This window comes from Choloepus didactylus, chromosome 7, assembly GCF_015220235.1.
Source record: "Choloepus didactylus isolate mChoDid1 chromosome 7, mChoDid1.pri, whole genome shotgun sequence".
Taxonomy (NCBI): domain Eukaryota; kingdom Metazoa; phylum Chordata; class Mammalia; order Pilosa; family Megalonychidae; genus Choloepus; species Choloepus didactylus.
In genome coordinates, this window is record NC_051313.1 from 6,330,563 (window position 1) to 6,402,651 (window position 72,089).

The 72,089-nt window shown below is 37.4% G+C and overlaps 1 long non-coding RNA gene across 3 annotated transcripts; it reads left to right on the forward strand.

The window, feature by feature from the left end:
- The first annotated feature begins 15,776 nt into the window (after nt 1–15,776).
- Nucleotides 15,777–38,951, forward strand: LOC119540685. 3 transcript variants are annotated; one of them, XR_005218100.1, is made up of 4 exons: nt 15,777–15,969; nt 35,135–35,314; nt 35,751–35,962; nt 36,423–38,951. It is a non-coding gene; the product is annotated as an uncharacterized LOC119540685 (long non-coding RNA). The 3 variants fall into 3 exon arrangements; XR_005218101.1 differs by having other exon boundaries at nt 35,138–35,314; XR_005218102.1 differs by lacking the exon at nt 15,777–15,969 and adding an exon at nt 25,770–26,100 and having other exon boundaries at nt 35,138–35,314.
- Nucleotides 38,952–72,089: the final 33,138 nt, after the last annotated feature.

Consider the following 72,089-nt stretch of genomic DNA (forward strand, 5'->3'; position numbering starts at 1 on the left):
CTGGGGTGCTTTGGCCAACAAAGTATATAATAGTATTGCATTTGACATGAACAATAGAATAAATATCCATAGATCCATGCTAATATGAAAGAGTTATTGAATAGGTAATGATTGAGATAAATGAATGGGGTGTGATAGATAAATATTACTTATAGAGCTCCAAATAATAAATGTAGAATGAATGAAGGAATAAGAAGATCGTCACTAGAAAACCATAATTATTGGTTTTGAAAGCATGACCTGCTGTTGAATGCTAACATTAGTTGTCAAAACCTTAAAGAGGAACAGGATATTTGAATAGCTTCACAGTGCCTCCCTCAAAACACCTACTGAGTGCGGTGATGGTTTAACTTATGTCCACATTCTTTGCCACCCCTCCTCCAGGAGGTGGTTCTTAATGCCCCTTGCCTTGGGTGGGGGTTGAACTTAAGGACCAGGTTTGTATCAGGTAGAGTATAAAAAAGGAAAACCGGTAGCTTTATAATGGAGAAACTGGGCAGATACCACTTCAATAGAGTGACCAGACGTAACATCCTCCGTGATAAGGTTTGTTATCAAGTACCCACAGTGTGATGGAATGAGAAGGAAATGTCAACTCTGAGATTTTCAATAGCCCCAGTCTAATTGTGGAAAATAGCTAACCCAAATTGACGGAAATTCTATAAAATATGTGACCAGTACTCTTCAAAACTATTAAGGTCCTCAAAAACAAGGAAAGTCTGAGAACTGTCAAGGAGACTTTATGACTAAATGAAATGTGGTTTCCTGGACAGGATCCTGGGGCAGAAATAGGATGGTGGTAGAAAAACTTGTGAAATCTGAATCAAGTTCAGCTGACAGTATTGCATCAATGTTTGTGTCTTAGTTTCGAAAAATGTATGGAGGTTATATAAGATAGTGGGTGAAGTTTACATGAAAATTCTCTGCACTGTCATTGCAAGTCTTCTGTAAATAGAAAATTATTTCAAAATTAAAGAGTTTTCATTTTAGACTGACTAGAATAGACATCTCCCCTAAGTGTCTTTAGGGCTATACTCCTCTGAAAAAAAGAGAAAATGTAGGAAGAAAGTGCTTTTGTCCATTGACTTTGTTACTGAAAATCCTGAGAATCCTGTATGGTCAGAGTTCTATCCTGTATTATGGAAGCTAATATATTTAATAGTTTGGATCAATAAATCAAACAAAAGTAGAAAACATTTTGGGTCACCAAAGTGTCTTCATGGCAGGCATGAAACCTCATCTAATTCTGCAGCAATAAATTATTTAAATTTGAGTTGACATTTTCTATAAGACCTAAAATGTTTAATATTGGGATAACTTTTCACAGATATTTGGACTTATCAAAAGCCTAAGAATACTGATTTCTTTTTGTCAACTGTATATATGGGTTTTAATTTTCTTTGAAAATACCTAATTAATCTTCCTCACTACCTAATTAATCAACATGCATGGAAAGCATAAACTTAAAACAAGCATGGAAAAGACACCAGAAATTCAAATTATATACGTTATTAACAAATCAATAAGAAAAAGAAAAAGAACTCCTCAAAATTGGAGAAAGTATATAAATGGCCAATCAGAAGAGGAAAAAGAAAGGTGACTAAATGTGTGAAAAGATGGCCAACTCACTGGTAACAAGAGGAATACAATTTAGTTCACAATCATCAAATTGGAAAACCTAAATTAAAATAAAATTCTGATCCTAGCAAATATTGGTAGAAAGGTGGAGCCACTGAAATTTTTTCCATTTCTTGCAGAATTGTCTTTGGTTAGTGCCGCCTTGAGGAACAGTTTGGCCATATCTTGTAAAGGTGAAGATGGGGCTGTACAACTCAATGAAACCATTCCTAGCTACGTACCCTAGAGAAGCTGTTGCATACGTGCCCAAGGAGTATTTAGCAGATGCTGTTGATGTCTTGCCCTTGTCATTTGGTCAACCTAAGCTCAGCTGGTGCTGCAGTAAATAGCTACTGGCACACTACAAGTCTCTTTTCTCTTCTGGAGGGCTTTCTCTAGAACCAAATGAGGTAGAAAAGATGGACCCAGCTGCAAGCAGGAAGTGGCTGTGGTATTTCCGCCGAGGTCAACCCACATCCTAAGGGATGCGAGGCAGTGGATAAATGCCTCAGCTTCCTTCTACCCGGTGGAAAATGCTGAGTCATGCTCCCCACTATCCCCAATGGCCTTGTGTCCCACTTTGTCAATACATCCTTGATTGACGGCTTTCTCTTGCCTGTTTTCCTTTTCCTATTTACTCATTTGGGATGCCAAGGATCACCACCCAAATCAATTTTCTAGACCCAAATCCTCAGTTGGCTTATTGTAGTGGTGCACACGCTAAAACAGAGTATAAGAATTGTTATTGCAGCATGGTTTGTAATTGCCAAAAATTAGCAAAACTGGGGCTGTTTTCATTATTTTGTGCTCCATACTATCATAGCAAAATAAGTCAGATTTATTTTTCCATCTAGAGTAGAGATTGTATCCATTTAATAAACCCCAGGAGGGAGACGTTAATTCTTAAAGCCAATTTATACTATTCCCTTCTGTGGGGTCAGTAAGAGAGAATCACAATTTGGCATAAATTTAGAACACACATTCAAGTGTCTACCAAGTAATGGGATTAAATGCACACTTTGAAATCAGTACACACACCATTTTCTGAGTCTGCAAGTGATCATGGCAATCTTCATTCCACAATAATTCCCAGAAAATTAAATAAAAACTAAGTATTGTATCTGCCTTGGTGAGTCAACAATTCAATTTTATAGCACTCACTTCTAGTCTCAAGATGTCATATTAGAACAGGTTTCAAGAAATCCATTAATCACAGGTTACTAAGAAACTTTGGGAGCTATATGCAAATAAATTATTTTCTCTCTCACCTGGCTTCTAAGAATTTATTACACACTGAAATCGTATCATAAAATATCATATTTGGAAGAGAACTTTGAGATTTTCCACCATAACCACCCAATGAAAGAGTTATCCCTGAATGTTCCAGCAAAGTGTCAAAACCATTTTATACTTCTAGGCACAGTATATGTGCTTTATTGACTTGAGTATTTAGAAAGTCTTTCTGGTATTGACACATGGTGTGTATTATTATAATGTCCACACATTGGACCTAGATCTGCCACCTGAAAAATACTGAATATATGCATTCTTTGCTTCAGAATATCATATAACTAAACTCCATGGCAACCTAGTCCCAGAACAACTCAAGTACCCAAACTGCCCACTGGAACCGGATACTGCCTGATAAATACTATATAGATAGATACTCTTTCTATGATTTCTTCTTAAAGAGTGTTTGCACCATGCATACATCCTTTACTGTTTTAATATTGAAGTTTATTGTTTGTTTGTTTTGTAGTAGCAGTTGCTGTTTTGGTAAAAGGAAGAGAAGGAAGAGGAGAAAAATCAGTCATGTGATATTAATCTCCACCTCCCCCTTTTGGGGTTGGTTATTACTGAGATAGGATAGGTTTGGGGAAAAAAATATATGGTTAGGAAAAATTCAATGATTATTGCATTGAACAACTGTAAATTGCTATTACTTTATTACTTTCAGAGGTTGAATTCCTGTATTCAAATGCAGTTCTACAAGATGTTGTTGTTACATTATCTTCTCTGACTGTCTAAGTTGTCCCCTCTTCCAAGTAGGCATAACGACAGGAAACTACATATGCTGAGCTTTCTTGCCATCCAGGATCAAGTGATAATCTCCTAAAGGAAACCCCTTATATAAGAGCAGCAGCCATTGGGCTCAGGTGGGAGTAAGGGCAAATGAGTGGGTTTGGGCCTGAGGCTGATGTGGGTTGTTCTCCTCAGGAATACTCCGGAGAATCACACTCTGACATGTGGTAGGCAAGGAAAATCATTTGTGTGCCTTCCTGAAATTCCTTCACTTGAAAATTTCTTGAAAGCAGCCTTTCTGATCTTCATTTGCCCACTTCCCAACTGTTTTATTCGCCTCAGTTTTGTGTATTAAACTCCTCAGGTCTGAAATTGTATAGTTCCTTCTATTTTAATACAGGAACCCTGACTTCTTCAAAAGTGGATATTTGACTTTCCCTGATGCTGCTAGCAAATGCTTCTATGTTATTTATGGTTTGTATGGTTATATGAGAAAACAGCCAGATATTTTGAAATTGGTCCTGTGTCCGGCGCCGCCCCGCTCGACCCCTGTTCCCCGGCCGGCGAGGGGAGAAACAAGGGATGAGAGAGAGAGAGAGATGCAGACCACGCAAACTGACCTGGCTGGAAGTCACAACTCGAGCCACACGGCGGTTGCGAGAGCAAGTCTTTTACTGAAGCTAGATAAGCATTCTCTGTTACAGGTTTCCACGCGGGGCAGAGTGCCTCGCGGGAGAGCAGCCTCGATGTGGCCGTCAGGTACGGCTCCTAGTGGGCTGTCTCCCCGAGGTTCGCTTGGGCAAACTCTTAAGTACTCTACTCATAACCAATGATCTAGCGCCGCGCATATGCACTCAATTGGCAGATAGGAATAGTGAGTGTGCACGTCATAAGCGGAAGCAGGATATGGGCGCCATCTTGGCTCATTCGATGGGCGGGGGGACTTTGGAGCAGGTTTACAGCGCATGCGCTATGCCCGTCCCGGGAGACGGCTCTCCACAGTCCTGTTCTATCATTTCTATTCCTCTATCACACCCAAAGCTCTCATAGTTTTTCCTCATTGTTTCAAAAACTCTTCTTTATAGTTTCAGTACTCTATGCCAATGGCTTTCATCTTTTATAATGCCCCCAAATTTGAGATAATATGTAAAGAAATAAAGTTAATATAATTTCAATTTTTACTTTTCCACCATTTTATTTCTTGTTTTACTTTTGATCATAAAACTCACAAATATATTTTATTTTAAATTTAAAACAAACACAAAAAAATGAAGTTAAAATATCACCCTAATTTTAATCTTGGCAAAGGATTTTATGGTAGGATGGCCCATGGAGTAACATTTGGTTGTCCAAATAAAACAGGCATTTTAAAGTTACGCTGCATCACTGGAGAAATTACAAAGGGTTGTGTTCTCATCAAAGATTTGAAATAAAATTGCCATCCAGTGAATGTGGGTAAGATTACCTCTAAGTCAGAGGGCAAATATTTAATAAGTTAACAACATAAAGTCCAGCTCTTATTGAAGCAACCTAGGTTTGCAATATTTTTTTTTAAGAATATAACATTGGGAGAAAAGGGAAACAGTTTAAAATTCCACTGTATTCTTGTGGAATTTTTTAACATTGCTGATTTTACTTTAATTATGGCAAGGATTAATCAAATAGCCTAAACTCTGAAGGCAATAGCTTAACTATTTTTCCAGTATTCACTATCCACCATTCTGGAAAACTCCCAGGGGCTAGTTTTACATTTCTGGCCTCATTTTAAAACTGAAATCATTTGGGGGGAAATTCTGAAGAACTTCGGAAAAGCTTCCAAAATTTCAATTGCCTCTCTGAAACCTTGGAATCCTGCCTGTTAATAACCTCCACGCTCTCTGCTTAGAATTTACCCACAGCATCAACCGACAGGAAACTGCCCGTTGCCCCCCGCCTTCCCAGGATAGACTGTGCCAAAACATTCATCAGAAACCACAACGACAAAAATAGATCCAACTGAGGACAAGGCAGCCACTAAGAAACAGATGTTCTGATTTGAGCTATCTTTATTGTTTTTCTTTCCCCTTGTTTTGATGGTAGTGATAAAGAGAAAAAGAAAGCTACGCAATGGCATCTGGGGAAACAGCTTGTACACCAAGTCCAGCCCTATGTAATTTAAAATATTTAAGTTCTTCTAACATCCCTGAAAAGCATGGCTTACAATAAATACATCACAGTCATGCAGTACAGGCCATCTAACTATAGCTGTGCCCCTGGGCAAAGCTTGCAAAACAACAATAAGAAAATTCTCTTTGTACCCTTGAATGGTTGCACTAGAATTTTCAGTGTTTAGATGTAATTAGAAAACAGCTGTGAAGGAAAATCAATTGTTCCTGCTAGTCAATGGCTAATTTTCCACAATCAAAATAAAGAATGCAATATGACATGTTCATAATGAGCAAGTAATTGTTTCTCTTTTGTTCATTGTTTTAACATTTTCCTCTGTATTTGTGGGAGCTGTCACATGCTTGCTTCAGGTCAACTTCTCCCAGCTTTGCTTCTCCCATCCATATTTAAATACTAGCAACTGCCAAGTGGAGTCACAGGTCCAGCTCAGTTTGTTCAAGATGGCCTCGCTTATAAGGATGATTTGTGGACTAGCAAAGAAATGTTGTCCTGTCTTTCATGAATTCACAATAAAGCTTCCATAAACAGAATGATTATTAAGCACTAGCATTTATTCATGGGATTTAACTTTGATTCATTCTGCAAAAGTCTCATGTGTCAAAAAGATGAAGTTCCCAGAATTCATTGACCTGCTGCTCCAAGTGCCTCTGCATTGCAAAACAAACGAAAGAAAAACAACCACCAGGCTGTTTTTATATCCTCAGTCTATCATTAGCACAGGCAGGAAGGGATTGGAGCAGCAGATGGAGAGAAACGAAACCTCTGTGGTGCACATTTGGAATTTAGATGGATAGGAAATGAACTTAAATGCTAGGATAGACCAGTGAAAGCAAAATTGTTTTATAATGCAAAAGAGTCTGGTTGAGAAGCAGAGTGAAATGAATAGTAAATAAAAGTTGAAGATCTCAGCTGCTGTGTGGGTGTGGCCTTGGAATCAGTCTTAGTCTTAGTTTCCCTCTCTCTCTCTCTTTTTTTTTTTTAATAAGAGAAACGTGATAGCAAATAAAAGAATATGGGCGTTTTTCTTTTCCTAATAATTAGTACATGAAGCACACCACTAAGTTAATTAATATTTCTAATAGTTTGAAGTTCTGGAAGGAAAGGCACTTCCCAACCTTTCCAAAATGCATGATTAGTAACACATAGCCAATAAACGATAACTAGCTTTGTCATGTCTCATTTGTACCTGTAATGGACAAATGTTTGACAGTATAGTTGATTTTTTCTCAACCTTTTGCCTTCAGAAAGCCTGTTCTAGAACCTATGGGCTGTTTGTTAAATATATCCATTCCCGTTTCCAGAAAAAGGAATTACAGATAAAGAAGCAGATTGGAATAAGGGATTCTATATCATCAGTTCAAGCTATTGACTAGGAAGTAAATTTTGGAAAGAGTGGTCTACTTCAATTTTTTTCAGTAATAAATATTTAAACTTTTTAACTGAAATATTTTTCAAGTGGCAAAGGGGCCAGGGAACTTTTGTTAGGTAGTTCTTGGAGAAGCCATCCCCATGTGACAGAGCATCTATCTAGTCTCTGTTCTTCACTATTTTAGATGGAAGAGTCCCAATCATTTAAATTTGGCATTTCCCCAAATGCATTATAAACTTCCACACTTTTGATCCACAGGCAAGGTTAACAGGGGCTTTGTTTTGTTTATTTTTTTAAGGCTATAATGTCTTAAGTACATTTTAGATTTTGCACAAGAAAGATAATGGAAACTAGATTAGAAGGTGAAAAACCAGAAGAGTAAAGATGCTTGTGATTCCATGGCTGCAGGAAGAGGCATTGTCATTAAAGGCTACATAGACGGTGTAATTAAAATATATATTATAAATTTGAAAACCCAATGACAAAAGGGTGATGAGTTCTCTAAATTGTCCAAGTTGAGCTATTATACTGGCTGCACAAGAAGCTTCCTAACTTGCAACCATAACCTACCTTTAAATGGCCATATTTCTGCAAAAATCCCCTCTCCTCCAGGCACAAAAACAAGTTGTGACTGATGCTGTGTCAATTACATTCTGAAAACTGACACTGATTGAGTGACACATGTAACTTTGGAATGATTCAACAGACCAAGATGGCATAATGAAGGAAAAATAACCCTGGGATGGTAAGGTAACAGCCCATGATTGGCAGTGGTAAAACAACTAAGTCACATTTCATTTTTATTCCCATGAGACCATATTCGCATTGAGAGAAGTTCTGTAGAGAAGGTAGCTGCATCTATCTACCGGTTTCTACAGGACTTGTGTAATTGTAGAGCCATGGACAGGAACTGTTGCTTCAAATACATTGCAATATTTAATTTAAAGAATATCAAGTCTACAGTTTGACATTATTTCATTAAATAATGGAATGGGATTTTGACTGGATAAAAAACAATTATTAGCTCAGTCTGGCAGTAGGAGTAACAGGGGTAAATGCAGAGATTGATCCTAAATGTTACTGGAATATGCAGAGTTTGAACTAGTCCACAGTTCTCCCAGGTTTGTTAAGTACAATTAGATTATTGATCAGAATACACTATGAAACAATCAGAATGGGGATATTTGGGGCTATGCAGGCAATTTGGAGAGGCCCCTGACCTCCAATGACCTCTGTTCTCCAGCTGAAGAACTTTCCATTGAATCTTCTTTGCTAGCAGAAAAGGTGACTCATGCTGCAAGGAGATAAAAATTATTCTCTGAAATTCCACATCCAGGGCCATGTGTCTCATTGATGCTTTCTTTTCTGGATTATCAAATCTAATTACAGTGTGTTTATAAGATACATAACTGGCTTGGGAAGAAGAATTACCTAAATAAGTAATTGCAGGAAGTTGGTAATGAATGTCATCAGAAACCTTATGGGATTCTGCCTAGAGAGGATGGATATAATTTTCAAATGGGTTAATTTTTATTTTTCTAAATGAGCATTCAGCAGATAATTACCAATTATCTCCTGGACAACTAGGTCACTAAAATTAACATGGAATGAACATTGAACTATGTTGAACTACCATGTGACATATTTTAAAATTAAACCCCTCTATGTAAAAGAGAATACACAGTGATGACAACGGGAAATAATGATGCCGAATTAACGTTCTGTATACCCACCTGATCCATGTCTGATCCCTACATTCATTCCCTTATTCTTTGCCTTCTTTTCTGTTACGTAAGTTAAAATGTCTCTGATCCTACCTAAAACCCACTCCTTCCATCTCACCTGGATTCTTTCCCATCTACTAAAAGATGATACTCTGCAATATCCCTTCTCATTCCTTCATCTCCATGTTCTCCTGTACACTGGTTCATTTCTGTCATATTTAAACCTTTCAATCTTTAAAAAAAAGAAAATTAAATTTAAAAAAAAGTCCTTTATCATGTACTGTCACACCCCAACCCTGTACATTCATTGCAAATTCCTGGCTCCTCTTTATTCCCAAAAAGAGTTGATTTACTCAAATTCTCTACTTTCCTCTACTTGCTCTCCTCCCATTCTTCCTCACACTCCCTCCAATTCAAAATTTATTCCCACCTTCAAAGGGAGCAACTCTTGTCAAAATCACCAGCGATATCTACATCGCCAAATTCGAAATCAGTTCTTAAAAGATGCACATGAAACAGGTGATCAGTCACCCTTTCTTGAAACATTTCCTTCTTGTGGCTCTGGGACAGCGTCCTTTTTTGATTTACCTTTCCTTCTAAGCTTATGTCTTTGTTTCCTACTGCTGCTGTAACAAACTACCCCAACTTGGGTGGCGTAAAAGGACAGGAGTGTATGGCCTCATCGTTCTAGAGCCTAGACGTCAGAATCAAGTTATGAGCAGGGCTTCCTTTGACTTCTGCAGGGCACAGCAGTGGCCTGCCAGCCATCCATGGCGTAACAATCTCGGTCTCTGTCACAAGGTCATTTTCTCTGTCTGTGTCCAAATTTCCTCTCTTTGTAAGGATATCAGTCATATTGGATTGCAGCCATCCAGTTTGGCTCAATTTATTATCTTCAAAGATCTTATTTCCAAATAGGATCATTCATGAGACCAGAAGAGGACTTGAACACATCTTTGGTGGGGACACAATTCAATCCATAATACCTTCTTTGCCAGTTCTTCTCCTCTAATTGAATTTAAATTTTGGAAGCCCCAGATCTTGGCTATCTTCTATCTCTACCCTCATTCTCCAGCTGCTCTTATCCAGTCCCATGACGATAACGCCAGGCAAATGTGATGACTTTAAAATTTATGTCTCAATTGCTAATCTTTCCCATTAAATCCAGCATTTTATAGCCAGTATTTGTACTTGGATGTCTTGGAGGCTTCTTAAAGTTACTGTGACCAACAAATGTGGGATTTCTTTTCCCAAATCTTCTCCAAATCTTTTTCAGAAAGTTAATGTTCTGATTCCTATACAGTATTCTAAAGTATAAATATACCATGTTTGTCCTCTCATTTCACTATTAATGTACACTTGGTTTTTTCACAGGTTGGGACTTGTGCTTGTCTGGATATATTATGTCCCAGAAAAAGAGCCATGATCTTTTTGTTTGTTTGTTTTAATGCAATTTTATTGAGATATTTACACATACAATCATTCAAAGTGTGTAATCAATTTTTCAGTGTATCATCACATAGTTGTGCATTCATCACCATAATCAACTTTTGGACATTTCATTACTCCAAAAAATAAGAATAAGAATAAAAACAAAAGTAAAAAAGAACATCCCAAACATTCATACTCCTTTTCCCCCTATAGTTCATTTACTTTTTTGTCCCCTTGTTTTCTACTCATTTGTCCATACACTGAATAAAGGGGTGTGTGAGGCACAATGATTTCATAATCACAGTCATGCTGTATAGGCTATACAGTTATACGATTGTCTTCAAGAATCAAGGATACTGGGGTGTAGTTCAACAGTTTCAGGTATTTCCTTTTAGCTATTCTAGAACTCTAAAAACTAAAAAGGGATATCTATATAATGCGTAAGAATAACCTCCAGAATGTCCTCTTGATTCCATTTAAGATTTCTCAGCCACTGAAATTTTATTTTGTTTAATTCCTCTTCCCCATTTTGGTCAAGAAGGCTTTCTCAATCCCATAATTCCGGGTCTAGGCTCATCCCTGGGAGTCATGTCCCACACTGCCAGGGAGATTTACACCCCTGGGAGTCAGGTCCCACATGGGGAGGAGGGCAGTGAGTTTACCTGCCAAGTGGGTTTAGAGAGAGACAGGCCATATCTGAGCAACAAAAGAGGTTCCCTGGAAGTGACTCTTAGGCATCATTATAAGTAGGCTTAGCCTCTCCTATGCAGTAACAAGCTTCAAAAGGGCAAGTCCCAAGATCAAGGACTTAGCCTACTAAACTGGTAGACCACAGTGCTTGTGAGAATATCAGTAATTCCACAGGTGGAGAAGTTTCATGTTTCCACGTTTTTCCCCAGGCTCTCAAGGGGGCTTTGCAAATACGTTTTACTCTCTGCCCAAATTACTGGGGGATGTATCGGGGATTCATGCTAACCTGTACAAATTGATTACATCTCACCCCCTATTCAAGGTTCCATGTAATCATGGTGTTTGAATAAAATGACATGCAAGTTAAATTATATAGTGTGCTACAGAAAGTATAGATTTTGCACCAAAAAAAACATATCTTTCTATGGTCTCACACAGAAGTTGAGGTTTTAAAACAAAGTCAATGTCATCCTTTACCCTTTAGCTTGGTTTACCTTAGTTCTAATCAAGTCCATTTCATTCATAGCTCTAATTAAAATCTGGTCTCTTTTTCAGCTTCTTTAACATGTGCTGTATGGGTAATGCTGATGTTCATAGCTGCCGTATCACGTGTCACACAGATACCCCAAATTATGGGAACTGACCAGCTAAGTATCTTAGAATTTAGAGATAACCATTACAACTCATGAATAGATGTGACTGCTGTAAGAGCTTACAATCTAGGAACATTTACCATAAGCCTTCCCCTGAAAACCTGTGCTCTCAGAGTCAATGCACAGAGTTCGAACATTATAGTTAGTCCATATTAGTGAGGTGTTATAATTTTTGTCTTTTCCATTCTGGCTTATTTCACACAACATAATATCCTCAAGATCCATTCACCTAGTTGCATACCTCACAACTTCATTTCTTCTTGCTGCCGCTCAGTATTCCATTGTATGTATACACCACAGTTCATCATTCCATTTCTCAGTCAATGTACCTTTAGGCCACCTCCATCCACTGAGAAATGTGAATACGGCTGCCATGAACACCAGTGTGCAATGTCCACTCATGTCCCTGCTCTCAGTTCTTTCAAGTATATACCCAATAATGGAGTTGCAGCAGCATACAGCAGCCCCATAGTTAGCTTCCTGTGGGACCACCACACTGCCCTCCAGCTGGGCTGCACCATTCTCCTTCCCTACCAACAGAGAATAGGTACATTCCTCTCTCCACATTTTCTCCAGCATTTGTATCCCTCTGTTTATTTTTTTAGTGGTTTTATTCCAACACCATACAATCCACCCTAAGTAAACAATCAATGATTTCCAGTATAATCACATAATTATGCATTCACCACCACAATCTGTCTGGGGACATTTCCATTCTCTTCCCCAAAGAAAAAGGAAAAGGAGGAAAAAAATGAAGAATAAAAATACAAAATATAGAAGAAAAATAAAAATACAATATAATGAAAAGGTCAGACAACATCACCAACACCAAGAATCCCATATCGCTTCCCTATATAACCCTCTTAGAGACATTTAGCTTTGGTATATTGCCTTTTTTATAATTAATGGAAGCAACTTACAATGTTATTGCTAACTATAGAGTCTAATTCATATTGATTGTATTTTTTGCCCTATACCATCCAATTTTCAAACCTTGCAATGTTAACATTCATTTGTCCTCCCTCATTTAAAAACATTCTTATATTTGTACATTTAGTCACAAATGTGACTAAAACTCTAGATTTTGCTCAGTTATACAATCCCAGTCTTTATCTCTTATCTTTCTTTCTGGTTTCATACCTGCCCTTAGCCTCCCTCTTTCAACCATACTCATACTTATCTTTGTTCAGAGTACTTACAATACTGTGTTACCATAACACACTGTAATGATATCCACTCCATTTCTGTATCTATACAATCAATCCTGTGGAATCTTCTGTACCTTCAACTTCAAATGCCTGATCTCAAACCTCTTTCTATTGCCTTATAACCTGTATTCTCCTCTAAAATTTTGCTCATTAATGTTAGTCTATATTAGTGAGACCGTACAGTATTTGTCCTTTTGTTTCTGGCTAATTTGACTTGATGTAATGTCTATTGTCTACTATTTTGTCTTTTGGATTTTATATGTCAGATATCATTTTTTTTTTTTTTTGTTTTTTCCTCTCTCTCTCTTTTTACCCCTTACTGACAGTCCTCGTTTCTACACTCTTCTCCAAACCTCTCTCTCCTGTCTTTTCCTACTGGCCTGTAGTGCTCCCTTTGGTATTTCTTGTTTAGCAGGTATCTTGTTCACAAACTCTCTCAGAGTTTGTTTGTCTGAACATATTTTAAACTCTCCCTCATTTTTGAAGGACAATTTTGCCAGATACAGAATTCTTGGTTGGCAGTTTTTCTTATTCAGTATCTTAAATTTATCATACCATTGCCTTCTCACCTCCATGTTTTCTACTGAGAAATCTGCACCTAATCTTATCAAGCTTCTTTTGTATGTGATGGACTCCTTTTCTTTTGCTGCTTCTAGAATTCTGTCTTTGTCTTTGACATTTGATAATCCAATTATTAAGTGTCTTGGAGTTGGTCTACTTGGATCTTTTCTGTTTGGGGTATGCTGCACTTCTTGGATCTGTAATTTTATGTCTTTCCTAACAGATGGGGAATTTTCAGTGATTATTTCTTCCATTATTCTTTCTGACTCTTTGCCCTCCTTTTCTCTTTCTGGGACACCCATGACATGTATCTTCACGTGCTTCATGTTGTCATTTGGTTCCCTGAGACCCTGCTCATATTTTTCCATTCTTTTCCCTGTCTGTTCTTTTGAGTGTAGGATTTCATCTGCCCTGTCCTTCAGTTCATGAATCCTTTCTTTTGCCTCTTCAAATTTGCTGTTGTATTTCTCCATCGTGTTTTTCATCTCTTCTATTGTGCCTTTCATTCCATAAGTTCTGACAATTTTGTTTTCAAACCTTCGAGTTCTTCCTTATGTTTGCCTGATGTCTTCTTTATATCCCTCATCTGTTTTGCCATATCTTCCCTCAACTCTTTGAATTGATTTTTGGATTGGTTTAGGAGATTTGTTTGAATCTTAATTAGTTGTTTCAATTCCTGTATCTCAGTTGAAGTACAAATTTGTTCCTTTGACTGGGCCATTCTTCATTTTTCCTAATGTGACTCATAATTTTTTGTTGTCTAGACGGCTGGTTTCCTTGATTACCCCAATTAGATTTTCCCAGACTAGATGGGTCCAGGTCTCAGGAGGAGACTGTATTCAGTATCAGATTTCCCTGAGGGTGAGACCCAGCAGATTGTCAGACTTTCCTGTGAGGTCTGTAGACTCTGTGCTTTTACTATCCTTCCCAGCAGGTGGCATTTGTCAGCCTGCAGTGCCCCACCAGCGTGTGTCTGGTAGTCCAAATTTGTTAATTAAAACTGCAATTGGAGCCTGGTTAAGTTATATTCTCTTGCTCCTGGCAGGGACTACTTCTTTTTTCCACAGTAAAGTTTTGCAACTGAGCCTGCTGTGCAGATGGGGGAGGGGCACCAGCATTGCATTTGGAAAGCTTTACTTACAGTTCTATGCTGCAATCTCAGCCATTCCACCCATTCCTGACTGGTGTATGATGTTGTCCGGTAATGGTTATCCCCCCATCAGTTGCTCCAGATTATATTCTAGCTGTTCCTGGCCTTTTACTAGTTGTTCTAGGGGAGTAACTAAATTCCACACCTCCCTATGCCACATCTTGCCACCATGATCTTTTAACCCAATCTTGTCAGTTGGAAACTTTTGATTGAGTGTTTCCATGGAGATGCGACGCACCCAACTGTAGGTAACACTTTGATTAGATTATTTCCAAGGAGGTGTTACCCTGCCCATTCATTGTGGGTCTTAATTAAATTACTGGAGTCCTATAACAGCTCACAGACAGAAGGAACTCAGTGCTGCAGCTGACAGAGACTTTTGGAGAGATGCTTGGGAGCTGACTGCTTTGGAGATACTAGCCCTGAGTTTGCTCTGGAGAAGCTAAGAGAGACAAACACAGAGACACTTTGGAGAAAGCCATTTTGACACCAGAACCCCAGAGCAGATGCCAGCCATGTGCCTTCCCAGCTAACAGAGGTTTTCTGGGCACCATTCTTCAGTGAAAGCATCTTCTTGTTGACGCCTTTGTTTGAACACTTCTATGATCTTAGAACTATAAATTTGTGACCTAATAAACCACCTTAATAGAAGCCAATCCATTTCTGTTATTTTGCTTAATGGCAGCATTAGCAAACTGAAACAGGGCTCTGTGGTGGTTTGGAACTGTATGTACCCCAGAAAACATGTTCTGAAATCTAATTCATTCCTGTGGGTGTGGACCCATTGTAAGTAGGAACTTCTGATGAGGTTACTTCAGTTAAGGTGTGACCCACCTCAATCAGAATGGGTCTTAATGTAGTACTCTATAAGTGGAATGAAATTCAGACAGAGGGAGAGAATGCAACAGGAAGCAAGAAGAGAAGGGAGAGACCAGGAGATGCTACCATGTGCCTTGCCAAGTGACAAGCTAAGGACCCAGGACCACCAGCTGTCAGCCCCAGAATGCCAGTCTTTTAGAATGAAGCATCACCTTGGTGACACCTTGATTTGGATTCTCTTTCGGCTTCAAAACCATGAGCAAATACATTCCCATTGTTTAACCCAATCCATTTCTTGGTATTTGCTTAAGCAGCCCAAGAAACTAAAACATTCTCTTCAAAGAAGTGCTAGCATGAAAATTTTTCACATGTCTTTGATGAATGCATATGCTTCTCTCCAAGGTATACATACTGAAATGGAATTGCTGGGTATGCAAAAGATCATCTTTAGTGGATAAAGCCCAAAATATTTCTGAAGTGGTGCACAGATTTAAACACCCCCAGCAGTGTCTGCAGGCTCCACTTCAGCCACATCAGGAATGACACTTGGAACTCTCTGGTACGTACATATACCAATGCATTTTGCTATTATAAGTGATTAGCAATATCTAATCATTTAATTTACATTTCCATCAACACTATTGAAATTGAACATCTTTATGTATGTCCAATGGCCATTTGGTGCCTCTCTAAGTGTCTTTTCAAGACTTTTGCCCATTTTCTATATATTTGCCAACTGCTTTGTAGGGGTTCTTTAAGTCTCCTGGATGATTCCTCTGTTGGAATGGTGTGTTGCAAATAATTTCTCTCAGTCTATGGCTTGTCTTGTCACAATCTTAATGTTTCAAATTTAGTCCATATTATATTTTTTCTTTTATTGCTGTTTATATTTGTGTCCTGTTTAACTAATTTTGCATACTGCCATGTCAAAATAAGATTCACCTACGTTCTGTCTAATAACTTAGCTTTTTTAAATTTTTATATTTAAAGCTTTAATCTATTCAAAATTGTATTTTGTATATGGTATGAGAGTAGGGGTTAATACTAATTTCTTTCCATGTGATTGAATTTTGATTAGGATCACATTGAATGTACAGATCCATTGGGGAAGAATGTAAATCTTAATATTGAGTCTTCAACTCTGTTGAATTAATCTCACCAATCCATTTCTTTAGGTCCTCTGTAAGTTTCTCTATAATATTTTCAAATTTCAGTGTAGATTTTCTGCTCATCTTTCATCAAATTTATTGCTAGGTATTTAATGACTGATGAGTCTGACATACAATGATTGTTGTGGAATTTTTATTTTCTTTTAGTCTGCTGCTGGTTTATACAAAGCTTGTTACATTTACTTACTTTTTCTGCTAATTTCTACAATCTTAGGAATTTTTCACATCCCATGTCCTGTGGGAAATTTTAGTTTAATTTCTTCCTTTATAATCTATATGCATTTCACTTATTGTAATTGTCCTATTGTTCTGACAAGGACTTTTAGTATGATGTCACCTGGCAATAATAACAGTGATTATTTTTGTTGCATTTCTGACTTCAAGCTAATGCTTGCAATTTCATGATTAAGTATAATGTTTGAAACAGGTTTTCTGCACTTCCTTCTAAACAGAATTTTTAAAGAAAATCCTTTTACCACCTGATTTCTAAGGGTTTCTCAATTTATATATATATTAGGATATTTGGGCAACAAGTTAATGTAGTTAAAAAATGACTCAGAGAGGTGGGGCAAGATGGTGGACTGGTGAGCTGTATGTTTTAGTTATTCCTCCAGGAAAGTAGGTAGAAAGCCAGGAACTGTGTGGACTGGACACCACAGAACAATCTGACTTTGGGCATACTTCATACAACACTCATGAAAACGTGGAACTGCTGAGATCAGCGAAATCTGTAAGTTTTTGCAGCCAGGGGACCCGCGCCCCTCCCTGCCAGGCTCAGTCCCGTGGGAGGAGGGGCTGTCAGCTCTGGGAAGGAGAAGGGAGAACTGCAGTGGCAGCCCTTATCGGAAACTCATTCTACTGATCCAAACTCCAACCATAGATAGACTGAGACCAGACACCAGAGAATCTGAGAGCAGCCAGCCCAGCAGAGAGGAGACAGGCATAGAAAAAAAACAACACGAAAAACTCCAAAATAAAAGTGGAGGATTTTTGGAGTTCTGGTGAACATAGAAAGGGGAAGGGCAGAGCTCAGGCCCTGAGGCGCATATGCAAATCCCGAAGAAAAGCTGATCTCTCTGCCCTGTGGACCTTTCCTTAATGGCCCTGGTTGCCTTGTCTCTTAGCATTTCAATAACCCATTAGATCTCTGAGGAGGGCCCTTTTTTTTTTTTAATCCTTTTTTCTTTTTCTAAAACAATTACTCTAAGAAGCCCAATACAGAAAGCTTCAAAGACTTGCAATTTGGGCAGGTCAAGTCAAGAGCAGAACTAAGAGAGCTCTGAGACAAAAGGCAATAATCCAGTGGCTGAGAAAATTCACTAAACACCACAACTTCCCAAGAAAAGGGGGGTGTCCGCTCACAGCCATCGTCCTGGTGGACAGGAGACGCTCCTGCCCATCGCAAGCCCCATAGCCCAGAGCTGCCCCAGACAACCCAGTGTGACGGAAGTGCTTCAAATAACAGGCACACACCACAAAACTGGGCGTGGACATTAGCCTTCCCTGCAACCTCAGCTGATTGTACCAGAATTGGGAAGGTGGAGCAGTGTGAATTAACAGAGCCCCATTCAGCCATCATTTCAGCAGACTGGGAGCCTCCCTACATAGCCCAGCAGTCCAGAACTGCCCTGGGGGGAAGGCACTCACCTGTGACATAGCACAGTCATCCCTCAACAGAGGACCCGGGGTGCACAGCCTGGAAGAGGGGCCCACTTGCAAGTCTCAGGAGCCATACGCCAATACCAAGGACTTGTGGGTCAGTGGCAGAGACAAACTGTGGCACGACTGAACTGAAGGATTAGACTATTGCAGCAGCTTTAAAACTCTAGGATCACCAGGGAGATTTGATTGTTAGGGCCACCCCCGCTCCCTGACTGCCCAGAAACACGTCCCATATACAGGGCAGTCAACACCAACTACACATGCAAGCTTGGTACACCAATTGGACCCCACAAGACTCACTCCCCCACTCACCAAAAAGGCTAAGCAGGGGAGAACTGGCTTGTGGAGAACAGGTGGCTCGTGGACGCCACCTGCTGGTTAGTTAGAGAAAGTGTACTCCACAAAGCTGTAAATCTGATAAATTAGAGATAAGGACTTCAATTGGTCTACAAATCCTAAAAGAACCCTATCAAGTTCAGCAAATGCCACGAGGCCAAAAACAACAGAAAATTATAAAGCATATGAAAAAACCAGACGATATGGATAAGCCAAGCCCAAGCACCCAAATCAAAAGAACAGAAGAGACACAGCACTTAGAGCAGCTACTCAAAGAACTAAAGATGAACAATGAGACCATAGTACGGGATACAAAGGATATCAAGAAGACCCTAGAAGAGCATAAAGAAGATATTGCAAGACTAAATAAAAAAATGGATGATCTTATGGAAATTACAGAAACTGTTGACCAAATTAAAAAGATTCTGGACACTCATAGTACAAGACTAGAGGAAGTTGAACAACGAATCAGTGACCTGGAAGATGACAGAATGGAAAATGAAAGCATAAAAGAAAGAATGGGGAAAAAAATTGAAAAAATCAAAATGAACCTCAGGGATATGATAGATAATATGAAACGTCTGAATATAAGACTCATTGGTGTTCCAGAAGGGGAAGAAAAGGGTAAAGGTCTAGGAAGAGTATTCAAAGAAATTGTTGGGGAAAACTTCCCAAATCTTCTAAACAACATAAATACACAAATCATAAATGCTCAGCGAACTCCACATAGAATAAATCCAAATAAACCCACTCTGAGACATATACTGATCACACTGTCAAACACAGAAGAGAAGGAGCAAGTTCTGAAAGCAGCAAGAGAAAAGCAATTCACCACATACAAAGGAAACAGCATAAGACTAAGTAGTGACTACTCAGCAGCCACCATGGAGGCAAGAAGGCAGTGGCACGATATATTTAAAATTCTGAGTGAGAAAAATTTCCAACCAAGAATACTTTATCCAGCAAAGCTCTCCTTCAAATTTGAGGGAGAGCTTAAATTTTTCACAGGCAAACAAATGCTGAGAGAATTTGCTAACAAGAGACCTGCCCTACTGGAGATACTAAAGGGAGCCCTACAGACAGAGAAACAAAGAAAGGACAGAGAGACTTGGAGAAAGGTTCAGTACTAAAGAGATTCGGTATGGGTACAATAAAGGATATTAATAGAGAGAGGGGAAAAATATGACAAACATAAACCAAAAGATAAGATGGCTGAGTGAAGAAATGCCTTCACGGTTATAACGCTGAATGTAAATGGATTAAACTCCCCAATTAAAAGATATAGATTCGCAGAATGGATCAAAAAAAAATGAACCATCAATATGTTGCATACAAGAGACTCATCTTAGACACAGGGACACAAAGAAACTGAAAGTGAAAGGATGGAAAAAAATATTTCCTGCAAGCTACAGCCAAAAGAAAGCAGGTGTAGCAATATTAATCTCAGATAAAATAGACTTCAAATGCAGGGATGTTTTGAGAGACAAAGAAGGCCATTACATACTAATAAAAGGGGCAATTCAACAAGAAGAAATAACAATCGTAAAAGTCTATGCACCCAATCAAGGTGCCACAAAATACATGAGAGAAACACTGGCAAAACTAAAGGAAGCAATTGATGTTTCCACAATAATTGTGGGAGACTTCAACACATCACTCTCTCCTATAGATAGATCAACCAGACAGAAGACCAATAAGGAAATTGAAAACCTAAACAATCTGATAAATGAATTAGATTTAACAGACATATACAGGACATTACATCCCAAATCACCAGGATACACATACTTTTCTAGTGCTCACGGAACTTTCTCCAGAATAGATCATATGCTGGGACATAAAACAAGCCTCAATAAATTTCAAAAGATTGAAATTATTCAAAGCACATTCTCTGACCAAAATGGAATACAATTAGAAGTCAATAACCATCAGAGACTTAGAAAATTCACAAATACCTGGATGTTAAACAACGCACTACTAAACAATCAGTGGGTTAACGAAGAAATAGCAAGAGAAATTGCTAAATATATAGAGACGAATGAAAATGAGAACACAACATACCAAAACCTATGGCATGCAGCAAAAGCAGTGCTAAGGGGGAAATTTATAGCACTAAACGCATATATTAAAAAGGAAGAAAGAGCCAAAATCAAAGAACTAATGGATCAACTGAAGAAGCTAGAAAATGAACAGCAAACCAATCCTAAACCAAGTAGAAGAAAAGAAATAACAAGGATTAAAGCAGAAATAAATGACATAGAGAACAAAAAAAAACAATAGAGAGGATAAATATCACCAAAAGTTGGTTCTTTGAGAAGATCAACAAGATTGACAAGCTAGCTAGACTGACAAAATCAAAAAGAGAGAAGACCCATATAAACAAAATAATGAATGGAAAAGGTGACATAACTGCAGATCCTGAAGAAATTAAAAAAATTATAAGAGGATATTATGAACAACTGTATGGCGACAAACTGGATAATGAAGAAGAAATGGACAATTTCCTGGAAACATATGAGCAACCTAGACTGACCAGAGAAGAAATAGAAGACCTCAACCAACCCATCACAAGCAAAGAGATCCAATCAGTCATCAAAAATCCTCCCAGAAATAAATGCCCAGGGCCAGATGGCTTCACAGGGGAATTCTACCAAACTTTCCAGAAAGAACTGACACCAATCTTACTCAAACTCTTTCAAAACATTGAAGAAAATGGAACACTACCTAACTCATTTTATGAAGCTAACATCAATCTAATACCAAAACCAGGCAAAGATGCTACAAAAAAGGAAAACTACCGGCCAATCTCCCTAATGAATATAGATGCAAAAATCCTCAACAAAATACTTGCAAATCGAATCCAAAGACACATTAAAAAAATCATACACCATGACCAAGTGGGGTTCATTCCAGGCATGCAAGGATGGTTCAACATAAGAAAATCAATCAATGTATTACAACACATTAACAAGTCAAAAGGGAAAAATCAATTGATCATCTCAATAGATGCTGAAAAAGCATTTGACAAAATCCAACATCCCTTTTTGATAAAAACACTTCAAAAGGTAGGAATTGAAAGAAACTTCCTCAACATGATAAAGAGCATATATGAAAAACCCACAGCCAGCATAGTACTCAATGGTGAGAGACTGAAAGCCTTCCCTCTAAGATCAGGAACAAGACAAGGATGCCCGCTGTCACCACTGTTATTCAACATTGTGCTGGAAGTGCTAGCCAGGGCAATCTGGCAAGACAAAGAAATAAAAGGCATCCAAATTGGAAAAGAAGAAGTAAAACTGTCATTGTTTGCAGATGATATGATCTTATATCTAGAAAACCCTGAGAAATGGACGATATAGCTACTAGAGCTAATCAACAAATTTAGCAAAGTAGCGGGATACAAGATTAATGCACATAAGTCAGTAATGTTTCTTTATGCTAGAAATGAACAAACTGAAGAGACACTCAAGAAAAAGATACCATTTTCAATAGCAACTAAAAAAATCAAGTACCTAGGAATAAACTTAACCAAAGATGTAAAAGACCTATACAAAGAAAACTACATAACTCTACTAAAAGAAATAGAAGGGGACCTTAAAAGATGGAAAAATATTCCATGTTCATGGATAGGAAGGCTAAATGTCATAAAGATGTCAATTCTACCCAAACTCATCTACAGATTCAATGCAATCCCAATCAAAATTCCAACAACCTACTTTGCAGACTTGGAAAAGCTAGTTATCAAATTTATTTGGAAAGGGAAGATTCCTCGAATTGCTAAAGACACTCTAAAAAATAAAAATGAAGTGGGAGGACTTACACTCCCTGACTCTGAAGCTTATTATAAAGCCACAGTTGCCAAAACAGCATGGTACTGGCACAAAGATAGACATATAGATCAATGGAATCGAATTGAGAATTCAGAGATAGACCCTCAGATCTATGGCCGACTGATCTTTGATAAGGCCCCCAAAGTCACTGAACTGAGTCATAATGGTCTTTTTAACAAATGGGGCTGGGAGAGTTGGATATCCATATCCAAAAGAATGAAAGAGGACCCCTACCTCACCCCCTACACAAAAATTAACTCAAAATGGACCAAAGATCTCAATATAAAAGAAAGTACCATAAAAGTCCTAGAAGATAATGTAGGAAAACATCTTCAAGACCTTGTATTAGGTGGCCACTTCCTAGACTTTACACCCAAAGCACAAGCAACAAAAGAGAAAATAGATAAATGGGAACTCTTCAAGCTTAGAAGTTTCTGCACCTCAAAGGAATTTCTCAAAAAGGTAAAGAGGCAGCCAACTCAATGGGAAAAAATTTTTGGAAACCATGTATCTGACAAAAGACTGATATCTTGCATATATAAAGAAATCCTACAACTCAATGACAATAGTACAGACAGCCCAATTATAAAATGGGCAAAAGATATGAAAAGACAGTTCTCTGAAGAGGAAATACAAATGGCCAAGAAACACATGAAAAAAGTTCAGCTTCACTAGCTATTAGAGAGATGCAAATTAAGACCACAATGAGATACCATCTAACACTGGTTAGAATGGCTGCCATTAAACAAACAGGAAACTACAAATGCTGGAGGGGATGTGGAGAAATTGGAACTCTTATTCATTGTTGGTGGGACTGTATAATGGTTCAGCCACTCTGGAAGTCAGTCTGGCAGTTCCTTAGAAAACTAGATAAAGAGTTACCATTCGATCCAGCGATTGCAATTCTCGGTATATACCCGGAAGGTCGGAAAGCAGTGACACGAACAGATATCTGCACGTCAATGTTCATAGCAGCATTATTCACAATTGCCAAGAGATGGAAACAACCCAAATGTCCTTCAACAGATGAATGGATAAATAAAATGTGGTATATACACACGATGGAATACTACGCGGCAGTAAGAAGGAACGATCTCGTGAAACATATGACAACATGGATGAACCTTGAAGACATAATGCTGAGCGAAATAAGCCAGGCACAAAAAGAGAAATATATGCTACCACTAATGTGAACTTTGAAAAATGTAAAACAAATGGTTTATAATGTAGAATGTAGGGGAACTAGCAGTAGAGAGCAATTAAGGAAGGGGGAACAATAATCCAAGAAGAACAGATAAGCTATTTAACGTTCTGGGGATGCCCAGGAATTACTATGGTCTGTTAATTTCTGATGGATATAGTAGGAACAAGTTCACAGAAATGTTGCTATATTACGTAACTTTCTTGGGGTAAAGTAGGAACATGTTGGAAGTTAAGCAGTTATCTTAGGTTAGTTGTCTTTTTCTTACTCCCTTGTTATGGTCTCTTTGAAATGTTCTTTTATTGTATGTTTGTTTTCTTTTTAACTTTTTTTTCATACAGTTGATTTAAAAAAGAAGGGAAAGTTAAAAAAAAAAAAAAGAAAAAAAAGGAAAAAAAAAGATGTAGAGCCCCGTTGAGGAGCCTGTGGAGAATGCAGGGGTATTGGCCTACCCCACCTCGATGGTTGCTAACATGACCACAGACATAGGGGACTGGTGGTTTGATGGGTTGAGCCCTCTACCATAAGTTTTACCCTTGGGAAGACGGTTGCTGCAAAGGAGAGGCTAGGCCTCCCTATGGTTGTGCCTAAGAGCCTCCTCCCGAATGCCTCTTTGTTGCTCAGATGTGGCCCTCTCTCTCTGGCTAAGCCAACTTGAAAGGTGAAATCACTGCCCTCCCCCCTACGTGGGATTAGACACCCAGGGGAGTGAATCTCCCTGGCAACGTGGAATATGACTCCCGGGGAGGAATGTAGACCCGGCATCGTGGGACGGAGAACATCTTCTTGACCAAAAGGGGGATGTGAAAGGAAATGAAATAAGCTTCAGTGGCAGAGAGATTCCAAAAGGAGCTGAGAGTTCACTCTGGTGGGCACTCTTACGCACACTTTAGACAACCCTTTTTAGGTTCCAAGGAATTGGGGTAGCTGGTGGTGGATACCTGAAACTATCAAACTACAACCCAGAACCTGTGAATCTCGAAGACAGATGTATAAAAATGTAGCTTATGAGGGGTGACAATGGGATTGGGAAAGCCATAAGGACCACACTCCACTTTGTCTAGTTTATGGATGGATGAGTAGAAAAATAGGGGAAGGAAACAAACAGACAAAGGTACCCAGTGTTCTTTTTTATTTCAATTGCTCTTTTTCACTCTAATTATTATTCTTGTTTTTTTTTGTGTGTGTGCTAATGAAGGTGTCAGGGATTGATTTAGGTGATGAATGTACAACTATGTAATGGTACTGTAAACAATCGAAAGTACAATTTGTTTTGTATGACTGCGTGGTATGTGAATATATCTCAATAAAATGAAGATAAAAAAAAAAAAAAAAGAAAGCACTGTTTGCCAGGAAATAGTAAGGACTCAGAACAAGTCTAACTTCATTTCTTTTTTGGTTAAAAAAAAAAAAAAAATGACTCAGAGAATGCTTTCTTCTTTTATGAGAAGTTTAAGTTTACTGTTATTTCCTCTTCAAAATACGGAAGCATTCTCCAGTAAAATTAAGTAACTTTGTGGATTACATTCTGTGGCGTTTTGAGATTCAATTTCTTTAATAGATAAATTCCCTTCAGATTTTTTATGTATTTTCTTTGTTAGTCATGGAAAATTTTAGTTTCCCAGAAAACTGTCCATATCATATAAATTTAAAATTTTAGTTCATAACTTCTTACCATCTTTTACATCTGCTGGATCTGAAGTTATATACTCTGTCATGTTGATTATTTGTAATTTGTGTTTTCTTTCACTTTTATTAATCTAGCTAGAAATCAGTAATTTAAAAAAAATGTTTTCATTAAGCCAATTTCCACTGTCTTATCTCTTTTATACATTCGTAAATGTTTGCACATGATTAATTCCTTCTCTCATCTTTATTCCTTCCTTTCATCTAATTTCTTTGTGCTAAATCTGATGACTATTTTTGACTCCTTGTTTTATCACTCATTCAGAGATGTGTAATTAAGTTTCCCACAATGATTATGCATTTGCCTCTGTAACTATTTTAAGTTGTGTTCTTAGGTGAATATAAATTTAGAACTGTTAGTCTTCCCAAAGGATTGACCATTATTATTATGAACCATCCTTCTCCATCATTTCTGGCCTTACTGATTATATGTTTGACCTTAATAAAGCTTTACTGGCTTTCTTTTGATTAGTGTTTGTGCAATCATTTACCTTCAAACTTTTTGAGCTCCAGGGGAAAACCTGGAAAGTGCAGGGCTTAAGTGTACTTCATTTTGCTAACCTCCCTCCTTCCTGATATCTTAATTGTTTTTGTCCTTGTTTTGTTTACATCTCTTACTTCCTATTTTGCCTTTTCAGTTACAGGAGATGTTCAGAAGGATTCTGGTTCTGGGGCTCTTGGCATTGGCTCTCTGCAGTAGATTTGCCCAGGAATAAGCACATTTGCTATGAGAAGAACCAGATGCAAAATGTCATCTCACTTCTCTGTAATGGCCTTATCTCTGGAATTTTGACTCGTCCAGTTCCGTGAGGCTCATCCATTCTTTGTCTTCATATTTTTCTCCTATTTTGTCTGGCTTTGTTGATTATGCTTGCCAGGAACACTGGTCTGGTGCAAGCTATTCCATCATGGCCAGAATAAAAGTCTTAGTGTCATCAGTTAAAACTGTAGGTCACACCACATCTTTCCTCTGCTCAGATCACTCAAATATCACACCAGTAAAGTCACAGCCATTATATGGGCATAGAATCCCTACATTCTAGCACTCACCCCTATTCACTCTGCTTCAACCATTTGACCTTTTTCCTATTCCTTGATGCTTCAGCATTAGCACATGTTATTTGCACTTTCTGGAATATTCTTTCCCCAAATATTTGCACGACATTCCTTCTCCGTGTTTAGCTCTTTGCTCTAATACCACTTCTCACAAGGTCTGCAACTCCCCCCATCCCTGCATATCCTCCTGATCTTGATTTATTTTTCTCAGTAAAATTTCATCAATATCAACACCTGTCAGAATAGATATTAGCTGGTATTTCTTTCATGTTTGTCTCTTTCCAGTAGAGTGTAAGCTCCAAGCAAGCAAGAGCCTTGTCTGCTTTGCCACTGCTCAGTTTCCAGCAAATTCAAAATGCCCTAACAGATGCAAGATATTTAATATCTGTGCATTATGTCAGCCCACACTTTCACCTTATTTTGCTTAGTTTTGTCCAGATAGTTTTCCTTTCTCCATAGCATGAGGAAATCCTTAAAAATAGAAAGGAAAAGAAACAAATACAAAAGGAACAAGAGCATAAGCAACAACCCAGATCAAACAAACAAACTTTACTGTAGTGTATGATAGAAATTCTACTAAAGATACAGCAATTAAATTGGGAGTTCCTGAACACAGGACTTAAGGCTTAAAGCAGAACTGTATAGAAAATCAAAGCATTGCTCACAGTCATAGGACAAAAAGCCATTAGAAATATGTGATCTACCATAAAATGATATTATGTAGTGCTCAATATGTAAAAAATATAATGGCCTCATTAGGGGGTTTGTGAATGAATTTTCTGAGTAAAAGTAAACACCAGCATGTTGAGAACTAAAATTAGATGCAGCAGCAAAAGAGGGCAAGCAGAGTCCTCAGTTCACAAGCCATTTCAGTAAAAAGAGCAGTGAAATCACTTACAGGAAGGACTGGAGGAAATTTGAGAGAGAGTTTTTACTTAGGATGATATATATGCACATTCTTTGACTAAGAGGAAAACAAGACAAATAATAGGATGAATGAGGCAGTATAGAAAGGGGTAATTTTTGGATCAAGAACCAAAAAGTAGTAGAAGAATGTGTCAAGAGGTAGAGCAGTGAGGTAGAAACTGGAGAATTTGTTTGTGAAATGTGATCACAATAGCTTTTTAGCAAAGGCAGTCTCTAGTCATAAAAACACACAGCCCACACTTCAATTTCTGTCCACTGATGTTGAATGTCTTAAGTCTATCCCCAATGTCCATAATTTACTTAGACATTGAGGAGGCTGGACTCTCCATGATCACAAGGATACATCTATAGGGGCTTTTCTTCTACCCTTGAGTACGTCTCGGTAACTTTCAGAAATTTAGGCCGACTCTGTTGTCATTACATACAGGGCTTTGGGTAGGAAATATTGTAGAAAGTGAATTTACATTTTTAAATGTGACATGTATTTGCAGGAGATAATAAAAAGTTCACAAAAGATAAGTGAGAAGTACAGAAAGAATCTAGAAAGGAAAAAAAAATCAACAGCAGACACTTCAAATAAATGTAATGAGCTTTAGCACTTTGTAAATCATAACAACAAAAAGATGCCCAGGGATTTAGTAAAATTTAGAAGACAGCCAGAAAAAAATTAGTCAGTCAGAGAAAAACAACATGATACATTTCAAAATAGGACTACTATGTTTTGTGTATAGTTAGAAGGGGGGTGGGTTTCAAAAGAAAACCCAAGGGTCTGAAAAATCAGGTTGGTGTGGACCAGAATTGTCATTCTCACCAATGGGAAGAAAGCCACTGCTCTGACAACACTGAGATGTTTTATAGTTAAGTTCTTTTAATAATAAAACATAAAAATACACTCATGATCACACGTGTACAGGTTAATCAAATCTCTAGTTTCAAATCATATCATGATATTTCCTTTTGGCATGTGGATTGTTCAGGAATATTTGGTTATCCCTTAAGAGATCTCCAAATCCCTATTTTGTTCCAAATATTAAATGCAAAACTCAGATATTTTCTCCCTTTTTTATTTATGTTCCACACTGTTGATTTATGTTTACTAATGTATTAACTAAACAGATGTGCCATTAGTTTTTGAATAATTGCTTTTTCAGAGGGAAAAAAATAAAGGAAAAAACCTCTGTGTTTACCAAAACATCTGAAAAAATATTTTCTGTTTCTGTTTAATTAGTAGCAATCTGTGTCATTTGGAGATTTTAAGTTCAAAACTCCCTAACTTCTCTTCTGGTTCCTTCTGTTTCTTGTAGACTTTTGAACTCTCTATCTCCTTCAGGTGATGATATTTCTATTTCAGAATGCACAAGAGGGGATTGTTATTCTCTGCAGGCAGTGAATGGATCTCTAGCCATTGATCTGTGGGTCATTTCACAAGGCTCGGAGACAGCCGTGTTTCAGGTGGCTACAGATCCCAGAGACCTACGGCAACCTCCCATTGTGATTAATGAAGCAGTAAATACTTTAAATCTATTTATTTTAGATTACAGGTAGCAGGCAGTTGAATGTATATATGTATTCCATTTTGAAAATCAACAAAAATATTTAGTTGATTCTACCAGCACATGGAATCATGCATTCTTATATAGAATATTGTATTTTTTTTTTCAAAAAAACCAAGCATCTGGGTATAAACATTGAAAAATGGTCCAAAATAAAGAAAGCAGGGGTGAGGGTGGATAAAACAGACACTTGAGAAATTTTCAAAGCATGATTCTTTGTCTTCTTGAACTCTGATTTAAGGGTTGCCTAGCAACAGTGGCAGCAACAGCTGGGACACCCTTGATCTTGTTGTGTAAACTATTAAAAATAGGTGACGGGAAGTGGCACCATGGAAACAATGACTGCACTGAAGCAGGTGTCTCAAACGCTGCTTTTCAGTTTAATATTAGAGGTGTAAATTACAAGGAAGAAAGGATACAATAACTGTCTTTCATTCTCTTAATTTTAATCTTTGGCAAAGGGCAGTTCTTAGCCCTTTTTATCTTTTCTCTTACAATTTCCCAAACATGTTGGTTCAGTCAGTTCTTGATAATTTTAACTGACTGTTAGATACTGAATTTTGATTTCTCAATTTCACAAATGATTATATATTTCTTATAACCAAGGTCTCATGAAATCTACACCCCATGTCCACTTATATACTAGTCAATGTAAAGTGTTATTTAATTGTCATTGTGCATGCAACTTTTAATCTTTCTTATTTATTAGCATTAATTTTCAGACCAATCACTTTGTACTTGTTTATTCTAGATTAATATGAATTATGCTTATGTACTCCCTAGATCTTGTTTTATAATTAAGTTCTTTTAATAATAAAACATGAAAATATACTCATGACCTATTTTTCACAGGCTTTCTCTCATATTTATAAAGATGACAGCAAACAATGACTCAGTTCTTACTTTCAGAAGGCTTTGTAGGATGTGGCAGTTGGTGATATGGGGTGATGTAAGCCCCAGTATTTGGCCAGATTGGGGGAGAGGGGTCCTAACATTGTCACATAAATAGAGTCTTTCTTGCCCTTCAAACTAACTTGCTTTTCCAGATATTCAATTGAAGTGCCATTAAAAGAAGAATGGATGTTGAGAGATTTTGTATTTAGAACTCTAAAATAAAATACTTAATAAGGGCAAGATCAGCAGATATCACTTCTATCCTGATTTCACAATTGGGAAACTGGACACTGAACATTTAATACACATTAACCAACTGCAAAGACTGTAATTTGTAAGGTGACAGCTAGTTGTGATTAAGCTGAGATTTGAGCCTTTGTCTTTTGACTCCTATTTCTCAGTGCCTTCCACTGAACTGCATTGATAAATTTAGCCTATTATACTCAAGATTTCAGAATAATAAGGTTTGATTATTATTTCATCATTATTATTATTTTATAATAGTTGAGTGATAATTTTCATGGGATTTCTGGTCATTTTAATCTAAGCTCATAGAAAAATATGACATTTTAATAAAGATATCTAGGAAATCATATTCTTGTTCAAGCACAGAATGATCCAATGGCATAAACTGAAGAGAAAGATAAAGCAAAGAGGGGTGCTGACCTTTTGTGCCGGTAGCAAACAGATACATCTGGGAGTTTGGATTCTGCAGAGCCAGGGCCGAGAGAATTCTCCTCTGTGCGATGGGTGTCGAGAACCAGGCTCAGCATCATCAAGGCAAAAGCTGGGGCCCTTTTCACAAGAGAAGAGGAAGAGCCCACTGCTGGTGAACAAGGCTTCCAGGGGCCTGGACATCTAGAGATGCGAAGGACTCTGGGATGGCCTCCTGGCCCACTGGCCCAGCCACTGGATCCTGATGTTTCCTGTATCATCACAGGCAGGATCCCCGGGTCACCTACACAAGACCTCGATCTGGATTGAGGGCTCGCTAAGGCTAAAGCCAGCAGACAGATGGGCATGAGCACTGGAGGAAGAGATAACAAGAAGAAGGAGAGGGAAAGGGAGACAGGGAGGGGAGAAGGAACAACTTTGAGAATCTGCAAACCAAAATTTCAAAATACATGAAGAAAATGAATGTTAACAAAGGCTTCAAAAGCATCGACTAGAAGATACATTCACTACTAGTGAAACTGAAATCCATCAAAAGGAAGAAGACAATGAACGAGAGCAGGAATTCATGAAAAAATAACAGCTAGGTGTAAAAAGTAACAATTAGAAATCTTTATAATAAATACATAGTCAGTTACATAAATATAAAATCTGAATAGTGGGGAGGTTATAAATATAGAAAACATAAGTGAATTAGAAAATATTACTGAGGAACTCATACTTCTCAGAGAGAAAAAAGATATGACTTGAAAAAATGTAATAGAACAGATAGAATTTGCAGCTAGATCAAACAGCAGTTACATACTGCTAGGAAAGTTACACAAGTTGGGGGGGTGCTCAAATGATGAAAATATTAGTAGAATGAATCAACATTAAGGAAAACAGTTTTATGGAGGATAGGGGCCTCCTGGGTCTGCACCTATCCAAGTGACGTGTGACAGGATTGAGGCTGAATTCCACAGTGCCACCTGTGTCAACAAAAAGAAGCCTTATTGAGAAAACATGCATGATCCAAGAATTGGCAAAAGAAGGGCGAAGCTAGGCACCCCCAACCATCATCTCATCATCCTACAGAGAGTGTCCCACTGTCTGGATTCTTTACTAGGCATACAGGGTTGTGTGTTTTGGGATTCTATTATTTTACAGGGCAAGCATAAGAAATTGACTCTAGCAATAGGGACATGCATAGGATTTCTAGCCTTAGGCAATTTGGATTTGTAGGGAGTCACTTGAAAAGCCAGTCACCCATCAACTGTACCTTGTAGGTCTGTCATAGTTTGCCATGCTTGCCATGACAAATGCCACACAGTCAGTTGGGATACTCAGACAGCTTTTTGTAGCAGAAAGTGGGTTGCTGCTCCTACAAATACCCAAAAATGTGGAAGTGGCTTTGTAATTGGGTAATGGGCACAGGCTGGAAGAATTTTAAGGCACTCAGTGGAAAAGGCCTAGATTGCCTTTAAGAGACTATCTGTAGAGATATGTACATTTAAGGACATTTATGGTGAGGTCTCTGAAAAGTGGAGAGGGAGGTAGAGAAAGTGTCTATCATCTTAGACCATAGATACATCATCATGAACATTATGTCGATAGAAATATGTATGTTAAAGGTCCTTCCAGTGAGACCTTAGAAGGAACTGATAAATGTATTACTGGAAACTTGAGGAATAGCAATCCTTATTACAAAGTAGCAGAGAACTTGGCAAAATTGCATTCTGATGTTGGATGGGAAGTAGAACTGATAAGCAATGAACATGCATATTAAGCTGAGGATATTTGCAAGCAGAGTGTGGAAGGTACAGTCTGTTGTCTCCTGGCTGCCTATAATAAAATGATAGAGGAAACGGATAAACTGAAGACTGAACTTTCAAGCACAAAGGAACCAGCCCTCAATGATATGGGAATTTTTTAGCCTCTTCGATAGCATGCTCTGAAACGAGGGTGAGAAGTGGCCCTGTCAGGTTCCTCCCAGAGCTCCTGGGAGATGAGTTCCCAGACCACAGTTCCCATGAATGTGTGGGCCTGGCAGAAACACTCGTTGCTAAGGAGATTAGGTGTGTGACTCAGGGATCGAGTTAGCCGTCTCAGAGTAAGTCAGATTTGGAAATGCAGCTATCCTGGAAGGATCTGTGGGGATACTTTGGTCTGATGACTTGGAGCCCCTTGAACTGCAGTCAAAACTGATAAGGTTTTTGAGAGCTTTGTATAAGTAGAAGCACTGACATCCTTGAGTGAAAGGGACTGAGATGGGATGAAATGAAGGGAAAATGACTTCAAAGACAGAACTGTGGAAGCAGAGGTCTGGGAAAAAAGAGACGGGCTTCTGCCCTGATGTTTGAGGGGAGTGTGGCTGCCACTGCCCTGCTCAGAAAGGATGGAGCCTATGCTCGGTGTTTGGGGATGGTATGGCCAGCACTCCAGTGCTCAGAGAGGGACAGCCTGCGCCCCAGCATTGGAAGACAGCATGATTCTCAGACCTCAGTATCTAACGGAGTGTGCTCTGCTGGTTTCAGAGCAGCCTGCTACCTGTGACCCCCGTTTCTGTAACAGAAACATCTGTCCTATGCCTATCTCACCACTGTATTTTGGAAGTTGTTAACTGCTTCTAATTTTCACAGGTCTACAGATGGAATTTTGTCCTAGGACAAACAACACCCTTAACTGATTTTGATAAGGCTTCAGATTAAGAGATGTACTGAAATGGGTTAAAGGTATTTGGATATTGGAATGGAATGACTGTATTTTGTATGTAAGAAGAATGTGTGTTTTTAGGGGCCAGAGGGTGGATTGTGGTAATTCAATCACGTACTCCAACAAAAAACATGCTCTTAATCTTAATCCACATTCCTGTGTGTGCAAACCCATTTGTAAATAGGACCTTTTGAAGAAATTGTTATCAGTTAAGGTGTGGACAAATTGAATTAGTGTGGGCCTTAATGCATATTACTGGGGGCCTTATAAAGAGAGTAAATGCAAAAGCAGTCAGTCAGAGTAGACCACAGGAAAAAGCCAGAAGTCAGCAGAAATCAAAAGAACAGGTAAAGGAGAGAGACCTCACCATGTGAAGGAGACAAGAGATGCAAACAAGGAAACCCAAGATTCATGGCAAGCCAGCAACAGAGTGCTACAGGCTTTGGGGAGAAAGCAAGCTTCCTATAGTTCAATTTTGAACTTCTTCCCTGTGAAATTGTGAAATAATAGATTCCTGTTTTAAGCCAACCAGTGTGCAGTATTTGTCATAGCAGCTCTGGCAAACTAAGACAGGGTCCGTGGGCATTGCAGTTTCGCATGATGGAGAGGGAGAAAGGGCTACCGAGTACCATTCATGTACATCCCCTCTTTCCCAGAAAACGTGGGAACACCTCCAGTCTAGCCAGCTTGTTGGCTCAGCAACCAGCCACGAACAATGAGAATCACTTTCCAACTAGTTTGTTCATGCACCACAATAGAAAACAGAAAAGAAAATAGAGATAATAGGCATAAAAGAGAAATCAAATCCAAAGGCAATAATAAGATAATAAAATTAAATGTTGATTTTTTAATATAGGAAAAAAATATAAACATTTCTATCCTGATAACCAAGAAATAAAAGGTCAGATAAACATTATTAATAATGGGAAAATATGGCACATTCTGTGAACCTTTATGAAAGCATGTGGTATAATCCAGTTTAAAAGGACAATTTCAGAGAAAAAAATCAAGTATTAAAACTGGTATGAGAATAAATAAATAAAATATAAAAATATATATTAAATAAACGTTTAAATTATTTCCTGACAAATTATAAGGCAATAGTATTATACATATGGATAAATAGCTACAAATACATTCATGGATATAGCATGTTACTATTTTGTCATAATTTTGCACTTTTCTCTACACAACTTTCTATATCTTGCTTTTCTTCCTCAGTAATACTGCCACATCAATTAGCTTTCTTTTATAATATTAAAAACTTGCATCATCTTCCATGACATGGATTTATTTTAACTCACTTGACTATTTCTCAATTGATTATTTTTTGTCTCCTCAGTTATTACCTCTTTAAACTCTGCTACAGTAAACATACATGTATATGTATCGTTAAACACATACATATGGACACCCATTGTTATTTCTAAGAATTTCCCAGGTTGGAGAATGTTAGGTCACTTAATTTAAAAATGCTTCTTGCCAAATTGCTTTTGAAAAGACTAAAAATTCACATTTCCTCCAGTAACATACAAGAATACACTTTGATTACAACACTTCCGAAATATTACCACAAAGGGCAGAAATAGAAAAGGATGCCCAGATTCCTCTCTGTGATTCAAAATTCTGCAATTATTCTTAGGCAATGTAATAAGGAGATTCAAGAAAATGCATGATAAAAATAGGAAAGCTCAAAAATCAATGCCATAAGTAATAATTATGCACATAGAAATTCCATTTTAAAAAGGAATGTAGCTAATATGTTCATCAAAGTTACTAGATGATATACTAATATATAAAATTAATGCTTCCAAACAACATAATCTAAAAATTGGAAATTGAAATAGAAAAAAAATCACATGCTTTTCAATGTAAAGCATAGGAATATGGAAATAAAACATTTGCACACTTACTATAGAGAAAATGATCAAACATTGCTAAGACCATTAAAATAGACGGAAATAAATAGAGAGAGAAATATCATTTTAAGATGCTAATTCTTCCCCAAATTAGCTATGAATTAAATGATTTCTATTCAACCTCTCAGCAGAACTTTCCATGGAACTTGACAGGCTGATGCTACCAAATCATACGGAAGTGAAAATGGCCACAAATCGTCAAGATTCTTTTACAAAAGGGCAGTGTGTGTGCTGGCTCCATCCCACCCAGGAGCGAAGGAATTCTCGTTTGGTTCTTTAATCATCAGAAGTGCATTTTGTCAGAAAAGGTATTTGATTGAACACTTTCTCAAAATAATTGATTTGAAAAATACTTACATTTTTAAATTGCACCGTAGTTGTCAGGGGAGATTAATTTACCTACTAAGGAGTAAACCTGGCTTGGCAGAAGTTAGGATGGTTGTTTATCTTAATGCTTTTTATTCCTATCACATTGTAAAGCAAAATGCTCAATAGTTTTTCCAAGGGCTAATTTTAAACTTCCTTCAAATTTGAAGAAAAAAATTAATACAATAACAAAGAAAAAAAAACCTGTACCTTCTGAATTGTTTTGGAAAATGTTTGGGTATCATCCTGTTCTAATTATGCAGGTTTCTCAGAAGAGACATTTTTGTCCTGCGTTACTATTTTTAAATGCAGCAAGCCTGTTTTCTTGGGTAATTTTAAAGGGCATTGGCAACTGCTAATTCTGTACTTCTTAACCAGGCAGAATCCATTGCTAAGTCACCTAAGGACATCAAGCTTGAGTCTTCTCTGATTAACCCTCAAGGAATCAGTGATTCGTTTGATATACTTGGACTGTATTGATGGGATGCTTATTATTGAACCAATCATTTAATTCATCCGAGGCGAATTTGTTTTTCTTCTAAAAGAATAATGCCCACAGGACCAGGATCAAATATGGAAAACCTGGGATGGTAAGTATCAAAGTAGCAAGTAAAACCAAGAAGTTGTATCTTTCTATATTACAAAAGTGTATAAAAGTATCAGTGGTCCCCACGATTGTCCTCATGTCCAGGTCAAACTCTTTTCTTAGGTTTCAAATATTGACAAATTCCCTAAATTGTTGCTTGAGCAAGAATTCAAAATTGTTTGGGAATGTATTAGTTGGTTCTTGTTTTGTTTTGTTTTGTTTTGTTTTTTCCCTGAAGAAAGGTGCCTTTGCTCAAAGTTGGTGTAGAAATCTACTTTGTTAGTTGGCAGGTGTTGGTTGGAATCAGGTGTCAAGGACCCCTCTGGCTTGCTTCAAATCCTGGATCCACCAGTTTTTAGCTATGAGACCTCAAGTGAATTTCTGTTTTTCAATTTCTTTGTCGAGGGATGATGCTAATAACTGCCTCCTTGTTTTTATTTTTTTTTGTTTGTTTGCTTAATGAGGAATAAATGAGTTAGGACATGTGAGCTGCTTAGAAGAGTACCTGATGCAAGCCAGCTCTCTACGAGGTCAACTATGATCATCCTGATTGACCCTGATGATGAACTTGCTCAAGCTCAGAAGCTCCCTGCAGAAACACTGGAGACTTTTAGGAGAAACATCGAGACCTAGTGAAACAAAACCCTTATGGTCCACCTCCAAATATTTATTTTCTTGAATGGAAGAGTTGACCTATATATAAAAATATGCACCAGTTCTAACCATGCCAAAGAAACTATCTTAAATTTAGCTTTTGTACTAGATTTTTTAATTTTAATTCTCCTAAAGCTCTATCATTAATTTATATTATTTTTATTGATAAGGAATTTTCTAAACATGTCAGCAGCAGAGAATATTATGCACACATATATGTGTGTGTAAGTGTGTAGATTTGCATATGCCAGCATGATCCCTATCAGCAAACACTTTAGCAAAAATATTTTATGTATATATTTACGAAGGAATATTACAAGGGAAAGGCTATGCTTATGTCCAATTTTTACGTAGACTTTTAATTTTGGAATAATTTTAGAATTACACAAAAGTTGCACAGATAGTCAGCGAGTTCCCATATATCCTTCACCCAATTGCTTGACCTTAACAATGCTATATTTGTTGAAACTAAGAAAGTAACAGTGCTGCATTATTATTAACTAAATAACAGACTTCATTCGAATTTCACCAGTATTTTCACTGATGTCTTTTCTCCATTCTAAGATCCCACCCAGGATCCCACATTGCCTCTAGTTGTCACATCCCCCCAGTCTCCTCTGTCAGTGACAGCTTCTCTGTCTTCCCTTGCTTTTTATGACCCCGGGCAGCTTTGAAGAGTGCTGGCATCCTGTTGAATGACCTAGTTAGGGATGATTTTATCTGAGTGATGGCATCAGTGGTGCTTTCATTTTCTTTCTTGCCTCTCCATATTGCCTTTCTTGCATCTTATTAATGAACTCTAATGACAGCATATAACTTTTGCAGTTGTAATGTTGGCTGGGCATCTTACATCACAAGCTCACAGCCCGCCTTTGAGCTCTGGCTCTTCCCGTGGCACCGGCTGCACACAGGCACAGACTCAACTTACCTCGTCTTTCTCTTACTTTCTGCCTGGGGCTTTGGGTGCGTCTGTGCCCGGTGCCTGCCAGAGCCTCTTCACCCACAGAAACATGCCTAACCAAGCCGGGACGGGATCTAGTGGATGTGCAACTCCTGCCTACCATGTTTCAGGCAGGAGCTTTCCAGATCATTCTAGGTGGCTCCTTCTGTTCTATTCTCAAATGTACCCTTTGGGGTGTCTCAAGAAGGACAGACCTCAGCGTGGTACCCACTTCACATTGGATTAGCTTTTCTGCCTGCTATGATTTACTCTCCCCAGTTCCCTGACTCAGTTTCCTTTTGTAGACTTTTCCTTGGGGACGGGGGATGGGTGGTGGTGTGCAATCCAAGCTCAAATACTAGAACAAAATAACTTTTAAAATTAATTAATTTATTAAGCACAGTGAAGCCTTTTGAGCTCATAAAAGCCCATAAAATAATATGAGAAGAAAAAAGAAAATCTCAGCAGGCATATTTTTCTAGGTTTGGGGCACTAAAATTCATCCACAAAGACAGGAAAACTACAGATTAGGGAGCTTAAAATTGGTCTTCTTTCTCTACTGTATTTTGTATTTGCACTGTGAGACTGTTGGAGGAAACAGAGTCGCAACAAATTATTCTGTCAAACACAAGCATCCCTGTCTTTTGCAATTGGAACAGCTCAGCCACGGCACAAATAGAAACACAAATTGAAACTAATCACAAAGTGATATGCTATTGTGAAGTATTCCTGTGTGGGAGACAGTAACAAATGAAGGCCAGGATTTCCCCATTGCCATGGACTCTAACACACAATGCTCCTTTGCTCATTTACAGAAAACGCATTTCTTACCTAGTTCAAGGCACTGTGGGAGGCCCTGGGCATAGAGCGGTGAACAAAACACACACACTCCCTGCAGAAGAGACCCCTCCATTAGTCAGGAAAGGATAAACTAAACAGCTGAACACTCAAATAAACCACACTTAAAAATGTGACAGGCAGGGGAAGGAAAACATCAGGAGGCTATGAAAGAGACTTATTTAAATTGGGTAGCCAGGGAGGACTTCTCTTAAGAGCTCAGATTTAACCTGACACCTGAAACATGGTTGTCTCTTTTGTAAAAAAGGAAGACATGGAATTCCCCTGAAAATGAGTGAATGGCTAGTGGAGAAGCAAAGAGAAATTATAAAAGATTTTTTCTAAAAAATGGTTACTGGAAACACAATATGATTACTCAACAGGGTAGGGTAGAGCACATTAGAAATAGTAAAGCAAAACAACATTATCTTTTGTCTAAATTCATTTATTTCAATCACTGGATTAAAAAAAAAACAGGTATAGGTATACTTCTAGAATTCCTATTTAGAATTCCCTCATTCTGTCAAAGGGGTTAACATCTATTATCAATTATACACCTGGGCTCTCAACAATTTCTCAGTAAAGTAACTTGTTGTGCATCTATGATATGGTAAATAGTCTGCAAAAATATTGCAAAGTATAGGAATTAAAGATACATACTTTATCTTTGGTATGTGCCTTCAGAAGTGAAGCATTTATTTAAAAAATTATTTATCCCATGATCTTAAGTTCTCATGGTGTTATATTTCAATTAAAATATTTATATATTCCTCCATTTAGATAAATTTTTCTTTGATATATTTGAGAAAGGAGCACCTTATTCTTATGCACAATAGTTATCCATGTGATAATTTCTTCTGTAAGTTGCATATTCTTAAATTATATTTTATATACATTTCTTAATTTTCTCTCCCATCTTCTAGAATGTTTGATCCAAAACCATACCTTTCTCTATTTTGTTCACTGAATTTGTCTCATATATTTAATGGGCCTTTATAAATATGTGCTGAACACGTGAATGAACATTTAGCATTGATTGAACAATAGCTTTTCACAAAAGCAGGAAACGTGCACGTTACTTTCAAAGCCAATTCTATTTCATAATTACTAGAGGGGAAAGATTATGTACCTTTGATTCAAGGAGAGGCAGAAAAGTTCCTGTTTTCCAGTAGAAGAAACTAACGTTTGAAGAAAATGACTTACTCAAGGTTGCTCGGCTTTAAGTACCAAGGTTGGGGGTAGACACCACCTGCCTTGTGGTGGACGAGGGTGATTTCTATTCCATGTTGCGTCTCAATCTCTGAATTGCGCTTATGTGGATCCCTATGTGCACTGTGCCATAGAAACTACTGACTGTTTTCATAAACTACATTCAAGGTTAATTATACATCTTCATTTTTTCTCTTTAATCTGCCTTTTCTGATTCATGAGGTGCCGCATATTTGAGCTACTATAATTATTTTAATTACTCTTCTCCCCTGAACATTCTGTTCTAGCCCCTTGATGACTGTTGTCACGTGATGAGGCTTTGTCTAGTAAGTGCCTGCTCTTGACCTTGTAGTTAGGTCCTCTGCACTGGGCGGAGAATGGTTAAAATTGTTGAAATGGTTAAAATTGCAAGTGCTGGCACCACAAGGCATGCCCCCCCTCCCCGTTCCATCTCTTTCTAGTTGTGCGGCCTCGGGCAACTTGTTTAATCCCCCATCCTCAGTTCCTTGCATGGAAAGTGGAGAGAGTGAAAGTGCACGGCTCATGGCGTTATTGTGAAGGTGACACCGGACAGTTCATGTGAAGAACCCAGAGGAGTTTCTGATGTGCAATTAGCACTCCACATGATGCCGGGAGTTAGTAGTTTACGTCCTTAGATCTTCCTGCAAGGTTTGAAATTGACTCTGCTATAACCTCTCAACTCAATATGGAGCACAAATAACATTGTAATTTCACATTTATTTGGGGAATCTGTTAAATATTGAACTCTCCTACCACTGTAGGCTCCATGAGAGCTCTATGCATTCTTTTCCTCATCATTGCACACTGAAACCTAACAGATGTTCAGTATAGGATCTGAATGAATGAATGAACAAATGAATGGATTCACACATTTGGTAGCATCCTGTAATTGCACCATTAAGAGGGCATTGCATTGTGCAAAGTGCCAACTCCTAGCTTTCCCCTTCTTTGTGTCATAACCTTACTGTTGATCTGATTTTTTTTTAATTCAACTAAGCATAAAATAATGAATACTTTTAATATTTTAAAATAATCTTTAGGAAGTTAAGACAAGGCTTTCTCAGAGGACACTGATTTAATTGTAGACAAAAGCTTGATTTTGAGACTTAAAGACAAGCAAGTGTATTACTCCCTTCTCTTGTTTAATTATGACTGAGTGAAATTCCTCAGGTCAAGTCACTCTGCTATCAATTCATAACAGACTTTTCAGGATAATTCTATATTCCTCAGTAAGTGGAAGCCCTTATGGGCATCTCTGTTTTGAAAATCTAAAAATATGACAAACAGTTCAACTCATCATTAAGCATGGGTTAATTGCTTTTTCAAATTGAACAAAAGTAAACATAGACGTTGCCTTTTAATTGAAGAAATAAGGTCTATATTTAAATTTAACTACCATAGAATCTTGAAGAGAATTGAAGCAAAGTGAAAAAACAGTTTCAAGATTTTTGTTGGGATCCAGAATGCTATAAAAGAGAGGCTGAATAACTATCCTGACCAACTGATCAAGAAGAGATTTCAACATTTGAATGACATTACCTGTTGAAAAATCCTTTCAGACTTTCCCATTCAAGATAGCTTGTTTCAGATCATAGCAAGTAGTCAACAATGTAAGATATTGTTGAATATTCATTTTTTTGTAGACAAGATAACTGTTATAAAAAAGACAAAAAATGAATAATAAAAATCTAAAGATATCTATAGAACAATTCCATTCAATTAATACAAATGAGAACATTACAAATAAAAATTAGCAAATGAATTGATTTTTACAAAAAAAATATTAATCCATACCATTTAGATTTTAATGTTAAAAAGTCTTTTTCTGTATCCAACATATTTATTCTACCTTAATTTTTCTTTATTTTTCATAACATATGCCATATTATGGATTTTTAAAATTTATTTCACCTATTACCTGGCATTCACTGTTCAATGACATTCTGAAAATGCTGTTTGCCATTTCAGAATTACCGTTCTGTCTCAGGTTTGCCGCAATCCTTGGGAATCTTTGGCTGACATCTCTGCCTCCTGTCACAGGGCGCGCTCTCTCTCTCTCTCTCAATCTCTCTCTCTCTCTCTCTCTCTCTCTCTTCCCTGTGTCTTCCCTTCTGGTTTGCTCTGACTTCCAGTTCCCATCTCCTGCATGACTTTTTCTGCCTGGCTGTGTCCAAATTGGACCAAAGTGGTCAAAAGATCCTAAACTGAAAATGCTTGCCACAATCATAAGGGGACTGAATATTTCTTACTACACAAAGCAGATGGTGATTTCTTTTTTTAAACGAAATAGCGGTCTGTGTTTCTGACTCTGTTCCTTCTACATCAAATATGAAATAAAAATGAATTTCTATTTCATTTCACTCTGGGAGCCTATTACATTGACCAACATTAACGGAGGAAATCACCTAGTTTGTAACACAGGTAAATGAGAGCTCACCCTCATTCAGTTGGGCCACACCTTAACTAAAAACAGCACCTCCAAAGTTCCTCTGTATAAATGGGTTCACACCCACAGGGACTCAGATAAAGAGCATGCCTTTGTGGGGGCACACGACTCAAGCTACCACATCGAGTGAAGACAAAAAATGTCATTAGTAGAAACAAAACTTATATTTAATAATATTCAATACAAATTTCAGGATTAAAAAAATAATAACTTATGGAAGTTGTGAATAGAAGGATATCTCTTTTTTATGCTTAATGATTTAGTTGCTTTTCTATGTAAGAGAAAATCGAGTGCAAATGATGGGGATTTATCTATCACGTAACTGGAAGCTCAAAGGCATGCAGATTCATTACATGGTAAAATTAGGGATCAGGCTCCATTCCTCTGAGCTGTGTTTTTGTTTTGTTTTGTTTTTGTTTGTTGTGTGTGTGTGTGTGTGTGTGTGTGTGTGTGTGTCCCTTCTATCCTCTGTTAGTGCCAAGATAATTGCCAGCTGCTGAAACAAGAGCCTTGGTTATTTATGTCCAATAGGGCATCCCCTTCAACAATTCTCAGCTGTAGGATAAAATATCTCCCCTTCAATTTGGATGGAGTTGGCTTCCCCTGAGGCACATCACTTGCACAGCAGAAGATTAAATATCTGAACAAACATGTGATTCTCTTAGGAAAAACAAGGGTATGAGTGAAGTCTCAAGAAGCAACTCAATAGGGGAGAATAACAACAGCATCACCATCACCATCACCATCATCATCACCAAACCATTTGGCTAAATAGAAAACACAATACTTAATACTATGATATGAACATTATTCTTTTAAAATTTTGATATTGTACAATATTGAAACTCACATATAGCATTTTTCTAGATGTGCAAAACTATAGGATAAAATGTAAAACAAGTAAGATTTAGCTAACCTCACAGACTTCAAAAGACCTGTGCAAGCTGAGTGGTTTGGGGCATGCCAATCTCCCTCCTTTACCATCTCCACTGGAGGGAATACAAAGAGAGTCCACTAATTTCTCTCTGCTCAGAGTTCCTTGCTCTGGTCTTCAAGCTGATGTTGATGGAAAGCACAGGGATATGCAGTGACCTCAGAGCTCCTAGAAGCTTCACCCTCCACAGGTCGAATTGGAGACAGTGCACTGAATTCAATGGGCTCTTGTATTTTACAATGTGTCCGCCATGATTGAGAAATTAAAACCGGCCCTCCAGATCAGAAGTACTGCTTAGGAGACCCCCATCTTACAAACCCACTCAAATATCCTCACATAATTATGAAGGGAGCATGAACGTTTTCTGGAGTGAGGCTCTGTCCTATCATGACTTCTAACTCAAAGCGTTCGCTCTCTTGGGTAACATGGGTCAGATCTCGGGGAAACGCTTCCTCCTATTTCTTGTCCCACCTTGGAAACAAATTGAAACGTCATCTAAAAGCCAAGGAGTTCTGTGGATGGTGCCTCTGGAAGTCTCCAATACAGATCCTCTGAAGTACAGGGAGAATGCAAACAGCAGAGCTGATGAAGTGAGGGAGAAGACAAATTAACTTTCAAATTCTCTCTTACAACATGAATGTGATACATTTTTGCATAAAGTCGTATCATTTCTGAGTACCGTTGGGCACTCATTTTCTAGTTTCTATTCTTGTTCCAATCACGGTGTTAGAGATAGTCACAAATTATCAAATCATTTGCAAATTAGTAAATGATTTCAATAATTTATGAGTGAGAAAACTTTCATAATATTAGGTAATTCATATTACTCCTAGGATTTTTATATGTGGGTCTATAGGATACACTTTCAAGGCACAATTCTGATTCTTTTCAGTGGTCACTTGTTGACCATTCCCTGCTAGAAATATTTCTACAACTATATTCAATATGCTTGAATTATTTTTTAAATAAAAAATTGGTTTTCCTTATATGATTTTGATTTGTAATTTTGATTCCTTAATTATCATTTGTTTTGCACTTTAATTTTAATAAGTAATTTTGAATGCTTTAGAAGAAAAGTGTGGAGAATCTGTGAAATATATTTGAAAATATTTTAATGAAATATATTTTAATTTTTAAAATTTTAAGTTTGCAGTTTAATTAATGTTTATTATTTCAATCATTTTTTGTCAGTAGTCATAAAATTTATTTGGAAATCTTGATTAGAAGAGCTTAAGTAATGATTTTGCTGAAATGAGGAAAAATTAATTTAATGAAATAAATATGTAATACTGTATGAATGATGATTATCTTTATTTTATTACTCTTGCAAATATGCCTGTCCCATCAGCAGAACACAACCAACACATGGTCTAATAAGTTTAGTCATCTTGGATATTTTATCAAATTTTGGCCATTTTAAATTATACACATTTTTCAAATTTTTCATAATACATATCACTGTCAGTGTAGGAAGACAGGTTACAATTTCCTTAATGGTATGTGAGCTTGACTTAAACTTCAAAAATATTTAGACAAGACATGAAGGTTGCCATCACTTTCCCTGCCCATTATAAAATTAGGGATGGGCCTGGTTTCACCATGGCCCACACCGAAACACGGCTAACCTTCTCTTTTCTCTGCAGGACCTCGGGCTGTGTTCTTCACTCACTCCAAGTCCCACAGTGCCCAAAACAAGAGAGTTCTACTCCTTGCTTTCATTGCTACACTGAAGTCATTATTCCTTCTTCCCCTCTCCCAATGCCCCCAAATAATAAATAAACACATAAACAAATAAACCAAAAGGTAAAACAACTTACAGCATTCCAGTATGTTACTCGTTACTTGCTCTTTTGCAGTTCTGTATTTCACCCAATTGGCTCTGCCTCAGCTATCAAACAGTTTACAACTTCTATATTTCTTTCATTCACTCCTTGGGTATAATTGTTAGGGATTTAACATTGATGTTGAAGATCCTTCTTGTTCTTTGAGCTTCCCACACCTCAGATGGTCTTATCCTCCACCCATCTCAGCCACTACTCCATTAGTCATATCCTAGATCTGTACCCCTTCCATAGTCTCAGTTTTTGCACCTGACCACACCATCTTAAAATTTTAACTCATTACTTCAATTTATTCAACTGCAATATTTTCTCTAGATTGCTAAGACCTCTGATTGCTGGAATTACTAACATTTTATTTGTACTCTTACTCAAACATAGTCTTACTTTTATTTCACTGTTCCACTGTCAAATATTATGTGTTAGCAGAAGCCAGCACTTTGTATATACCCTGAATTCCTTATGCCTCCTGTTGTATATCCCCAGTGAACTCCACCCTATTGAAATTGAGCTCTTAACACATGCCTGTTAGTAGCCATGGAGTTGAACAAAGCTAGAGAAAATCATCAACCATGTTTAATCATTTCACTTTGAACTGTGACCACACGCACTCTAATAATCACACTATAGTTCCAGAGTTAAACCATTAGCCACTCCCATTGACGACTGTTTGACACATCCTCTTCTTCCTGAAAGTCCAGCCCCATGGCCCTTCTTGTCATCAGCTGATCAGAACTGACAGGAGAGAATTTCTACATCCCCCCAAAACACACATAGCGTATCAACAAATACCTGTCTTTGCCCAGATGCATTGCTATACTGTTGTGAATTGAGGCCAGCTTCTGCATTTGTACACGTGATTCCATCCTTTACTGCTTACTCACTTCTGAAATTATTCCTTTTTTCCTGGATATATCTTTTTATTTCTACTGAATCATTTCTGTTACCATAGAAACCGAGTATAACTCTTATCTTAAAAAAAAATCAAATTTCCTTGTGCTACCTAGCATATGCCTCCAGCAACTGCTCCATTCCTCTGCTCCATGTTAGAGAAAAACTCCTTAGAAGAAGTGTCCATATTTTCTGTCTCTGCTTCTGTTTTTACAGCATCTCTCAGACCTAATTCAGTAGGGCTTTTTACTACTGCTCCGTCAGCACTGTCTTTTCACAGCTTACTGGTCTTATCAACAACACTGGACAAACTGGGTCCCTTACTCTTCTTGAAATGCAACTATGACTTAATTATGGACCCAAATTCAGGCATGTTCCTAATATTAATCCACATTCTTGTGGGTGTGAACCCACTGTAAATAGGATCTGTTGAAGATATTTTAAATTAAGGTGCGGCCCAACTGAATGCGTTTGGATCTTAAGACAGATTACTGGAAGACTTAGAAGAGAAGAAATCAGAAGCCAGAGTCAGACCAGGCCACAGAGAAGCAGGAAGTCAGCCGGAACCTGGAAGAGACAGGAGAGGACATAGCCATGGAATGGGAAAGCCAAGGAAAGCAAGGACTGCCAGCCAGCGTTTGGATTGGGCCTGTTGCCTCAGAAATCCTGAGTCAATACACACTTGTTATTTAACACAACTCATTATGTGTGGTGTTTTGTCACAGCAGCCTGTCACCTAAGACAACATCCTTCTCTTCACCTCCAACAGTCTTCCTACTGAAAACCATTCAACGGTGCCACTACATAGAGATTAAAAAACGATGTTCTTACATTGGCCTCCTCGTCCTTCCAAGGTCTAACCACCTGCTAATTCCTGGCATCCTCTCTTCTTGCTCTCCATGGTTCACACTGTCCCAGATGTCCTCTCCTCCTTGCTGCTTCCAGGATGCCCCTGCAAGCTGGCTTCCACCTCAGGGTCCTCTCACTTACTCTTCATTCTGCACAGAAAACGTCTCTGACAGGAATCGGCACACCCTGCACATCACTTCCTTCAATCTCTGTTAAATTGCCACCCGAGGGAGGCTTTCATGCAGGGCGTCCCTCACGGATCACCATCTCCACACCTGCTATGATTTTATTTCGCTCCTGGGACAGACACTCCCTCTCATAGCATGTTTGTCTGGTACATTGCCCATATCGTCCTACCAGAACTTATGTTCTAGAATATAAATCAATTTTTGAATGCATGTGTGAATGAATATGAAATTAGAATACAATCAGACAATAAAAAAGAATTAACTTAAAATGTTGAAGAGTTAAAGAGGGCTGGGAAGGAGGGGAAATGTTGCTTCTTGATGGGTACAGAGTCTCTGTCCTTTTAGAAATTTTGAAATAAAAATGCATACTTTTTATAAAGAATTTGAATATAATCACAAAAATTTTAAAGAGTAAAAGCACCAACCAGGGTGTTGGAAGATATCAGAATGGAATATGAAGGGTAATACATAAGTAAATAAATATACAAACAAATAAATTATTAAAAATGGGAATAGAGAAGAAACAAAAAAGTCAACATGAAACAGCTCCCAATGGCCAATTATGGAAAATAAAATTGAGCAACAATGAAAACAGTGTATATTGAACTATAAATCAAATAATGTAAACATACATGGGTCCATACTGATGTAAATATATGACTAAATAAATAAATGAAAGTGGGAAAAAGAAAAAAAAAAACTTTCTTACAGAAGGTTTTCAAATAATATATATATAGATAGATAGATAGATAGATAGTCTCTTATCTAGGAGATAGAAATTAATCACTCCCCAAGGTGGGTTTAAACTTAGTGGCTCTTCCAAAGAATAGGGTAAAGAAAGGTAAAGTCAGAAACATGGAAACTATTACCTTTACTAAATGAGGAAGTCAACCTGGCCAGCGATGCTCTGTGGATGTCATTTGCTCCTCATCAGATGTGATGAAAAAGGGAACTCACTTCTGTGCCATTCTGCCCCCAAAAACCATAAGCCCAGTTTAATCATGAGGAGACATCAGACAAACTCGCATGGCCAGAACTCTTCAAATCTAGCAGGGTCATGGAAAGCAAGTAAAAGACAGGAAAAGTAACACACACACACAAGGCTAGGGAGCCAGGACAACCAAACGCAACGTGGTGTCCTCGGCTGCATCCTGGACTGGATGAATAGAGTCACTGGAAAAACCGGTCATACCCAAACAAAGTCTGGAGTTTAGTTAACAGCTACTGGTTTCTCAATTTTCACAAATGTGCTGCGATAAGACGCTATAATAGGGAAAAGCCATGAAGGGCGTAAGGTAATTCTCTGCATAAACTGCAACTTTCCTGTATATGCAGAATTGTTCCACAATATAAAGATCATTTAAAATAATTTAATGAAATGGCATAATAAAAGATCATACTAAAATCAATAACTTCATTAAATACCAGGATTATCAACATGAAGTAATAGCAGAAAAACATTTCCTTATTTTAATTTGTACAAGACAGGTGACAGTGTTTATGTGAAGATATAAAAAAAATTAATATATGAAAACAGACGGTTTATGTAAGAAATTAATGTTTTGTAGGCAGGATAGTTTTTGCTCCCCAAATTTAATCTAATCCCATCCCATCATCATTTACAGTGGTGCCTCTCTCTCTGCCTCTTTCTCTCCATCTTTCTCACACACACACAGTCACACATACACACATATTTAAATACATGAGAATTATATGTATGGATATAGTCATAATATATTATTTAAAACTGTTATGAAGCAAGCAGTGAAGAATAGAAAACTTGAAAGTAAAGTACAGTAAAGTACTAAGCCCTTGGAAAGCAGATTGCTAATTTAATACCCTATCAACCCTAAATACTACAATTTTTTTCAAAAACAGACATTCTTCTACACAACCAACTGTAATCATCACAATCAGGCAATTAAAACAATACATCCTTGGACCAAAATCATGTTTCACCAATTGTTCCAATACCGTCCTTAATTGCAAAAGACTGCCATCCAGCAACATCACAGCTTGGGTTTAATTTCCCTGACTTTTTAGTCTCCTTCACTCTGGGACAGTTCTCATTCTTGCATGTTTTTCAAAACGATGAAATTTTTGAAAACTACAGACCAGCTATTTTTCAAAATGTTCCTTATTTTGGGTTTGTCTGATGTTTTTTCATGATTATAATCAGGTTTCACATTTTTATTAGACTATGTTAGGGTTGACACTGTGATCTTATCTTTTTTTTTTTAATCTGCTGGCACACAATTTCAATATGTCTCACTATTGATGATATTAAATTTGACCACCTGTTTATGATGGCATTTGCCAGTCTCCCCCACTGTAAATTTACTATTTTGCCTTTGTACCTACCAAGTATTTTGTGGGGAATATTTTGAAGCAATATAAATATTCTGGTTTTATACCAAACTCTCAATTTATCATTTCATTTATTCTTATGTCTATAGAATCTAGGTTACTATTTTATTCAATTGTTTTCTGTTATTATTTTCTATTTTTAGCTTAAATTTTCCCATGCTTGAATTCTACAAGAAACATTAAGAAAATTATTCCAAGGCTCATAAAAATCAAACTGCTTAAAACCAGTAATAATGAGAAAATCTTAAAAACAGCCAGAAAAAGGACATAATCTATACAGAGAAACATGGATAATAATTAGAGCAGAATTCTCATTGGAAATAATGCAAGCAAGAAGGCAATGCAACAACTCCTTCAAAATATTGGGAAAAAATGGTATTAATCTAGAATTTTATACCCAAGAAAAATGACTTTCCAAATGAAGGCTCTTAAGATAAAGACTTTTCCAGATGCAAAAGGTACAAAAAATCTATCACCACCAGACATGCACTACAATAAATGTCAATCTGGCAGGAAAAGAAAATGGTACCGGATGGAAATCTTTATCTATGCAAATTAATGAAGAATGCTGAAAATGGTAAATATGTTGCTAAATAAACAATAAGTTTTCCTTAGTTTAGAAATATTTTAAAGATAACTATTTAAAGCCAAAGAATAACAATGTGGTTTATAACATATATGGAAGTAAACTATAAACAATAGTACAAAGATCAGGAGATGAAAAATAAAAGTATATTGTTGCAAGGTTTTCTTAGTATTACATGAAGTTGGACTTTGTTAAGTATATATATACTGTATGTGCATATATATATATATATATATATATATATATATATGTATATATATAACATGTGTAATATAAACCCTAAAGGCAATAACCAATAATTAAATGAAACAAAATAAGGTGTTGTTCCTTTATATGGTAAAAACACTGTATATTAAACTTTCTGGGACTCAGTAATATTGAGAGGGAATTTTAAAAATATTTTGATGTACATATTAGAAAAAGATTTCCCAAATCAATGCTCAAACTCTCTGCTTTAGAAAGCAGAAAAGAATAGCAAATCAAATCAAAACAGTTAGAAGGAAGTGGACAATAAAGATAAGAATCAAAATCAATAAGCAGAGAAACAATAGAACATATTCATGCCTTGGTTTTCCAGAGCTGCTACGACAAATACCACAGAATGGTTAGGGGTAAACCACAGGAATTTGTTGGTTCGTGGTTTCAGAGTTCAGAAGTCCCAAATGAGGGTGATGGCGGGGTCATTCCTCTTTTCTGAAGTGTGTAGCCTTTGGGTGATGTCTTGCCACAGTCCTTGGGGTTACTTGACTTGTATCTCTGCCTCCACCACCTGGCAATATCCTTGGAGTCCTCCTGTGGCTTTCTCTGACTTCGTCTTCTCTTTAAAAGGCCTCCAGAAATACAGATTAAGGCCCTCTCTGCCTGTTCACAAATGAGTCCACACCTTAACTGACAGTGCATCTGCCAAGGGTCCTGTTTACAAACGGGTTCACACCCGCAGGAACATGGATTGAGATTAAGAACATGTCTTTTTTGGGGGGGCACATGATGCCATCTACCAAAGTCCAACACCTGGGCCTCTCAAAAGTGGCTTCCCTCTTGCAAAATATGGTTGCCTACCCCGATAACTAAAAAAGCTTAATTTCATTATGAGCTTTCAGCCCAAAGTCTCATCAAAATCAATTTCAGGTGCGATTCACCCTGGAGCAAAATCCGTCTGCGTCTGTAGACCTGGGAAATGTAGAAAACATGCTACCAGCTTCCAACACATGTTGGTGGGAAAGGTGTGGGATAGACATTCCCATTCTGTAAGGGAGAAATTGGAAGTAAAAAAGGAGTCATGTATCCTGGACAAGTCTGAGTCCCAGCAGGGCAACTCCCTTAGATTCCAATGTCTGAGAGTTATCTGCGGATTGAGGCTGATTCAAGACTTCTCTGAAGCTACAGTAAAGGAGACGTGAGACCAGCACAACAACGTGTGTGTGTGTCAATGAAACTGAGTGGGGAGTTGAGAAAATGACTGACACAGATAAAGTTAACTGATTTTGACAAATGGACCTAAGCTAGTCAGTGGGAGAAAGGATGGCCTTTCCAAAATATGGTAATTGGGCAATTATACATCCATCTGAAATACAAATAAAGCTCAATTCTGACCTCACAGCATACCTCAAAATTAACTTGAATTAGATCATAGACCACAACTTTTAAAAGTCAACCTGTAAAATTTCCAGAACATTGTAGAAAGTCTTCTTAATATTGGTTTAGGAAAATTTTGACAGGACAGAGTGATCAGTGAAAACTACTGACCTTCAACACAGACCATCAAGAAAATGAAAGGCAAGTCACTAATGGGAAGACATTGTTTACATTACTTAAATCTGAAGAATGATTTGTATTCTATATACAAAATATATATGAATAACTCTTATCACTTGAACAATAAAAAACAAATAGCCCAGTTAAGAAGTGGGCAAAATTCTAAACAGCACTTCACAAAATAAGATGCATGCTTGGCCAATGAGCACATGAAAAGAGACTCCACATCATTAGTTGTTCAGGGAAAAAGCAAACTGAAAGCATAAAGGATGCCTCTCCACCAGAATTTGACAAACTGTGTTGCCCACAGAGCAAATGCAGCCTGTGTCTGTTTTTGTTGTAAGCCTTAAACAGTAAGAATTGTTTTCACAGATGAATAATCAACTTGAGTACAGGAACTATTAACTTTGAACCCCAATTAAGCAAAATGTTCTCCTCGAATAAAACAATTCCATTGTTCTCATTAGTAGACCCATGCTATTAAAAATTATTGTTGTTATTATATTTTGTATTTCATCCTTAGGCTTTTTGTATAAATTTGTTTTCTCCATTTTTAAATAAGAAGACATAATATTCTTGATTTTGCCTCCTGGCCCATGAAGCTTACAATATTCACTCTCTGTTCCTTTACATAAAATTTTCCCAACTGCTGTTCTACACAACCTATAGAAAGGTGAAAATAAAAATTGTTGGCAGAGGTGAGGACTAACTTTTTCAACCACTTTTGAAAATAAGTCTAGCAATTTCTTAAAAAGATAAGCATATGCTTACCAAATGACCCATTATTTACAGTACTAGGTATTTATCCAAAATAAATTTATCCAAGATAAAGAAACCATATGTACACACAAAGATGCATAAATGGTCAAAGTAACTTTACACATAATGGTTGAAAACTAGAAATACTGAAGTTGTCCATCAACTGGGTAATATAAAAAACAAATTATGGTTTATCCATAAAATAGAATACTACTCAGCAATGAAAATGAATGGACTACTGATTCTTGCCACAAGATAGTTGACTACCAAAAACATTTCCTGAGTGAAAAAACCAGACAGAAAATTGCATACCTTATGATTAAATTTACGTGAGACTTTATATAGCCATACATTATATTATTTGAAACTCTAAAAATGACTACTCTTTAGTGGCAGAAAACCAATCTGTGTTTGCTAGTGGCAAATAAATGGGTTTCCTTATTGTGGAGTCATGTGACGAACACTTAGGCTATAGTGATTTAATATATTTACCCTAATAATTGATTTAATCTAATAAATATTGTAGTATAATTAATTACATCTAATTATAGAGATTTTAGAATTCCATTTTAATTTTAATTAACATTTCTTTATTAAAAACTACAATAAATTGTGCTGCCCATACAAAGATATGTGAGCTTTGCTTGAACAGGACATTGATTTGAAGGATATCAAGGAATGAGGCAAATTTTCACAATTATTGCAGCACAGACCTGAACAAGGACAGGATGCCTGGGACAGAAACATCACCGACAAAGTGAACTAATTCAAGCAGAAGTGGGAGGTCATTCAGGTCATTAGAAAGCATCCTCCTTCCCTGAAGTGCCACATGCTGGTTCCCTCTTCCATCTTCAAAGCCGGCAATGGCGGGTCAAACCAGTCCACCTGCCAGCAAAACCAGGAGCCAGGAAGAGGCAGGGCAGGTTCTTCCCCGGACCCAACGACGCGTGCGTGGCCCTGCTGGATCCTGGATTTCAGACTGCTAGCTTTCGAACTATAGAGGATAAATTTCTGTTCTTTTAAGCCAAAAATTGTCAGTACTTTGCCACAGCTGCCTCAGGAAACTAATATAGAGCATTTGATAAAAATGCAGCACTGAGTTCTCACTTCAGGGCTGCTGAATCAGAATCTCCTGAAAGGGCCTACAGATCCATAATTTTATTAAGTGTCTCAAAGATGACCCTCATGATTAGACACATTTTTAAGAACTGATGGGAGAAAAATTCCCAGTGGCCATAAATCAATAAGTGCTATGCTCTTTCTAATTAATAAAACAACTTTATTTTTCTTAAAGCCCCCTGAAAATCAAACAAATTAAACTATATATATACATACATATATATAAAACTATATATACATACATATGTATATAAAACTATACATAAAAAATTGAAACTCCCTATAAAAACATTAAAGCCTGTAAGAAGTATTGCTATTTAACAATATTTCTGGTTTTCCTTTCTGTGCATATAAGAGAATATATCGTTAACACCTTAAATTGGGTGTAGCAATGTGCCTTTCTTCAGTCAAGAAATGTGAACAAAAATGATGAGTGTCCCATCATATCGAAGCTTTGAAAGTCAACTGAAGATTTGCCATGTGACCTTTTTACTATGTTGGCAACTGTGTAATTGTTTATCAAGAATGAGTTTAGATTTCTGAGTAGATACAATAAACAGAACCCTTCCATTAATGTTGCAGGAATGAGAAATAAACTTTATTGTGCTGATTACAACATTACCTTACCCACTTTAATTGGTTTAGAATTTGGCACCAAGATTGAGCTGCTCCTGTCAAAAACCACAAAATCAAAACTGAAGCCAAAGCTAGATTGTTGCATTGAGCTATGCATCAGGCCATGATAGTGTGAAAAGATAGTGATCAATATCATGCAATGGCCAACACATTTGGAAAACCTGTAGCCTATGATAACTTGGGAGGATGTTCATTCACATAATGAATTTTAATTCTCCAGTAAAATCTTTGAAAAATAAAATATTATTACTGAAGATTGGCTGGCATTTACTGCATCTTGCAAATTATTACAAATGAGAAGTTAATTTCAGAAACAATAGGCAAGTTTGCTCGCAGGCAAGAAGAGTAATGGAAATTTGAGGATTAGATGAGGCAACTTCTGCTCAACTCCAGAAAGTAAAAAGGTAAAATCTAGAAATGTTTCTAGTGCCAAAGACACTTTAAAACCCTGAATGTATTATGTTGGTGCCAGTAACTGCTTTGATTTAGACTCATGGCCTGGGAAAAGAACCTAAATCAAAGACAGACAAGTGTACAAAACCACAATTTAATCAAGAAAGAGAGGGAGAAGTGCAAAAGGCAAAAAAAAATGTAGCAAATATAGGAATTATGTCTATAAAGGAATTGTTCCATGGAACTGACTGGAATCCAAAGGATTAGGATCACAGTAAGGTTTTTTTTTTTAATTTTGGAATAATTTCAAACTTAAAGGACAGTTGCAAAAATAATGCCAACCCTACACAGAGAACACCAACACATCCCCACACAGATACCCAGAGCCACCAACATTTGATGTTTAGGTAAATTTGCCATATCATTCTATCCATATCTATCTATCTATCTATCTATCTATCCATCTATCCATTTTGTATTCATTTATTTTTTAAACACTAGAGAGTAGGTTCTAATGCATGATGCTGTTTGAATACCTTATACTTCCACTCAGATTTCCCAGAAAATGAGGATATTCACTTATGTAACCTCTGTAAGTACAGTTATCAAGATCAGGAAATTTAATATTGTTATAAAGCTTACAGTCTACATGCCAATTTTTTATATGTCCCAATAATGTCTGGGTGTTTTCTTTTTCGTTACTAGATTCAGTCAAGGATCACATATACTTCTCACTGTTATTGTCCCTTTAATTGCTCCCTCTCTCTTTTCTGTTCTTTTAGTCATGGAAACACATATACAGCATGAAATTTCCTGTTTCCTTTCCCGAGCACACTCTCAGGGGGATTAACAATATGTGTGATGCGGTGCTGCCCACAGCACCCTCCATTACTAGAACTTTCCAATCACCCCAAAGAGAAACCCTTTACCCATTAGGCCTTAGCAAACCCTTATCCCTACTTCTCCCCCACCAGTAACCTGTACTCCAATTTCTGTCCCTATGAATTTGCATATTCTAATTCTTTCATATAAGTGGAATAATATAATATCTGTCCCTTTTTGTCTGGCATTTCACTCAGAATGATGTCTTCAAAGTTCACTCATGTAGTAGTGTGTATCAGAACATGATTTGTTTTATGGCTGGATACTCCTCTACTGCATATATATACCACAATCCATCCGTCTATTCATCTGCCCGTGGACCTCCAGCTTTCTCCCACCCTTTGGCCACTGTGAAAAATGCTGCTATGAAAATTGGTATACAAATATCTGTCCAAGTCCCTGCTTTCAATTTTGGGAGTAATATAGCCAGAAGTGGAATTGCTGGGTGATAGGGTAGTACTATGATCAACTTTTCAAGGAATTGCCAGACTGTTTTCCATAGCAGCTGCACCTTTTCATATTCCCACCAACATTGTACTTAGTTCCCAATTTTCCGCATCTTTGCCAGTTACTCTCCTTTTTAAAATAGCAGCCGTTCTCGTGGGTGCATGGTGGTATCTCACCGGGGCTTCAGTCTCAATTTCCTCAATGGTTACAGATTTTGAGCAAACTTTCACGTGCCTATGGGCCATCTGAACATCATTCTTGGAAAAATATGAGTCCTTTACCCATTTTTGTAGTGAAGCCTTAAGGATGCTTTTTCATTTTCTGAGCATATTTTTCCAATATTTCCTTCATGGTACTATGGGGCTTATGTTTAACATACTAAATCTATAACAATCTTGTTTAATTTGGTACCAACTTATTTTCAATAGCATACACACACTATGTTCCTATACCTACCTATCACCCCATCTTCAAGTAGCTCCTCTCACAAATTACATACTTATGCATTGTATGTCCAAAATCATTGGCTTATCATTACCCTACAAGTCTGCGTTTTAGATCCAGTAGGAAGTAAGAAATGGGGTTACAAAACCAAATACAAGAGTACTGGCATTTATATTTACCTTTGCCATTCATTACCTTTACTAAAGATCTTTATTTCCACCTGTGATTTGATCTATTTTTTTTAGTGTCTTTTCCTTTCAGTCTAGTAGTGGCACAGTTCCTCAGGTTTCTGTATCCAGAATGTCAATCTCTTCCTCATTTTTGAAAGACTGCGAGATATAGAATTCTTGGTTGGAGATGTTTTACTTATGCCTTCTTGCCTCCAAGACTTCCTGTGAGAAATTGTCAATTGGCTCCCTTGAACCTGACACATTACTTTTTCTTGCAGCTTTAAGAATTCTCTCTTTATATTTGGCATTCAGCAGATTGATTACAGCATGGTGTGGCATGGGTCTCTTCGGGTTTATTCTGTATGGGGTTTTTTGAGATTTTTGAATGTGTATATTCATATCTTTTGTGAAATTTAAGAAGTTTTCAGCCATTATTTCTTCAAATAGACTTTCTATTCTTATCTCTCTTTCTTCTCCCTCTGGGGCTCCCATGATGTTTATATTGGTATTTGCTGGTATCCCACAGGTCTCTCAGGCTCTGTTAATTTTTCTTCATTTGGGTTTCTTTTCTGCTCCTCATATTGCATGATTCCAATTGTCTTATCTTCAAGTTCCCTGATTTTTTCTTATGCCAGCTTCAGTATGCTGTTGAACCCTTTTAGGGAACTTTTTATTTCTGTTATTGTGAACTTCAGCTATTTTTGGTTCCTTTTTATAATTTCCATGTCTCTATTTATATCCTTTTTGTGTTCATCTATCATTTCCATGATTTCCTTTAGTTCTTTTTCCATGTTTTCCTTTAGCTCTTTGAGCATAAGATGATTAATTTTTTTTTGAAATGTCCAAGCTCTTGTCTTCCTCAATGATGATTTCTAACTTTTTATCCTGCTCCTTTGCACAAGCCATCATTTCTGTTTCTTTGTATGTTTCATAAACTTTTGTTGCAACCTGGACATTTTGGTAATCTAGTGTGTTATCTCAAATTTAGACATTGAGGCATCTATTCCTTAAGCTTGTACCCATCTAGTGTTATGACTATGATTTCCTGGAATGCCAGAAGTTGAGAGAGAAAGAAAGAAAACACTCACCTTTTTCAGTCTTTTCAGATTCACCTGCATGTGTGCTCTCCTTCAGAGCTTAGCTGTCCCAATAATAAATATAGAGAATACCCTGAGGCAGAAGTGTTGGGTCCTCCACAGTCTTTTCTGTGCATGCATCTTATCCTGGATTTGTGCATGTGGCCTAGGAATTGCCCAGTTTACACAGATCTGAATGTTCCCTCTTCCTTAAGAAACAGTGTTTCCTCACAGTCCCAGCCATCACACTCTATGTCCCAGAGCCAGCAAAACCTTGCCACAGGTTGTTGCGATTTGAATGTTCTCCAACAGTATTCGGTAGGATAATCTTGTGAGCTGTCTTCTACATGCAGGGCAAGTTCTAAGATAGCAGAACCAGTGTCCTGGTTCAGTCCTTTAGCTTGCCACAAGACTGGCGCAGTCATAATCCCAGTATATGCACGAGGTTACTTTGCTTCCTCTGGATCCAGGACCAGGGATCCACCCTGGAGTGTGGGTGGAGTGTGGGAGCTCTTTGCCAAGCTGCTTGGGAGATGGGAGATGTGTCAGGCAGGAGGCCACCAAGATGTCCTACTATTTTTATTTTTTCAACTGCAATTTTATTGAGATATCTTCATATACCAGATAAACATCCAAAGTGTACAATCACTGGTTCATGGTGTCATCATATAGTTGTGTGTTCATCAACACTATCAATTTTTGAACATTTGCGTTACTCCAAAAAAAAAAAAAAAAGAATAAAAAAAAAGAACACCCAAAACATCCCATACTCCTTATTTGTCCCCATTATTTATTTATTTTTATTTTATTTTCTTACTCATCTGTCCATTCACTGGATAAAGAGAGTGACAGTTGCAAGGTTTCACAATTACACAGTCACAGCATAAAAGCTATATAGTTATATAGTCAATCTTTAAGAATCAAGGCTACTGGGTTGCAGTTTAACAGTTTCAGGTATTTCCTTCTAACTATTCTAATACATTAAAAACTAACAAGGGATAGCTATATAATGCATAATAATAACCTCCATAATGACCTCTCAACTCCATTTGAAATCTCTCAGCCACTGAAACTTTATTTTACTTCATTTCTCTTCCCCTTTTTGGTCCAAAACCCCATGATGCTGGGTCTAGGCCCATCCCCAGGAGTCATACCCTACATGGCCAGGGAGATTTATGCCCCTGGGAGTCATGCCCCACACAGTGGGGAGGGCAGTGAGTTCACCTGCAGAGTTGGCTTAGAGAGAGAGGCCACATCTGAGCAACAAAAGAGGTTCTCTGGGTGGTGACTCTTCGGCAAAATTTTAAGTAAGCTTAGCTTCTCCTTTGCAAGAATAAGTTTCATAAGGGCGTGCTTTTTTCTTAATTCATCACTTTCCTCATTACTGCAACCCTTTTACTATTTCCCAGAACTTTGAGAAAGATGGTTCTGCCAACTGTTGCTTATTAAAGCTTCTGAGAGGGATGGAGCCCTGCAGTGGCTCACTGACATCTTGATGACTGGAGCTCCCTCCATAGTATTCTGAGGAGGTTATCCTGTCAAAGAAACTATAAACTTGAAGAAAAGAAACCTTTAACTCTTTGAGATTTAAAAAGACCTCTGGGATGCCAATCCTCTAGGCAGAAGGTAGGTTTTTTAAATGCTGCTAGGTCCCCAAGGAATGTTCATCTTCAGTGCCCATCTTAACTATGTTCAGTGGAAAACATGGATAAAAGGATCTTCCAGATAGTAGGAAAATGGACCATAATCAAGGAATGCTCCCCAAGCTCAGAGTACGGTACCTTTCAAAATTTGCCTAGAAGATTTCAGAGTGCTTAAATATCAGTGTCTCCTCTGGGTCCATCACTTTAAAAATGGATGAATTTTGTGTGAATATGGGGAAAATTAACTTGTTTACTTCCTCATTTATTTTAGATCATCACAAGAGTGATTTGCTTGTTTTTATTTACTCATCAAGAGATATTTTGTTTTCTTTTTTATCATTCATTCATTCATTCATTAATCAAGAGGGGCCACTGCCACAGATCACTGAGGATTAATGGACTTCGAACTTGATTCTGTGATTGGACAGCCTTGAGATTTGTATACTTTGGAAGAGGATGAGTGATTTTGTCTGAGAAAGAGAGAAATAAGCTGAATACTTGGTAGCCAGAAAAGCATGATTATTAATGTGCTTGTTTACTAAATATTTCCTGTTCTCCCACTTTCAAGTGCATGGTAGAATTACATTCCTGACTGCTAGAGACTACTTTGATCACATATAGTATTTTGATCCACGGAAGATGAGCAAAAGTGATATGTATCACGTCTAGTTGGAAACTTTCAAAGACAGCATGTACTAAGGAGGCCCCACAGCCTCTGTCCCTGAATGGTTTGCATAAGTGGTCCTCTTCAACCTACAGTAGAAAGTAGAGAAGACAAGACATTTTGTTGTGTTAAGCGACTGAGATTTTTGGTGGTTTTTTCTTACTGCAGCATAACAACTTATCCTGATCAAAGATTACTAGATTAATTACTGAAGATAAAAGACTCACTTTGGGGTCTTTTCAATTTTTATCTTCTTTGTTAATTTAATTTTTCAGATTATGCTTGCTTTTTTATCATAAAGAGAGAGGAGGATAGGAGGGAGAAATATGTGGCAAACAAATTAATAGTTCAGGAAAACTTGTCACAGACAGTTCAATATCAATCAGAAGCTACCATTCAACCTTAATTTTAATGCAATGAAATGTTAATGCAATGGTCTTAGAAAACACACTTGTTTTTAAGAAGCTGAAGTTTCAAAAACATTTTTTTATTAACTGCACATTCACTCTTTTTCTTGGAGTGTAGTACTTAAGTACTGTTACTCTCTATTAAATGATCCTGATGATTTGTGAGAAAATGGACTCCTCTCAATATTATCTCAATTTAGTACTATTGAAAAAGAGGTTCTGGTAAGATTCAAACTTAAAACAGAAGTTGAGTGCATGGTTTATTTTTTGGATGCATATGTTTGTTTTTCTTCACTATCTTATCATGAGAAAATACTTCATTTATAAATCTAGAAGGAGATGGCTCATTGAAGAGCTACACTCAAAATTATAGTACATCAACATATCTTACACATTAAATCTGTCTTTTAATTTTATAACGTGGTCATAGCACAGCCTGGATGACTGGGTTGTAACAGTAAATACATAGTGCAAGATATATCTACCTAACATTGTCATATTCATAAAATGTTGGCCTACGTGTCTGCCAGCTATGCTGCTAAGCTCTTGTGCTCTGCTTGACAAATATTTAGAAACATTCTCTTACATATTACTTCCCAGTGTTGATGGATGAATTAGCTAAACACAATTCATGTAGCACTTTAAATAGATTTGTATGTATCCATTCTGCCATCTTTCATTTTGTTGAAAGAAATTTTGAAGAATTGTGTTAGAACAAAGGAAGGACAGATAAATCTTGGCATAAGAACTGAAAAAAGGCTTCAGCTCTGAAATTCTTTAAAAAATATTGGCAGAAGTTTTATTAACACTAAACGGAAATTGTATTAATCACATCTACTGGGGCAACTAAGTTTAAGTCTCAATGGAAGGAGGTTAAAACTTAAAAGAATAAAACTGAAATGAAGATTGGTAACATGAGGCTAATTACTGTACTTATTAATTAGTCCAAATAAATATTAAAATATGGGGTATTTTAATATATATTCATGGCAAGAACGTATATTTCAGCTTCAATGTACTTAAGTATATAAGAAATTGTTTACCCCTTTTTTAGAGTTCATATTCTTGCATTATTAAAATTATAAACCCCCTATGATGGCAAGGAAGATAAATTATAAATTAAAAAGAAGTGCTCTATAGTAGGGGGTAAAGGTCAGGCAAGTGCGATGAAAATTAAGAAGCTTAGAGTGTCTGCTACTCAGCCAGCTAGTGCTCTAGAGACTTAGCTCTCTCCTTTAAAAGTTACTTTCTCTAAGTTCTTTTTTCGATATTCAGTAGATTTTATTTAAGAATCTCTTCAAACTTCTACTCTGTGCATTCTCTTTTTTCAATGTAATATATTTTGTAGTCACTGATATACTTAGTTTCTTATTTGAAAAAGAAGTTTCCAAGGCAAATTGAATTTAGAATTAGAATTAATAAAAGGATTATTGCAATTAGGACATATTACAAATGACTTTTCAAATCAATTGTGAAAGAAAATTTTATCCAATAAATGACATTCCAACCACTGGATGTATGACAATAGGAAACAATTGGCTTCCTTCCCTATTTCACTTTTAAAAATAAGTTCCAGGCAGACCAATGATTTCAATATGAAAATAATGAAAGCAATAAATTGAATTCTAGTGTGGGATATCTGTTTTATATGTATGAAATAGAGATAGTCTTTTCGGTGAGGCCAAAAAACCCAGAAGCCTTACAAAATCTATTATACAGACACACACACACACACACACACACACACACACACACACACTCAGCCATATGCATACTGATACAGGAATATAGATTTTCAGTGCAACACTGGATTTTAAAGGAAATTAACAAAAACGCCTCATCTCTACAGAGATTTTTCTATTCTGCCCCATTTATTGATTGATTCAATCATTTATTTATATATGGATCTATATATGTATATATGGCAATTTATTTTATACTTTTCTGCATGTAGTGGTATCTCATTGTTATTTTCATGTGAATTCCTTAATGAAAAATCATAAGGAGCATCTTTTCCTGTAAGAAAGGGCCAACATTTGTATAAAACAAATATAATACAACAGCCACATGCAATAAGAGTTTTTAGACAGCTTCCTTCCCTCGTTTGACAGGTACATTTTACACAGACCAGATACTTTCCGATATATAGCGAAAACTTCCCTTGATGAGATGCATGCTTAGGGCCAGCATTTCTACTTTGACTAGTTGATTTTGTTTACTTATGGCTATGTTTATTCCCATTACGGCTGTTTAATTTTTAATTTTTAAAATTTTTTATGTAATCATAAAATACTAGATTAATAGTATTAGTAAATCACTGAAATATGAGTTGGAAAGATTGAGTGTTACTATTTCTACAAAAATTCCATTGTAGATACATTGGATATGATGGAGAAATCTGAGTAATTAAAGAAGTATTTAAAAGTTTGTTAATTTCTGTGACGGTGAGCCAAACCAATGCAAAAGCCTGGGGAAAATTTTAACAATCTATAATGATCCTGCACTTATTGTGTCACAAAACTGACTTCAACTTCTCAGTCCACTTTAAATATATCCAGACCAAAGTGCAGGACCTATACCACTTGATTAGGAATTATGCAAGAAAGATGAAGTGGAACATAGATTACCGGACAGCATCTCAACAAACAGGCTTTATCCTTAAACAAAATTGATAAATACATACTGAGGAGCTGTATGAAACTGAAGGCACCCTCTTAACATATTCTTCACGTCCCCTGACCTTTTTTCTGTTGTTGTGGATGATTAGCTCATGGGCCCCAGGCATAGTTTGAGAAGAGGTCTTAAAAAGGAGTGTTTGCTATGAACTTTCTTCTCCTGATGACTTTAACTTTTCTCCAGCCCCAGCTTCTCTCTAAACTCAAGACTGTATACCTAGCTCAAGATGACGTATCTATTTTATACTTCATTTAAATTCAAGGTGTAAAACAGATATCAAATAGACATCTCAGACTTAAAATTTCTGAAACCAGACTTCAAGATCCTCCTTTTAAACTGCTCCTTGCCCCAGTATTTCACATTTACTAAGTGGCAGTTCATTTTTTTAAATTCTGCTTTCTAAAATCAACTCATCCTTGAACCCTTTCTTTCCTGTATACACTACACACAATTCATTAGTAAATCATGTTCGCATTGCATCCAAAATATATCCCAAATCTAACCATATCTCACTACCAACCTCTCTGCCAGCCATAGGGAAAGAGCTGGAAAAGGGCAGCAGGCTCCTCTCTGGACGGCTGTGTTTACCTGTGTCCCCTTTGGGGTGGATGTGCCAGTTTGGATATATTATGTCCCCCACAAAGCCATGATTTTTTAATCCAATCTTGTTGCCTTGTTGAGTGGAACATTTTGATTGTTTCCATGAAGATGTGACACACCCAACTGTGGGTAATAGCTTTGATTAAATTACTCCCATGGAGGAGTTACCCCGCCCATTCAGAGTGGATCTAAATTAGATCACTGGAGTCCTATAAGAGAGCTCACAGACAGAAGGAGCTCAGAGCAGCTGTGAGGGACATTTTGGAATGACACATGGGAGCTGCCAGATGTTTGCTGACACTTAGAGATGCTTGGAAACCCAGACAGAAGGAATTTTGGAGATGCTAAGCTAAGAGATGAAACCCAGATCTTGCCCTGGAGAAGCTAACAGAAGACTCCCAGATGGTTAGAGAGAAAGCCACTGGAATCAGAAGCTGAAAGGGATGCAGCCTGAGAGCAAAGAACCAGCATACAGGAGCCACGTGCCTTCCCTGCTAACAGGGGTCTTCCAGATGTCAATCTGCCGTTCTTCAGTGAACGTACCCTTCTGTTGATGCCTTAGTTTGGACATGTTTATGGCCTTAGGACTGTAACTTTGTACCCTAATAAATCCCCTTTATAAAAGCCAATCCATTTCTGGTATTTTACATAATGGTAGCATTAGCAAACCAGAACGGTGGCTCTTCCACAAAGCAGCCTGTGATCTTTTGAAATAAGTAAAACTGCGCAATTCATTGGCTCAAAAGCCTCCAGTGGATTTCTACAGCAATTGGATCACAAGTGAATCCCTTACACAGCCCGGCTGTCTGGCCACCTCGTTGGTGATGGTGATGGGATATCCCCTGTCCTAACCAGCATACCATGGCTGAAGACACCTCACCTGACACTGGACAGAGGAGGGGGGCAGCAGTTCGTTACCCACAGACGCTCACAGCCAGGGGGAAGAGGACAGGGCTCCCCGGCACGGGCTGCGGGAGGTGGGGTTTATAGTGACTTGTGTAGGGGGGTGCCCCCTGGCTCCCACGGGGGGATGGGGTCGGCCAGTTTGAATATCCCCGGCAGGGACGTGGAGCCTGTTGGGTTGAGGACCTGGTGGGGGCAGCTGGCCGGGCTGAGGGGGCAATGGGAGGGGGGGAGCCTTCCCCACCAGGTTGGGGGGGGGCACGTCTGGTGAGGGCACGGGGAGCTCACTGCTCAGCATTTGGGGACCCGGGAGGCCCGAGGAAGTCAAGGCAGCACCTAAATATCGCACCTCAATTCCAAGCCTTGCAAGGCATACCCAACATGAGCTCAACTCCAGCCTGCTCCTTGGCTTTCAGGTCCGGCCTCTTATTCTTTCTCATACATGCGACTATTCCCAACTCAGAGGCTTTGCTCAAACTGTTTTCTATTCCTTGAAGGATTTTCCATAAAATAGTGACATATCTTTCTCCTTCTTGTCATTCAAGTTTATTCTCAAAAGTCTTCTTATCAGTGAGACTTTCCCAAGCCAGGTTCTCTGAACTATCTGCCTCTCCTGCCACTCACACCCTTTCTTTAGCAGTAACCCCGGAAACATTATGTCTTGATTTCTTCAGTGGTGTCTCCCTCCACTGCAAGGCAACTTCCACAGGCTTCCCTTCACCACTGTTTCCCCAGGGCCTGCAGTGCTCGGTAAATATTTGTTAAAAGGATGAATCTGACCAGGTGTTGCTTTTATAGTTCACGTTGATGAGTTCTCTGGCACTGGGTAAAGTTTCCCTTCTTTCACGAGCAAATAATGGGAGACAAGCAAACCCTAGTCGAGATGACTCTGGGCACTTTATCCTCACATGAGTGTCTCCGTATTGTGTTTTCTTCATTTTTAAGCTGAATATATTATTCATAACTTCGAAAGGTTGTGGGTCAGACTGAAAATACCAAATCTAACCTTTATCATATGAAAGACAGCTTGTTTTCTAAATAAAAATGACAACCTTAATGACCTATTTTGATCATTTCACAGAACAGCTCATACACACACTTGGCTAGAGTCTATTTATTTCCCTCTCACTTTACCTATTTATAGCTCTCTTTATGTAGCAATTGATGCCAACATAATTATCTATAATATGCCGAGAGTCTGCATTTGTCCATTAGGAAAACAGTAAAACAAAGAAGTGCTCTTCTCTAAAGATATTAAATTAATTACTTTAATTACTGAAAGAAGATAAAAATATGCAAATGTTTAGATATTTCCATGACACACAAAGTAACTCAGGAATTCAAGAAGATAGCACAATGGAAATTAGTAAATAATCTGAAGTGGGTCTTTTTAACAATATGACATACCTAAGCTTGTGGGAAACAAATACCACAGCTCTTTAAAGGAAATTTTTAGCCTTAATGTCCATATTTTGAAAGACTCAGAAGTTGAAAATCAAGTATTTATACTGCCATTTACAAAGCCAAAGAAGAGGAAAAAGTTAAGCTCAAAGAAAGTAGACATAAAAAACAATAAAAATAAATTCAAGGAAAAAACAGTGAAATAAAAAACAGACATATAAGAAAGAATCTCAACAAATACAACATTTGGTTCTTTGAAAAAAGTACTAAGTTGTTGAATTGATGGCAACACCAACAAAGCTAGAGAGAGAGAGAGGTATAAATAAAAGAGGAAGGGGAAGGAAGGAGAGAGATTAGAAGAGACCAGTATCAAGAATAAAAAGGTGAATGCTGCTATGGATACTATGTGCTGACAAATTTGACAACTTATTTAAAACGGAAAAAAAAAAGAACCTAAAAAATACAAATTATGCAAGATAAAATAGAACTACTGACCATGCTTTTATATATAGCAGTAATTGAATCTTAACATAAAATCCTTCACACAAAGAAAGCTACAAGCACAGGTGGTATCTCTGGAAAATTTTTCTAAAATTTAGAGGAAGAAATGTATCTTTTTTTTTTTTTTCAAAAATTGAGTAAGAGGCTCTCAACTCATTTTATCATGCCATGATTATCCTGATACAGAAACCTAAAATAGTACTATAAGAAAGAAAAAGTGTAGGACAATAATTCTCATAAACAAATATAAAAATCTCCCAAGCAGACAGTCAGCAAATATAGTGCACGCCACGGTACAATCTCTATCCCAGGAACTTTGGTGTGGTTAAAAATGGATTGAAGATCGTTCGCTAGTAAGTTGCCAAATTAACAAAGGGGAAAATGCTATTTGATAAAAATGACCATCTCAATTCCTAAAACACTTCAAATATCCCACCCTTGCTTAGGAGATACAGGCCAAATCCCTTAGTCTACCCTGCAAGTGTCTCCATAATCGGCCTTCACGCAACCACACAGCCTTGCTACTTTCTTTTCCTCGTGTTCACGCTCTGTGATTTTGGCATAAGAATTCCTTACACGTATAGGAATTAATTGTTCAATAGCTTTCTGCTTTCTCACATGAGGTGTGCCTTGTCTGGAAGGGCTCTCTGCCCCACCAGGGATACCTGCTTTGTGACAAGGGCCAACTCAAGGTCATCTCTCTTGCAAAGCTCCCCATGATTTTATTTTCCAGTACTACATATTGCAGGCCTACAATATTTATTGCACTAATTTTAATATTTAATCCTCCATTTCTAGACTATAAGCTTTTGAGTGCTGGGGCCATTCAAAAGTCATCTTCCTATCCTGGGTTTCTAGCTCCGAGTCTGGCTCTGGAGAGGCAACTGGGCTTGGTGTTAGTTAGGATAGACTTGGCTGCGGGAAACACATACCTGAAAATTATGGCTTGCACAGGTAGGCATTTGCTTCTTTCTGACTTAAAAGTCTGAGGGTAGGTCACAGGCCATTGTTATGACAATTGCAAAGTGCCAAGTTCCTTGTCTCTTGTCTTAACTCTTTGCTTCTGTAGCCCCTGTTGACAAAGTCACCCCAGGGTTCAGGAAACGGGGGCAGAATCTGCAGCCTCACTTGCCAGAATTGAGTAAACGGCTGGCAAGATAGTCTTCTCCTGGGTCTACCCCCTACTCTTCTTATCCTCTCCTCCTTCTCCTTCTAAGAATATAACTTCCTCTCTTTCCATCCCCTTGAACCCTACTTCTGCTTTGCCCTTCCCCTCCTAATGCACCCCCAACTCTAGTCTGTATTGCCACCTCTCCTTTAAATATTCCTTGTGTAGGGGAGACATAGGTGATGCTAATCAATAAGATATAATTGAGAATATTGAATTTAAGCGAGATGAATATTCAACTTAAGCATCATACATATAAACAAAATTTTTACTGGTAGATATGTATATATAGACAAATATATATATACACACACACATACATACACACTACACACACACATATTTTATACATGTACATATATTACTATATAGACTTGATTACCACCCAGAATTCACTTCTCTAGTTTTAGCTCTGTCAGAACTGTGTACACACATTTAAGCATATACAAATCTCTATGCTGATTTTCTTACTCTATGTATACAATATACAGATTATATATATATTTAACATACAGTAATTTAATTAAATATTATTCAATTTTATATACACATAATTCTTGATCGAGTGACTTATTTCAATTCACCATCATTGCACAGATTTTTTAGCTAAATATATGGCCAAGATAGAGTATCATTCCTTTTGTAATGTTAATATTTCTGATGGCAAATTGGAGAGACTGGATTTGTCAGACTTGGGCAGATTTGCCCAGGGTCAAAAAGATTCAGCCAGAATATGTGTTGCCATGGTATTCCACTGCAGGTTACCCTGATATACTGTCTATTTTATTATTCTTGTGGAAGCTGAGTTACTGTTTAAGAAATGAAAAACAATTCTGAAGGGCTTTGCTTTTGAAAGAAATAAAAATAGGCATAGGCAGTTAGAATGATTTTTAAATATTGTCCTGGAAAAGATCTCTTTCACAATGAGACACACACAGACACACACACATCTAGGAATTGAAAAATGACTTCTATTTGGATGATTTTATTTCACTTTAAATGGCACTCTACAGGCATTTTAGAAATTGAAGTCGACTTGCTAAATTCTAGATGATGTATATTCATTACATCTTAACAATATTGACTTATGAGTGCATACTGCTGGCTAGGGATTTAATGACAAAAATTGAGTAAATTTTACATTGAGATATATTATGAATACAAATCATAATTTTTCAGCTTAATACATTTTCAAAAAGTGAACACACCCATTGAGTCACCACTCAGATCATAAACAAAGCAATACCCAAATCCTCTCACTCACCGTCCCCCACAAAGAAACCCACGTCTTACCTACTAGCACATGGATTGGTGTTAGGTACATTTTGAATTTAGTTAAATGGAATTATGGAATATTTATTCTTTGTGCCTGGCTTCTTGTACTCAAACTCATGTTTGTGTAATTAATTAATGTTTTGGGTATAGAGCATCAGTTTGTTGATTCTTAGCACAATATAATATTTCATTATATAGTTTATTATATATAAACAGTATATTCATTATATTATTTCTCAGCCTTGGCACTATTAATCATCTAGACCAAAGAATTCTTTAATTGGAGGGCTTTTCTATGCATTGTAAGATGCTGAACAGCATCCTTAGCTCTACATCCTAGATGCCTGCAACTCCTCCAGGTTAGGATAATCTAAATGTTTTCCAACATTGCCAAATGTGGCCTGTGGAGGCTAAGTCTCCCCCAGTGGAGAAGGTTCATATCGATGTACCAAGGTCTTTATCCAATCGTCCATTGACAGAATTCAGGATAGTCTCCAGTCTGGGACTAACCCTAGTGCTGCCTCAGCGCTCCAATGCCATTAAACACATATTATAGGAAAAAAATTATCTAGATTTCTAGTTGTTCTCAAAAGGGACATTGCTCTTCCCTAAGATTCACCATCAGAGTCTGAAGTGAATATGAAGAAATAATTACTGATATTCATAAAATCCTATCGGATTTCTATACAGCCAACCAATTTATGTCAGAAATTGATCTACTTAATACTCACAAACAGATATTATGGATTTGGATTTTTACATTATTTTTTTTCTTTTAGTATTATAACCAGGTTTTGTTTGTTTTTGTGAAATTGTGCCGATTTGGATATATTGTGTCCCCACAAGAGTCATATTCTTTAATGCAATCTTGTGGGGGCAGATTTATTAATCTTTCTGATTAGGGCATGACCTCTTGATTAGATTATTTCCATGGAGGTGTGGCCTTGCCCATTCATGGTGGGTGTTGATTAGTTCACTGGAGTATTTAAGAGAGAAGCTAAGAGCTGACACAGACTCAAAGGCTTGCTGACACTTGGAAATACTTGGAGGTGTTTGAAGATACTGGCCTACGTTTGCCCCAGAGAAATTAAGAGAAGACTCCCAGGTGCTTAGAGAGAAATGCCCTGGAAGAAAGGAGCAAGGACACACAGGAGCTGAGAGAGAGGAGCAAAGACAAAAGCCCAGAGACATTTTGGAGAAAGCCATTTTAGAAACACAACCCAGGAGCAAAGGACCAGCAGATGCTAGCCATGTGCCTTCCCAGCTGACAGAGGTGTTCCACACACCATCGGCCATTCTTCAGTGAAGATATCATCTTGCTGATGCCTTAGTCTAAACACTACTATGGACTTAGAATTGTAAATTTGTTGCCAAATAAACCCCCTTTATAATAATCAATCCATTTCTGGTATTTTACATAACAGCAGCATGAGCACACTGGAACAATGGCTTATTTAATATTTCTAACATTGTATTTTTTTCCGATCTCTCTAATGTAAAAATATGACATTATTGAAAAGTGACAAATTGAACTGTGAAATCTCTAAAGAAACAATTAAAATTAAATGTTAGTGTCATGATTTTATCCAATGCATGTTTAAATATATATTGCCTAATATACATCATAATAATAGGTGATGCAGGCCTGCCTAATTTATTATCAATTCCTTTTTAATGGATAAGTGTGCCTCAGGGTGATAAGTGTGATTAAACAGTTAACACACTCAAAAGTAGCACAAAGGCTTTAAGTCAGGAAATAGAAAAAAGTATGAGAGAAATTACTGCAGGATCAGCATGGGGTCAGGATACTTATGCATGCATTTTCTTTACAGCCTGAAATACGCCATCGTTGTCTGAATCCTGTTAGGACATCCAAGGCCCTGGGTTCCTCTGGAAGTTGGGACTTTTGGTGGCCAAGCTATACTTTCACAAACGAGGGAGGCACTGGCCAGCTCTCTCTTTACGTGCTGGGAGGGAACAGAGTTCTAACCCAGTGGACCCAGAAAGAAAAGCTGAGACCATGAAAACACGTAATTATTTTTTCTTATTGTTCATTTACTGTTGTAAATATAATGCTTTAAATACTATTAACACCTTTGCATCAACTTTCAGTCCATTTTCTACCACACCAACTTCCTTCTTCATTCTATATAATCTGCTCCTCCCTTTGTCCACAGTTAATTGGGTTAAATGTTGGCCCCAATTACACCAATCAGGCACCATTTCTAAAGAAAGTGTTACGTAGGCAGCGAAAAGATTGTAAAAGGAGAATTGTGGTCACTTGGATTAAAGATCCTGTGATTTTAGGGTTAGGTAGATAATTCTAGCATCAGTTTACTGTCTATCAAGGAAAAAAGTAGCAAAATTATAAACTGAGATGCTTTGGAATATTAAAATCCATTAAGCATCCACATGTATTTAAAATGCTCTGCAATTTTCTTTTATTGATAAGAATCACAGATAACTCCTTCAAATCCAGAGCCACTTGCTTACCTTATTGATAACTTGTAGTGTGGCATATGTTTAGTTCTAAGAAAGGGAAGCTACCTGCTGCCAACCAGTTTAGTTCTCATTCAATCCCTTTCAGTCTTTCTGGTGACAGAGGTTAAGGGCTGCTGTAGCAACAGTGCAGAAAAATTAAGCCCAAGTTTATTTGAGAAGTTAAACATGCTGAACTAAATGCTGATTTTTTAATAAATTGTTTTGAATTACCTAGGCATCTAGAAGTCCAGGACATTCTTAATATTTTAAAAATCATAAGCACTGTAAATGTCATGGTCAGTAAAATGAAAGACGCATAAAAGAATGGGAAAATAAAACCTAAATTTTATCCCAGAAAAGTAAGCAAATATGACCTTAACAGTAGCTAATATCCAGCATTAATCCCCCAGAAAAGAGGAAAGATTTGATTGTCTTTTGATGATTGAAATTAGATGGCATATCCCTTCTGTTTCTTGCCTAAAATGTTTTCTGTGGAACATAAAGAGCTAATCCTTCGGCACATACTTTTTTTTAGCATTAAGTGGCCTTGATAGCGTATCCTGATGAGCTCTAAATTCTAGTGTTTTAGCTTCTTCTGTTTTGTGTTGTCATTTCTATATGTTCCTAGAATTTGAAAAGCATTTTATAGAAACAACAAGTAAGTCTAAATCATTCATTTGTCTAATTTATTTATCATATTATTTAAGGATAATCTCTGTTCTTACTTTGCCCCTTCCCTCAAATAAGAAGCAAAATTTAATTTTTATTTAGGCTTTAAATAACTGAGAGAAAATAGAATTCATGGCAAAGCAATGAAATGGCTTGACACAAGCATGACTGACCCACACATGGCAGATTGACAGCCGGGTCAGTGTGTTCACATAGAGTGTTAGTTCCAAATGATCCAAGGGAAATAGACTTCCCTGTTCAAGAAAGAACCCATTCCACTAGGAATAAACACCATTCTATTT